Here is a 72,089-nt window from a genome sequence, read left to right as displayed (position 1 = left end):
CTCCCTTCTTGGGGCCTGCAGCACCGCGGCGCTGCCTGGCAACGCTGCATTGCTGGGGCTTCGGCCCGGTAGCTTTCGGGCTTCGGCCCTGTCAGCGCTGCGGTGCTGAATGGCAGCGCGCTCCTGTAGCCCACGCCAACAGCAGCGCTGTGGAGCTGCTCCCTGAATCGAAAAACATTACCAACCCCTTTAGGTTCCTTCCTCTTCCAAATCCATAAAAGACCAATGCAACATCCAACCAAATACTTGATCAATTCATCTATAAAAACCATCACAACAACAACTAATCCTCCTCCATAACCATCACCAACTATGAAACATGACCCCAAAACACTAACCATTCTTTAACCATTCCAATGGACATAACCATAACAATATCCATCCCACATAAACTTCACCACCAAAACCATATGAAATATCCATTACAATAATAAACCATGAATATCCAATAACCATATTCCCTAAACACCATACCAAAGAATAACATCAACCAAAATCTCACCATTAACTTTCAAAACTGTAATAACTCACAATACCATACAACAATAACCATAACAATAACCATAAATCCAAAACACCAACTAAAAGAAGACATCATTGACAATAAAATTATAAAAGGTTGGGATATTACAATTATCGTTGAAGGGAAGCCTATAAATAGCAGGGAAGAGCAGCTGAGAAACAACTTTTGAACAACTCTCTCAGAGTATAAAAGAATCAACTGATCAATTTACTATTATGTTACTCTGCTGAAATCCTTGCAAATATAAAAGCTCAAGCATATTGCATACATTCATAGCTTCCAGGCTATACTTCGAGCTTTCAAGCACATACTATAATACTTGATCTTGCAAGAGATCAGTTATGCTAAAATATTTCAGTTTTAGTGAGTACTGTAAACAAGTTGTTAACTAAGAGTTTCAGTTTGGCATTGTTAAGTTCAAAACTGAAGTGGGTCTGTACAACTGTTTGTATCGATCAAAGTCTTTTAGTGAATATCATATCCATATCATTGTGACTGAAGGGGTGATGTAGGAGTATTTGAAATCTCCGAACATCCATAAAATCATGTGTCTTCTTATTTCAGTTTTTATTTTATCTATCAGTCAGTTTATTTCCGTACATTCTTTGTTAACTGATTGATATTGACTTACAAGATTCACGAATATCAGTTTACCACTAAACTAACTCATCTAAATTCGAAAAGGTTGTGAAAATTGTGAGTGTTTATTCAACCCCTCCTTCTAAACACTCCTCCACCTTTAATCGATCCTATCATAGAGGATATGTGGGGGATCCATTTTAAGAAAGAACGGTGAACTTAAAATTTTATGGGAATATCGTGAGTGAAATGGCCCCAGAGAGAGCCCGTTTATGGAACAAAGCCCCAGAGGGAGCCCGACGATCATATTTCCATAATTTTTCGTCGGTGCCTAGTGCCCATCACCATGCGCAATGGTGAACTAAGACTGATCAGTCTACCAGAGGATAAAAGGCTAGTCACTTTCAGGGATCAAATTTCACCCAAAATGGTAAATGATGCAAAGCTTTACGATTTCATGATTTTAAGATATATGATTTATTTATGCTTAAAATTATTTCAAATAAAAAGTATGATTTTTGTGGGGACCCGGACGCTAATTCATGTCTTAATCATTATTAATGTCAAATATAACAATTAAGAAAAGTGGGACTAATTTTTTTTTCTTTTTAAATTATAAATGCGAAAACGTAACAGTAATCTATCTGATATACATGTCAAAGTCAAAGTACAATCATGTAATAAAAGTTTCTATCTCAACTAGGTTCAACATCTATACATCGAGTGCTGAATCCTATTCTGCTTTTGGGCCTGGATCAAACATAATCTGATCCATATCAATGATATCATGATACAATCTCAATCAATACTGAATCTGATCAAAATCAATCTACTGATGTTTCGATGGCATAACAATACAGTCTCGGTAACCCCGCCAATCTCAACATCACAGATATAATACCACAACTCATAATCGATACTAATACGAATCATAATCTTCGATAATCACAGATAACAATCGCAAATCTGTATAATCTTGATCATATCAACTCTAAAATCATAACAATTATATAATCAGTCCGTTCTTCGATCTGACTTCAATTATATACTGATCAGTATACCCAGAACATAATATATCAGTCAAATCATAATTCCCCCAATATCATAATTTCAAACGATATCAGAATTCAATAAAACTTACGTCCTGTTGTAGCTGTCGTCGCTAGGAACTCGGTGCTATACTCGGATTCAAATTCGGACGGACGGATCTTGGCCAAATCAATTCCTGGTCTTCGAAGAAACTTCTCTTACCCAAAGCTTCTCTTTCTTCGTTTCTTTTTCTGAGAATTCCTTTGTTTGATCCTTATATATATATATATATATATATACACGTTGCTTTAAGGGGCAAGTGGCACCTTTTCATCTTGCATGACTCGCGCATATGCGCGCCCTAGCCCCGCGCATATGCGCGAGACCTACTGTCTCGGCATATGGCAAAATAATCACTTCGCGCACATGCGCGTACTATCATGGCGCTTATGCGCCCAACGTTCTGTTTTGCACCTTGGCTATTGGACTGCTCGCGCATATGCGCGCACACAAGTCGCACATATGCGCGAGACCTTCTGGTCACGCCCAAGTCCTTCCACACAACTCGCGCATATGCGCGAGGTCCTCTGCCCATCTCGCGCATATGCGCGCATCTGTGCCTCGCATACGCGCGAGGTGTACTGTCCTCGCACATAATTCGTGTTTTCTTCCGTCTTTTCTAATCTAATCATTTCCATCTATAATCACCTCAATTATCACCAAATCATTTCAGATTACAGTAATCAAATTCTCGGGCCTTACATTTCTCCCCCCCTAAGATATGATTTCGTCCCCGAAATCACAGGTAATCAATTCCGAAATCACAGGTAATCAAGTCAGATATCAAAGAAGATACCAAAGGAGGTATATACAGAAGCTAACAGAAAACTCACCTCAATAAAACAATTCTGGAATCTCTGTCTCATCTTAGATTCTGTCTTCCAAATAGCTTCTTCGATATTCTAACAACTCTATTGAACTTTCACTAGCAGAATAGTCTTCATTCTGAATTATCTTTCTTAATTACTAACAGTCGTCGTCTGCCGTTGGTAAATTTAGTCGGTCTATTCTGAGCTGCCTTCATTCTCTTCTGAATCAGCTTCACCTTCTTCGTCATATCTCTGATCATGTCAAGTCTAGTATCAGGTACCTCAGAGATATCATTCTAATACAGAAGGTAATCTGTACTTCTTATCGTACAATACTTTAAACGATGTTATTTCAGTACTCGTTGAATAGCTATTGTTGTACGAAAATTCACAACATGACAATAAATCCTGCCAACTAGTGCTAAAATCAAGTACTATCGCCCTAAGCATATCCTCCAGTGCCTGGATAGTCCGCTTTAACTGTCCGTCAGTCTGTGGATGATATGTGGTACTCAGGTATAACCTCATACCTAGAGCCTGCTGCAACTCTGCTCCAAATTGTGAAGCAACCAAAGATCACAGTCTGAAACACTCGACTTCGGCACTCTATACAATCTGACTACTTCTCTGACATAAATTTCTGTCATCTGGTCATGTATGTACGTCATCTTGTACAAATGAAACATAAAGATTCAGTCAATCTGTCCATCACGACCCAATCACATCTCAACCTCGGGAGGATTTCGGTAGTTTCGTCACAAAATCCATGGAATTGCGATCCCCTTTCCATTCAGGAATAAATAAGCTCTATAATAATTCCCCGATTTTCTATCTTTCTGCCTTTACCTGCTGGTATTTCAGACATTTCGATACAAATTCTGTAATATCTGATTTCGTCTGTTTTTCTCAAAAACTGTCTTTTCAAATCACTGTACATTTTTCTGCCATCAGGATGATTATGGAATCGACTACTGTACATTTCTGACAATATCTGTCGCTTCAAATCTGAAATATTCAGTACAATAAGACGGTTACTCGCATATAACACACTGTCACAAACTTGATATTCTGATCGATACTCTGTTCTGATGTCAATATCGAGTTCTGAACATTCTGATCAACTTTCTGAACTGCTTTAATTCTCAAAATCAGCTCTGGTTCGGACTGTACAATATAAATTCTTCACTGTTTACTATCTGTTTCAAACACGGATAGAGAACAACAGCAATATTCACACAGATTCGAAACATCACTCATCGATACTGATCTGCTAAACTCATAAAACAGTACTTTCTGATAATACTATCGGTCTCGGTCAACTTGATCACAGCTTTACTGTACTATAATCAACAGATATATCATCTTCAGATATCTCACAAACCCTGAATACAATCTGTCTCAGTCAAGATGCACATTTCAACATTTTCTGTATACCACATTTCAATTTTCAGAATATTCAATGAAATTTTCAAATGTTCGATCTGATCAGTCATATGCTTCAAATATCTCAGGATATCATAGATAAAACGAGCATAAAATCATCAGAATACTTCTGAACACACGGTTCATCAACCCACAAACATAGCTGAAGCATCCCAAATAGAAATACTCAATCAAATGTAACTCTCGGCTAGAAATCTTCTAACTGATCTTTCAAGTCTTTCAATTTAATCGGTATTATTCTGTACTGTGTTCTAAAAATAAGAATAGTACCTTGCATTCATTCAATGCTAGAATCTATCTTTCTGACTGGAAGCAACTCTGAAATTCCAATTGAGAAACATCAGCAATTTCATATACTACTGGCAAATCAGCCAATGATAAACTCGATTTCAGTAATCAATTGAATGCGTAAGGAATTCCTCCGTTCCTTTCTGTAATAATCGAGTCTTCCACATCATTCATATCCAAGGAATCCTAATTCTAGAATCCTTACCGTAAAATTTTCATTCATCAATCATATCTATCTGAATCTTTCAATCTTCTTGAAAAATCAACGGTAGCTCTGTACTTAGTCAACATATCAGTACTGATAATACAGTCAAAATCGTATACCCAAGTACAATGCAATTTAACTCAATCTCATATCTGTCATACTGTAGCATATAAAGTCTAACAGATATCACTGATACAAAACCTCTCCCAAACAGAAAAGAGATAAATACTACAGCAAATAATAACTTAATAGACAAAGCATATATCAATGCAATTCATTCAAAGATATTCGTATGGAATGCATTAATATCTATCAATACATATGCAAAATAACCATACAGGAAACAATTACCTGTCACCATCTTCTCAGATGCGCTTTGGGCCTGTTCCTTGATCAAGGCAACACTCTGGCCTACTGTCTAGGAGGTTGGCTACCTGTCTGGCTTCCTCTTGGCCCTGGCTGTGACTGAGGAGTCGTTGGTGGTTGGAAGGAGTGAACAACCGGTGATGGTCTATCAGGCGGTGCCACTGATCCAGATTGTTCTGCTCCCTGAGATCTTTGGGAACCTCTCTGTGGACATACTCTAGTAAAGTGTCCTGATTGTCTGCAGATCCGGAAACTACCGAACACACCTCGGCATTGATCTGTGGAATGTCTTCCTCCACAAGTTCTGCAGTACTCTCCTGTATAACTCTTGCTACAACCACTGGAGCTAGATGAACCACTCCCTAGTTCCTTAAACTATTTCTTGCGAGCTTTCAGGAAATCTTCTTTTCCTTTACTACTACTGCCACTATCAATTCGAGACAGTGATTGCAAGAATTGAACTGAAGGTTGTTGTTTCTGTGGGCGAACAACATACGACATTCCTCGCTGTGGAATCAAACTTGCTTCAGCTCCCTTCGCCATGTTCAAGGCGTCAGCAAAATAATGGGGTCGTTCTACATTTACCAATGCAGCTATTTTAGGATTCAATCCACTGATGAAATGATCAACTACAGCTCTATCATTCCCAGCCACATGAGGAGCAAAACGTAGTAAATTAGAGAACTTTGCCACGTATTCTTCAATATTCAACTGGCCCTGTTTCACGTTGGCAAACTCTGTACTCTTATCTTTTCGGTACAATACTGGGAGAAATCTTTTATGAAACTCAGCTTTAAAGATTTTCCACGTAATCACGGTACCAAGCTGTTCTAATGCTTCTTTGGTTGCGATCCACCAACTCTTTGAAACCTCGTATAACTGATGCCCAATCAATCTAACTCTGCGTTCATCTGGGTAATCAAGTGAATCAAACAGAACTTCAATATCATTCAGCCAACTCTCACAATCATCAGACGTCTCAATACCCTTACGAATCGGCGGTTGAAATGACTGAAACCTCTTTAACATTATATTCATCGGAGTTTCTGACACATCCATCTGACTAGTCGAAATACTACCCAGTTCTGAGATTCTTCGAGGAGGTATATCTGATTACCAAAAGAATTAGTAACCAAATACAACAAACCTGTTTCAGTCCTCCTCTATTCATCTTACTGCTGATCAAGAATCGGTTCTGATTCATTTTAAAACAATACATATTCCCAATCAAATCAGATAAACAGCTAAACATGTATTAAAGCAGTAAATCATGCTAGCAATCAAAAGCAAAGAAAGAAAACTCATTCTACCCCGTTCACTAGCTCCTATCCCAGTCTAAAGGATCTATCGCTCTGATACCACCTGCTGTGGGGACCCGGACGCTAATTCATGTCTTATTCATTATTAATGTCAAATATAACAATTAAGAAAAGTGGGACTAAATTTTTTTCTTTTTAAATTATAAATGCGGAAACGTAACAGTAATCTATCTGATATACATGTCAAAGTCAAAGTACAATCATGTACTACAAGTTTCTATCTCAACTAGGTTCAACATCTATACATCGAGTGCTGAATCCTATTCTGCTTCTGGGCCTGGATCTCCACGCTAACTAAAATCTCTCGTCTTTTTCATGATCCTGATCCTGTCTCACCTGTTGTCATGCACACATACAAACAAGACAACAGACGGATAACTCCGGTGAGAATTACATTCCCAGTATAAATAATGTATACAAGCATTTCATATAAACAGATATAACATCATGAAACAAATATTCATAACATGTATCAAAATCAGAAACATGAATCAATACAAACTCTGAATCACACTCTGTGACTCTTAGACTCTAACTTGACTCATCCTAATCTAGGGATCCCGATCTGAATAAGAACGTAACAATCTCTCACATACTCCCTTGGTCGTGGTGATGGTAGGTTCTTATTACGGACTTTGGTCCTAGCTATACCGAATATCGGAAATAGAAGTCGCTCATCTTCTAAGTCACATCGATATGACCAAACGTCCGGTGTCTTGGCGGTTCTGTCCAAGACTAGGCGGATCTGCCCTGGCGTATCTTGCCGAACCTCTGTGACAATGTGCAATGGCCCAGCGACTATTCTATCACTATCAGGCCTCTCTGTCACGAGATCAATCGCCTACGACTAGGCGCATCAGCCTATGACTCAATACATAAATCAATAAACCAAAGATAACAATCACATCAATTGCAAATATCAATACAATAAGATGAAGTATGTGATTTTGGGAAACTCCAGTCAAATCTAACTCGAGTTGTGCAATCCCGCATCAACATCAATTTATACCTTTCGTTTCGTTCTGTTGATCTGACTTTGTCGAAGTCTCAAACTCCCTGCCTATCAAATCAATCTGGCAATAACAATATCGAATACATTGTATCAATGTCTAACTCAATTCAAGGCCTGTTCTGATCAATACTCAAATCAAACATAATCTGATCCATATCAATGATATCATCATACAATCTCAATCAATACTGAATCTTATCAAAATCAATCTAATGATGTTTCGACGGCATAACAATACAGTCTCGTTAATCCCGCCAATCTCAACATCACAGATATAATACCACAACTTTATAATCGATATTAATACGAATCATAATCTTCAATAATCACAGATAACAATTGAAAATCTGTATAATCTTGATCATATCAACTCTAAAATCATAACAATTATATAATCAGTCCGTTCTTCGATCTAACTTCAATTATATACTGATCAGTATACACAGAACTTAATATATCAGTCAAATCATAATTCTCCCAATATCATAATTTCAAACAATATCAGAATTCAATAAAACTTACGTCATGTTGTAGCTATCTTCGCTAGGAACTCGGTGCTATACTCGGATTCAAATTCGGACTGACGGATCTTGGCCAAATCAATTCCTGGTCTTCGAAGAAACTTCTCTTCCCCAGAGCTTCTCTTTCATCGTTTCTTTTTCTGAGAATTCCTTTGTTTGATCCTTATCTATATATATATATATATACGTTGCATGTTAGGGGCAAGTGGCACCTTTTCATCTTGCATGACTCGCGCATATGCGCGAGACCTACTATCCCGGCATATGGAAAAATAATCACTTCGCGCACATGCGCGTACTATCTCGGCTCATATGTGCCCAACGTTCTTTTTTGCACCTTGGCTACTGGACTGCTTGCACATATGCGCGCACACAAGTCGCGCATATGCGCGAGACCTTCTGGTCACGCCCAAGTCCTTCCACACAACTCGCGCATATGCGCGCCCACTCTTCGCGCATATGCGCGAGGTCCTCTGCCTATCTGGCGCATATGCGCGCATCAGTGCCGCGCATATGCGCGAGGTGTACTGTCCTCGCACATAATTCGTGTTTTCTTCCGTCTTTTCAAATCTAATCCTTTCCATCTATAATCACCTCAATTATCACCAAATCATTTCAGATTACAGTAATCAAATTCTCGGGCCTTACAATTTGAGTGCATGTGCATTTATATATATTACTTGTTACTCAAGTTTAGGACGTGCGGAGTCATTAGACTCACTATGTTTGAATACTGCAGGTGATGATGATATTGAGGGAGGTGCTGACGCCTTAGTGGATCGAGTACGCAGCACACTCACAAGGGACTTTATTTTCCACATTAGCTTGTTAGTTAAAAGTTCTAAAGGATTTTTGTTATGGATTTTATTAGAGTTTTATCTTTTATTTCGAAGTTAGTTTTGATCATATTCAAGGTAAAAGTTGAGTTTTTGTAATTGACGAAGTTTAACGATTTTATGCACTTGAAATTTAAATTTTTAAATTATTTTGACTAATGAAAAATGTTATGTTATTTTAATTGTTGGTTTTCGAATTAATGGAGAAAAAAAATTAGTGGAATTTTAAAGTAAAAGGTGAGAGTCGATTCAGTTGGTATCAGAGCCAAAGATCCCAAAGGGTTTGGTACTGCTACTCCGAGAAGCTCAAGAACTCACGCCTCAAGTATGTGAGTTTTTACTGCTTTATAATTTATATGCTAAAGTTCTTTAATTCTTACATGATGCATGATATAGAGGTTAAGTGCTTGTTATTTTAAAATAATAAGTGCATGTTGGTCACGTGGTTAGGACAAATGGTACAGATATGCCTTCTAGACGAGTTCTTCGTACTGGTAGTGAGGGTAGACACGAGGAGGAGATTCCACCGCCACCTCCTAATCAAGACGCTAGTGCTCGTGTACTAGCGGGCATGGCACAGTTACTTGAGCAGCATGTTGGAAATGTTGCGAGGGTTTGACCAGAGGCAGTCTATGAGCGTTTTAGGAGGATGAACCCCGAGGATTTTAATGGCACTACTGGTCTTTTCGTTGGTGAGGGATGGATTCGATCTTTGGAGGTTATTTTTCGTTATATGGATATGGCGAACGTTGACCGAGTTCGTTGTATCATCTATTTGCTGAAGGACAACGTTTCCTTATGGTGGGAGGGAGCGAACCGAGGAGTGAATCTAGCGACTATGACTTGGGAGGACTTCAAGAGGATGTTCTACAACAAATATTTCACATCTGATGTACGTTCTAGGTTTAAGAGAGAGTTTATGAGCCTCCGTCAGGGGGATTTGTAAGTAGCTTAGTTTGTACAGAAATTTGATAGGAGCTGTCATTTTGTGCCCTTGATTGCGAATGATGCGGCGGAGAAATTACAACACTTCCTTGACATATTGTGGCCCACGATCCGACGCGATGTGATGCTCATTGATCCTGCTCATTATACTACTGCCGTTGCCAAAGCTTTTAGGGCTGAGCAGTCACTGAAGGATATTGATTGGGAGATGAATCGAAGGACAACATGTTATGTTCAGTCGATGATGGCATTGTTAAGTATCGAGGTCGACAATGGGTTTCTAGTGGAGTTCACCTACAATAACAGTTATCAATCATCCATAGGAATGGCTCCATACGAGGCACTCTACGGAAGAAAATGTAGATCACCCATTCATTGGGACGAGGTAGGAGAAAGAGCTACATTAGTACCCAAGATAGTTCAGCACACAACGGAAATGTTAGCCAAGATCGAAAGAATGAAAACTTCTCAAAGTCGAAAAAAGAGATAAACGGACCAAGGGAGATGAGATCTCGAGTTTGCAGTAGTTGATCACGTGTTCATAAAAATAGCACCTATGAAGGGTTTTATAGGATTTGGCAAGAAAATTAAACTTAGTCCAAGATTCATTGGACCATTTGAGATACTTGAAAGAGTGGGAGCATTACTATATCGAGTGGTGTTGCCACATAATCTCGTAGGAGTCCACAATTTCTTCCATATATCGATGCTTCGCAAGTAAATATCATACCCCTCACATGTACTGAACTTTGAACCACTACAATTTTTGCCAAACCTGTCATATGAGAAGAAGCCTACTCAAATTTTGGGTAGACAAGAAAGAATGTTGCGGAACAAGGCAATAAAGATGGTCAAAGTCAAATGGCTAAATCACTCCGAGGAAGAAGCAACTTGGGAGACAGAGTCAGAGACGAGGAGTCAATATCCCGAATTATTCGGTGCGTCTTAATTTCGAGGACAAAATTTTATTTAAAGGTAGGGAGGATTTGTTACGTCAAAAACTAAACTACGTAAACCACATACATGCAAATGATTTAAATTTCTTACGTGCTTCGCATGATTGATTTTAAATTCTAACGTGATGCATATGATATGATTAAAGGCTTGACTACATGATTAAATGATTTATTGGCATGACTTCATGAGAATTGTAGATTTTATCCAAATATTCAATAATAGGTTGGGAAAGGAGACCGTGGACAATAGAAATAAAATAAATATTTTCAAGGCTTCTAAATATGATTAAAAATTATTTGATTTTTCTAAAAATGATAGAGTTCAAATTATTTTACAAGACGAGCACGATTTTATCTAGGAAGCCGGTTTTGGGCAAACGAGGGATTTTTTAAATATCAAATGCATTATATTTGAAAACTTTTAATTTTCAATTAAATAGATGTAATGGGGCCCAATTTAACTACTTTGAGTAGGCTCAATTGCTCCTATACTTGAAAGCCCAAAACCCAAGCCCATTATCATACAAATTAAATCTATAAAAATACAAACCTAGGTCTTTTGAGACTCACATCAGCTGCCCCACAGACACACCAACACACACTAAATTTCGACATGTGCATAGGGAGAAATCTAGGGTTCTTCGTCGTCCGTTCGTTCTTCTTCGTGCCTCTCACCGACGATCGTATATTCGAGGGTTTTAAAAATATAAGGCTCATTTTCTAAACCATTTGACGCATCATTCAGACCACAATATGCATGTTTTAATTATGTTCGCATGAAAAATATTTACGTTCGATGATTTAACAAAACAACAATTATTTTCAAATGTGAAGATTTTACGCTTGTTTATTTAGCATTATAATTTCTATGGGACGTGCTGCCAATATAGAACGTTAAAGGGCTATGATAGTGTCGTGTTAGGAGTTAAACGAGGGCTGGACATGAGTTGGAATGGGCTGTGCATGTTGGAGGGATCTCGACTTATCGGGCTGCGCGAGGCTGGTTTTTCTTCGTGGAGGTGTGAGTCCTATGTGAGGCTGGCAAGGCGTGGTCCAGGAGAGGCCTGAGGGTGGTCTAGGGATGGTCCAGAGGGCTTGGGCATGGTGGTGGCTCGAGTGAAGAGTCTTAGCCGAGCAAGGGATCCTAGGCGCATAGGAAAGGGACTCGAGCGGCTGTTGCTTGTGCAGGAGGCTGCAGCATGGACCAGGGAGCTCAAGGCTGGCTTGGTTGAGGCTGAGACTAGTCTAGGGTCGGATAAGCTCAGATGTCATTGATGGCTAAGTAGTAATAAGGGTCCTAGGGAAACTAGGAGACTTAAACGGCTCTTGGTCTTGCGGGTAGGGCTTGTGCAAAGTTTAGGGGCTAGTTAGATGGGTCAGGGCTAGTCAGTAGGTTCCCTAGGTGGGCTAGTCACGTGATGGTTTGAGGTGGCTCGAGCATGGATCGAGAAAAATGCTAGAGGGCTCGAGGGAAGTGTCTTATGATCGATTTAGGGTAAGGGAGAAGAGAAAAAGGGTTGAGCCATGGTCCAAACGGGTCGGTTCATGGTTCACGAAGGTATTTTATGTACAAAAAGTTTATTTTTAAAGCTTGGGATTAAAATATTCAAGTTTGATTAAATTCGGGATTAAAACGCTTCACGAATTAATAAAAAATTAATTAAATCTAAATCCTCGAATTTACGCTAAATAAAATATTTAAAATTAAATCTAAGCTTAAATAATTATTAGGGGAGGTTAGACTCAATAGAAGTAAGAAAAAATCAAAATCGAGATATTTTACTTCTATAGGCAAAACAGTCATTTTACACCTAGGTTCTACAAAAAGGGCTGGCAGCGTCCGAAGGGTCATAACACATGTTAAATGATATATTATTATGATTTTGATGTAAATATGATATTTTATGATATATTGTAAAGCTGTAAAATTTTGACAGTTAAAATTCTTTTTTTGGGAAAATATGTGCCAACATATCATATGTTTTGTGGAAAATAAAGAAAATGAACACGTATATTATGTCCCGAATGATCATAACGCATGTTAAATGATATATTATGATGATTTTGGAACATATTTTATGAAAAAAGGAGAAAAGAAAAATATTTTGAATGATGTGAATTGACTGTGAGAAAGAGGATAAAGGATATGTGGGGATCCGTTTTAAGAAGATACGGCGAACATAAAAATTTTGGGGGAATATCATGAGGGAAAAGGCCCCAAAGGGAACTCATTTACGAAACAAGACCCTAGAGAGAGCCTGACGATCGTATTTCCATATTTTCACGTCGATGCCTAGTACCTGTCCCCATGAGCAATAGTGAGCTAAGACTGATCAGTCGACCAGATGATAAAAGACTAGTCACTTCCTGTGGGGATCCGGACGCTAATAATGCTCTTAATCATCATTAGGACAATTTAATCAATTATAATAAACAGGGTGTAAATTTCTTTTTTTTTTAAAATGCGGAATGTAATGGGATTTAATCTAATATATATATCAGTGTTTAAGTACAAGTCTTTTACTATTTATACAATCATTCAACTAAGGTTTAACAACTAAATGTCAAGTGTCCAAACCCTATCTCTAATCCAAGTCCGTAGTCTCCACTCTAATCACGATCTATCTTCATCTCCTCGACCCTGAACCTGTCCCACCTGTTGTCATGCACACATACAAACACGACAATAGCCGGATAACTCCGGTGAGAATAAAATCCCAGTATAAATCAATGAAACATGCAATCATATAAAAAATGTAAAAGCATGTAACAAATATCAGTAACATGTATCAAATCCGAAACATAATCAATATGAAATCATAAATCATACTCGTAACTCCACGGCTCAGACTAGACTCAATCCTAGTCTAGGGATCCCGGTTTCCAGATGTTGGTATTCCTATATCGACCAACAGTAATAGAAGAAACTCCAATTCTATCCACGTCGATATAACCAAACATCCAGTGTCTGGACCTATCCGTCACAGACTTTGGCACTATCGCCAATTCACTATCCTGTGACATCGTGCAATGTGCCCGTGGCGATCCCACCAGTATCAGGCACTTATGTCACAAGGTCACTCGTCTAATACTCATCTAATACGTGCTTTCTATAAATCAATAGAACAAGCATATCAAATCAAATCAATGCATATAATAACAATAAGTATGTGATTTAGGGAAACTCAAGTATATCCTACTTGAGTCGATCTCCCAATACCACATTGACTTATACCTTTTTATTCTCGATCTGACGAAGTCTAAGTATCGAAGTCAAATCTGTCCATATCAAATTTGAAATGACAATATCGAATATACTGTATCAATGTATAACTCAATTCAAAACCTGTTCCGATCAATACTCAAATCAAACATAATCTGATCCATATCAACGATATCATGATACAATCTCAATCAATACTGAATCTGATCACAATCAATCTACTGATGTTTCGATGGCATAATAATACAGTCTCGATCGCCCCGTCAATCTCAACATCATAGAAATAATACCATAATTCATAATCGATATCAATAGGAATCATAATCTTCAATAAGAATAGGTCATGATATCAAGTCTGTACAATCTCGATCATATTACTTCAAAAAAATCATAACAATTACATACACAGCCCGTTCTTCGATCTGTCTTCAGTTTTATACTAATCAGTATACCCAGAACACAATATATCAGTCAAATCACAATTCCCCCAATATCGTAATTTCAAATGATACCAGAATTCAATAAAACTTGCGTCCTGTTGTGGCTGTCGTCGCTAAGAACTCGTTACTGAAGTCAGATTACAGATCAGACGGACGGATTCCACAAAATTCTAACTTGAAACCCAAGGTGAAGTTTAAAGGAATTTTCAGAGGATTTCCTTCAATTTTTCCATGTGAAATGCTGAGTAGTAGCCCTATATATATCCCAATGCATGACAAGAAAAACGCGGCTCATTGCATGTTCTGCACGTCTTGCCGCGGGTGCGCTAGCCCTTGGACCGCGGGTGCACTGAGCGTGCTGTACTACTTCCACAATTTTAGAAGGCACGACCGCGGGTACAGTGCATTTTTGACCGCGGGTGCGGGGACTCTACTGTACCAACTCCAAAATTTCAGAAGAACCACCGTGGGTGCGCTGACTATTTTACCGCGGGTGCATTGGTCTTTCTACTCCAACACTATACTTTGCAACTATATTCAAATTGCAACGTCACTTCTCCATATCTGTTCTTCCATTCCCTTATTCATAATACATAATAACTCAAAAGTATTAAGCTAAAATCTCGGGCATTACATTTCTCCCCCCCTAAGATACGATTTTGTCCCCGAAATCACAGGCAATCAACTTATATATCCCAGGTTATCATATCAGATACCAAATCTGATAAAAGAAGGAGATATATATTTACAGAAGGTAAAAGAAAACTTACCCCACTGAAACAATTCTAGAGTCTTTATTTCATTCCAGATTCTGTCTTCTAAATAGCTTCCTAGCTGTCCTAACCATTCCTTTGAACTTTCAACAACGGAATAGTCTTTGTTCCGAACTATCTTTATTCAATTGATTCTGATTCCATTCTGGAGTAATACTTCAAGAATATAATATCATAATATAACTCAAAGTAACTCTGATAAAATCAATCTCAAAATACTGGCTATACAGCATCCGTATATACCAGTCAACAGCTCATAGCAAATCAACAGCAACAGATGTTATCAAATCTGTTTAATCCTAGTCAATTTCACTATGTAATCTTCTGTCTCAAATACCAACAGTCATCATCCGACATTGGTATATTTAGTCTGTTTATTCGGAGTTGTCTTCATTTTCTTTTGAATCAGCTTCACTACCTCAGTTGGATCTCTGATCATATCAGGTCCAATCTCAGGAACCTCAGAGATATCATCCCACTAAAGAGGGAACCTGCACTTCTTACCGTGCAATGTTTCAAATGGTGCCATCTCGATATTCGTCTGATAGCTGTTGTTGTACGAAAACTCACAACATGACATAAATCCTGCCAACTAGTGCTAAAATCAAGCATTATAACTCTAAGCATATTCTCCAAAATCCGGATAACCCACTCTGAGTGTCCGTCAATTTGTGAATGATATGTAATAATCATATATAATCTCGTACCCACTCTTGCTGTACTTCCCGCCAAACGTGCAAAGTCAACCAAAATCATGGTCTGATATAATCAACTCTCGACACTCTGTGTAATCTGATCATTTTTCTGACATAAATCCCAGTAATATAATCATATCTTTACATCTTCATGTACGAGCTAGCACTCGCAGACTAGGTCAATCTATCACTCCTAACTCAATCAATACTCAATCCCGGAAGTATTGCAGTAGATTTGTCACGATATCCTTGGAAATGTAATCCCCTTCCCATTCAGGAATCGATAAGCTATATAAAAAATCTCCGGGTTTCATTCTTTCTGTCTTCATCTATCAGTAATTCAGACAATTCAGTACAAATTCTGCCATATTTAATCTTATCTGTTTCTATCAAAACTGTCTTTTCAGACTATCATATATCTTTCTGCTATCAGGATGAATACTAAATCAACTATTGTATATTTCTGACAACATTAACTATTTCAAATCCGAAATATCTCGCACAACCCATCGGTTATTCACATACAACGCAGTATCATTTACCTGATATTCTGATGGATACCATGTTCTGACTATCAATAATCAAGTCCTGCCCATTCTGATCAACTTTCTGAACTGTTTCAACTTTCAAAATTAGTTCTGGTTCGGCTTGAACGGTATCGAGTCTCAACTGTATACAATCTGAATCAAATACTGCTGCAGAAAATAATCATTCTCAAGCAGTACAGAATAACAATCAGATACAGTAGCCTGCTAACTCATGCAACTACAAATTTATGACACTGATATCAGTCTCGGCCAACTGATCGCGGTCTCAACTGTGCTAGAATCAATAGATATATCATCTTCAGATATAACAAACCCTGAACACAATCTGTCTCAGTCAAGATGCACATTTCAACAGTTGCTGCATACAACTTTCCAGTTCCTAGAATATTCAATACAATACTCAGATATTCAACCAAAGCAGTCATAATCTTCGAATATACCAGAATACCATAGATAACTAAATCAGATAATTATCAAATATTCTGAACACAGAGTTTATCAACTCACCACTATAGCTGATACATCCCTAACGAGAACCATTCAATCAGATGTAAATCTCGGTTAATGAATCTGCTATTCGATCTTTCAAATCTTTCAATTCAATCAATATCATTCGGTACGAAGTTCTAAAAGTAATAACAGTACCTGATATCAAGTCAAGACTGAAATCAATCTTCCTGATTAAAGGCAAACCCGGAAGTTCATCTGAGACGACTTTAGCAACTCTTCTGTCACATGTTCATTCTTTGTCCGTTTCAGGTCCGAATCTTACCATTTCCTTGAAATAATCTGCGATAGCTCTGCCACTATAGAATCAAGTGCATTCCGGGTCTGTTCCCCGGTCACTGCGATCAGATGCCTCTGCTCCCTAACTTCTTGAACTGCTTCTTTCGAGCTTTCAACTGTTCTTTCTTTCCACTACTGCTGCTCCCAATTTCGATTCTGGGAGGCAGTTGCTGTGGTCTCGGTGTTGGAAGAACATACGAAGCTTCCTTTTGTCTCATCAGAACTGTTTCTGCTCTTTTGGCTCTGTTCAGAGTATCAGCAAGGTTATTCGGTCGTTTCACATTTACCAATGTACGTATCTCCGGATTCAATTCCTGAATGAACTGATCAAATACAGCTTCATCGTTCCTAGCCACGAGAGGGGCAAAACGTAGCAAGGTAAAGAACTGGGCCAAATACTCATCAATATTCAACTGACCCTGTCTCAGATTTGCAAACTCTGCACCTTTATCCTGTCTGTATGATACGGTGAAGAATCTTTGATAGAATTCTACTTTAAAAATTTTCCACGTAATCACTGGACCACGCTGTTCTAAGGCTTCTTTTGTTACCAGCCACTAACTCCTCGCGACTTCCCGTAACTGGTGCCCAATTAGTTTAACTCTACAATCATCTGTGAAACCAAGAAATTCAAATAGAATTTCTATATCCTCTAACCAATTCTCACAATCGACTGGCGTCTCAGTACCCTTCAGAATCGGCGGTTGACAGAATGGTATCAGAGAAATGGTTCTGTAAAGGGTTGTGCCACCATCAGTGCCGGGAAGCTCAGTCGTCAAGGCTCGTTCTATAAGTTTACATGCATTATATGATTTATATTATGCTACCTGCATGATTATATGAAGTTTATGTTTACATCGCATGTTTAATAGCTTTACGAGAATACATGTTTTATATGTTTAAAAATTGCTAAAATGAATTAGGATATGATGCATGATTAGAAAATATAGATTTAAATGCATGTTGGTTACGTTAGAAATTGGAAAACGTTCAGATAAAATGCCTCCCCAGAATTGCCCCTGTTATTGAGAATCAAGCCGAGAACAATGAGAACCGTCAAGAGAATACACTCCCACCTCCTAATGGGGCTGCTGTTGTTCGCGCACTTTAGGGCATGACCCGTTTCTTTGAGGAGTTTCAGCATGCTCCTAGACCACAACATGATGTTTATGACCAGTTTCCGAGGCTAGTGCGGAAGAAATTTTTTGGTACCACGGATCCCTTTGCTGCTGAGGCTTGGATTTTTGCACTCGAGGCGCACTTTCGTTATCTGCATATGGGGGATGCTGACCGTTTGTGGTGTGTGCAACTTACATGTTCAAGGATGATGCTTCTTTATGGTGGGAAGGAGCTGAGCATGGTATTGAAATCGCTACTCTTACTTGGACTCGATTCAAGGATATTTTCTATGATAATATTTTACTGCTAATTTTATAGGGCGACTGAAGAGGGAGTTTATGAGCCTCCGTGAGGGAGACTCGACTGTTGCTTAGTTTGTGAGGAAATTTGATAGGGGCCCCTTATTGCAAGGGATGCTGTAGAGAAGCTTAGACACTTCATGGATGGTCTACGACCTACCACACGACACAATATGATGATGATGCGTTCCCTGGATTATGCTACTGCTACCACCTATGCATTTCAAACTGAGCAATATTTGAAAGACAGGGATTTTGAGATGCAGCGCAAGAGGCAGCAACATCAAAATAATTCGTAGCCAAATAAGAAGCCGTATATGGGATCCTCCTAGACCTCCAAGGCCTCAAAAGACCCAAGGACGAGTCAAGAAGTAAGGATCACCAAAGCAACAAAATCCTGGAGCACCTAATGTGGGACAAGAGCATCTTGGCAAATGCATGTCGAGGACATACAAGTGTTTTATATGCAAGGAAGATGTGCATAAAGCTACCGATTGCCCAAAGAAGAAAGCACCCAATGTGGGACGAGCTTATGTTATGCATGCAGAGGAAGCTGAAGAGGAGCCAGACACGACTCTTATTACGGGTAACCTAGTTATTTAAAATTTTTATATTGCTTTTATTGAATTAAATGTTAAAGTGTTTATTAGAATTGAATTAGTTACAAGATTAACCTAGAAGAAATTAGGTTGCATGCTCTACCTTAGTTGAAAATTAAGATATGATTTTTGAAACGTTGGAATTGGTATTGATTTTGTGCCTTATGTTATGTAAATGATTAAATAATTCCAAATAAAAGTCTTATGACCAAAAATTAAAGAAAAATCATAATTAAGAGTTTGCAAGGGTTTCGAAAATTCTTGTGGGGTCTAAGTGCAATTGTTGAAAGTTAATGGGCTTAATTTGGATTTCCGAAAAGTGTAAGGGCTTAATTGTAATATCCGAAATTTAAGGGGCTTTAATGCAATTTCCGAATTCTTAAGGACAAAAAATGTAATATCCAAAATTTAAGGGACTTTATTGCAATTTCGTAATTCTTAAGGAACAAAAATGTAATTTTCGAAATTTAAGGGACCAAAATGTGAATTCTCGAAAACATTAAGGGATAAATTGCAATTATTCGAAAAATTGGGGGCTAAAAAGAAATTTGCAAAAAAATGAAGGGCTCAAATGCAATTTTTCAAGAAGTGCTTAAGTTCAACACGTAATCTTCACGTAACTTTGGGAAATTAATGATAGAAATTCCTTAAGCTTCAACACGAAAGGATTTAAAAGACATTTTCGCCGCAAGGGGGATTATCATTCGAGGTGTAGCTACCTATGCACTGCTAGATTCATGAGCTATACATTCTTTCATATCTGAAACCTTCATCAAGCGACTGAATATTATTCTTGAGGATATGGGTTAGGGTTTCCAAGTTTCTATTCCTTAGGGTAATCAAATGCTCACTTCTAAGATTGTGAAGAATCTGGAGCTTCGTTTATTCAGAGATGTGGTTCGGGCAGATCTTATTGTGCTCCATATGCCTAAATTTGATATCATTCTTGGTATGGATTGGTTATCAGCGAATGGAGCTTCGATTTATTTTCGTCTGCGATTAGTGTCTATTCGACCGCCTAGTGGTAAATTTATTGTCTTTGAGGCGTCGAGAAACAAGCAAATGCCGCACATTCATCTTTGTATGATGCAAAGAAAAGCTTGCGCGCATTAGGGATGGACTATGTGAAAATTCATGCTTGTCCTAATGATTGTATCTTATACCGGAAGGAGTACGAAGATTTTCCAAATTGCCCTACTTGTGGGACGTCAAGGTGGAAGTTGGGCAACAAATCGAAGATAAAGGAATGAATTCCTGCAAAGGACTTGTGGTATTTCCCACCTATTCCAAGATTTCAAAGAATGCTTCGGAATAAGGTGATATCCAAGGAGTTAACTTGGCATGCTGATAAAAGAATTCGTGATGGATACTTGCGTCATCTAGCTGATTCGCCCTCTTTGAAATTGGTTGATCGCATGTGGCCAGATTTTGCTTATGAGCCAAGAAATCTTAGATTCGCTATGTCAGCAGATGAGATCAATCCTCATAGTCTGATGAGTTCTGCATATAGTTGTTGGCATGTTTTAATGATCACATACAATCTTTCACCATGGTTGTGTATGAAGATAAAATTTGTGATGCTCACTTTGTTGATATCTGGTCCTAGACAGCCGGGTAATGATATCGATGTTTACTTAGCACCTCTTATTGACGACTTAAAATGCTTATGGGATAAAGATGTTGAAGCCTATGATGCATGTCGAGAAGAAAGTTTCTCTCTTAAAGTTGTTCTACTATGGACAATCAATGATTTTCCTGCATATGGGAACATGTCAGGATGTGTTGTGAAATGATATCATGCATGTCCTATTTGTGAAGAAGAAACATATTCGACCAGGTTGAAGCATTTTAAAAAAATGTCGTATACATGCCATAGATGATTTATACCTTTAAGTCATCCTTATCGAAGACAAAAGAAGGCATTTAATGGGAAGCAAGAATTTAACCTCGCACAAAAATCATTGAGTGGCAATGAAATTTTAGAAAAAGTTCAAAGAATTAATTATCATTGTGGAAAGCTTCAGTCGAAGAACGATGACAGGATAACATGCTGGAAAAAGAAATCAATATTCTTTGTGTAACGCCCTGAAAATTTGAAGGACCGCGCGAATCACATGCATTTGAGTTATTAAACTTTTGTGTATTTCAATTAATTGTTTTAATTGTATTAATTAATTATGTTATGCATATTTGCATGATTAAAATATATTTTTCTACATGGTTGCATTAAAATGAATTTTTAAAAGGTTATTCGAGTTGCAATCGAGGAACGCAGACCGAAGGCTGAAAAATAGAAAATTTTTTTATTAAATAATTGTTATTAATTATTTAAAATATGGGTGATGCTTTTTCTTATTTTTAAAAATATGGGGTTTTGAGATGATTTTATAGGCTGTGACGTAAATTTTATCGGTGTTGGTTTTTCATCAAAAATACGAACTTTTTGACAACCCGGCTAATAAATTCACCAAATTTATTAAACAAAATAAATTTTAATATTTAAATTAAGCACTAATGGACTAATTGGGCCTAATTAACTTTTCTAATGGGCCTAAGTTATTGTTAGTGTGTTAATTAGTATTTAAAATACAAAATCCACCCCAAAACCCCATGCTGTTACACGTCCACTCTTCCAACACAAATCAAACTCTTTCTTTCAACAAATATCATGGCACACACACAGTATCAAGAGGAAAGTTTTAAAATATCAAGGGAAAAGCATAAAGGTTTTCAAGGGTTCCTCAAGCCTTCGTTCTTCGATTCGCCAACGTTTTTGTGCGTACTAAACGCAAAGGCACGTCGTATATCTCTTATTCTCGTCTATCGCATCGTATTAACGTTTTTAATTATGATTTCATGAAAACATGGTGTTCTTGTTGCTATTTTCGGATTTATTCATATGCATGATATAATCTAACGGTTTGATGCTACGATTCATGTTTTTCAAGTACTTAGGGGCTGCCATGATGTTAAGACATAATCAAGTGATGATTTTCCACGTTTTAAAGGAGTTCTAGACACACACCCAACAATACACATCAAGGAACAAGAGGCGGGATCGATAGTTGCTGTCATGGGGTTTTGGGTTTCGGTTTTCTTGTTAACGGGCTGGTTTGGTATTGGCATGGGATGAAGCCTGGCTAGGGGCTTGGTTGTGTCAAGGGTAGAATCATAGCCAAGCTAGGACTCGGGTTAGAGGGCAGGGAGGTGTCCTTGTACACGAGGACTCCTACCCGAGAATCTGGTGCAGAATCGCGCATAGGGTGTGCAGCTTGTGTTTGGGGAGGGGCTCGGTCCAGGGCTCAGAGGCTGGGCTAGGTTAGAACCATAGGGTCCTCAGAGGGTCCATGAGGGGCTGGTTCAAGGGCTGGCTCGTGGGTTAGGTAGCTAAGCAAGAAAACAAGGGTCTTTGTCAAGTGGATCTCTTCGGCTGTGTTGCTGCAGCTTATGTTGTGTCTTTGCTTTCAGGGGCTGGGGTCGATTCCATAGGTTCTAAGTGTTCAGTAGGGTCCATAGGGGGTCTGCGTTGAGGTTGCTCAAGAGGGTTCGCTGCTGGCTCAGCTGGAGGTACAAAACGTGAGGGAAGATCACAAAGTGCGTGCAGCCTGAGCTTGCTTCCGGTGGCTCGTGCGTGGGTTTAGGGGCTTAAGCTTTTCTGGCATGGGTCGGTGCATGGTCTAGGGAAGGTTAGAGTCAGGTGGGATCGATGGTGGCTCAGCTGGAAGGGTCCTAGTTGGGTTAGGAGTCCTAGATAAGATATAATACTCACCTACACACGTGCATACCATCGGGGGTTGAGGGCCAAAAGTGTTCTGAGCGGGCCAGGGCTGGTTATTCTTGTTGAGCTTGGTCAGTAGGGTCCCTAGGTGGGTTGGCTCAGGTGTGGCTCGAGGTGGCTCGGGCGTGGCTCGAGTATTTTGGGAGATGACTCGGTGTGTTCGTAAAGGGGTCAATTTCGAGACTTTAAGAACTAAAATTGAATCCATGAGTCCACGGGTGTGGCTCATGACTTGGAAGAGTAGAATAATTAATAAAAATGCTATGTGTAAAGTATGGGATCAAAATAACGAGTTTTGAATTTATTCGGGATTTAATCGCCTTACGAAACGCTAATTAAGAATTAATTGAAAAGTCTAGTTTTAAACTTTATAAAATTATAAAAAATTATATTTAAGCTCAAATAATTATTAAAAGTCTAGGTTTTGAATTTGGGAATTTTATATTAAGGTTTGGTTTAATTCGGGGTTAAATCGCATTAATGTGTGATATTTAAAGATTAATTTAAAAGTCATCGATTCAAGCAAAATAAAAAAAATGAGAAAATTCATGTAAGCTTAAATAATTATTTGGGACATGTTAGAGTCAATGAATTCAAGAAAAAGTAAAAAACGTTAAATTTTACGTTCAGGGGTAAAACGATCTTTTTACACCAAAAAACTAGTAAGCGTCATTGCAGTCTAGTTTTAAGCTTTATAAAATTATGGAAAATTTTATTTAAGCTCAAATAATTATTAAAAGTCTAGGTTTTGAATTTGGGAAATTTATATTAAGATTTGGTTTCATTCAGGATTAAATCGCATTAATGTGTGATATTTAAAGATTAATTTAAAAGTTATCGATTCAAGCAAAATAAAAAAAAAATGAGAAAATTCTTGTAAGCTTAAATAATTGTTTGACACATGTTAGAGTCAATGAATTCAAGAAAAAGTAAAAAACGTTAAATTTTATGTTCAGGGATAAAATGGTCATTTTACACCTAAAAACTAGTAAGCGTCAGGGCAGTGCTCTAAATGCTCTTTTTATGATATTATGAATATTTGTAAATATTTATGAAATTTTACATGATAAAATTATGAGTTTTAAATGTCTATTGGATTTTTATGATAAAACGATAACGTTTAAAGATATGTTGCATGCTTGTTTTTAAAAAGAAAATGATATTAAATGAATGATTTTTATAAAGTGATGAGTATGTAAAAGTTGAGGGAAATGAAGTAATTGTGACTATTGAAGATACGAGGATTTGAAGTAAGAATATGGATGTCGTGAGGGGAAAAAGCCTAGAGGGAGCCCGTCTATGGGAGAAGGCCGCAGAGGGAGCCCCGATGATCGTATTTCAATTCGAGAGGATAGGCCAGGGCCCAGTTGACCGGTGAGAGTGTTGCTGGTGTCCCTCGCCGCCCAGTACTGTAGTTACATGTAGATGGATCCATCAACTTTTTGAGGTTTGAGGAAAGTCACAATTAACGATCTGAATTCAATAAAGGAAAGGAAAAATGTTTATGATCATGTAGGAAATGATACTTTTCATGAATGAGAAAAAGGAAAATGTTAAGGTTCATTTTATACATGTTCATGTGAATATGTTTATGAGGATATGAAATGGTTTATGAAAATGTTTATGAAAACGTTTTTGGAAAGTTTATGAAAATGTTTATGTTTAAAGTTGATGCATCATTATGAAAAGCGTTTTGTTTAAAGTTCATGCATCATGATAATATTTACGAAAATGTTATGTTTATGCATCTTCATGAAAACGATATTTTAAGTACAAATATTTTTACGGTGCATGTGTTTTGTATATGTATTACTTGTTATCAAGATTATGGTGTTTTGAGTCTTTAGACTCACTAGGTGTGATTGATGCAGGTGATTATGATAATAATGTTTATGGAGGTCTTGATTGTTGACTTTGCTTGACCGAAGGTGCACATAACCCGAGGACAGACGCTAGTTTTTCGCACTAGTTATGATTTATGATTTTAAGTGATATTCAAGATATTTTACGATGATTTATTTATGAGTGGTTTTGAGAGGGTATAGTATGGGATATACTCTTCAAATGTTATTTTTAGGTTTGATAAAATGTTAGACGATTTTATGATTCAAACTATTTTCTTTTGGTTTTCTAATACTAGTTGGTTGATTTTTTATTTTAAATGGAGCAAAATATTTTATGAAACTATTTTTATGTATGGTAAGGGTTCGACCGATTTAGTGAGGTTTGAAAAAACATAAAATTTCTAGCACGTTTTAAGAAAACGAATAGAAGACGTTTCACTTTGAACTTGAGTAATGGAAAGATCTACATTTTCGACATGTTCTTGATGTGATGCACATTGAAAAAAATGTTTGTGAAAGTCTCATTGGTACGTTACTTGACGTTCCAGGAAAAACAAAGGATGGAGTAGCAGCAAGATTAGATATTTTGGAAATGAATTAAAGGACTGAATTGGCACCAAGGATTGGGGAGAAGAAAACGTTTTTGCCAGCAGCATGTTGCACACTAAGTAAGGATGAAAAAAGAAGTATTTTCAATTCTTTGTCGGGAGTAAAGGTACCTGTAGATTACTCATCCAATGTTAGAAACCTTGTGTCAATGAAGGATTTGAAACTTGTTGGCCTGAAGTCACACGACTATCACACTTTAATACAACAATTGCTTCCAGTGGCCATCCGCGGTGTCTTGCCAAAACATGTCAGAGATACTATCACCCGGCTCTGTTTCTTCTTCAATGTGTTACATAGTAAAGTGATAGACCCCTTAAAGTTGGATGACTTGCAAAGAGAGATTGTGTTGATATTGTGTTCACTTGAAAAGTACTTTCCCCTTCATTTTTGATATAAAGATTCATTTAACTATTCATCTTGTGCGGGAGGTCAAATTGTGTGGACCGGTTTGGTATAGGCACATGTATTCATTTGAAAGATTCATGAAGATTTTGAAAGGTTTTGTGCGCAATCGCAATCAGATTGAAGGGTGTATAGCCGAATGTTGCATTGCTGAAGAGGCTGTCGAATTTTGCTCAGATTATCTACCTAATGTCCACACAATTGGGATACCATCAAGGCATCGAGAAGTAAAAATTACTAAGCCTTTATCGAGAGCAGTTGGGCACTCCACTAGTCATGATGAACTGCAACAAGCACATCGTTATGTATTGACAAATGATGTTGAGATTGATCCTTATGTCGAGTAAGATCTCCAACCTATCAATTCTTTCATGCACTTTGCATACATTCTATTGGTTTATCTATTAGAAATTATTTCATTAGTGAACACATGGTGGATTTGAAATCAAGATTTCCTCATAAAGCCAAGTCCAAAAAGTTGTTACAAGATGAGCATAACCGAACGTTTACTAACTGGTTGCGTGATACTGTAAGTTCCAAAATACTAGATATTAACATGCATACAACTCTTGGTATCTTAAGTAAAATCTAAATTTATGGCATTGTGAAATATAGGTTGCACATTTAGTTGACCATTCCACCCATCAAATATCAGAAAGATTGAAGTGGATGGCGTGTGGACCTAGCAACAAAGTGTAAAAGTATTCTAGTTATCTGATTGATGGGTTTACATATGCTACAAAAGAACGTGATGATATACGAGTTACTCAAAACTCTGGAGTAAGCTTAGTCGCAAAGACAATGCGAGTTGCCAGTGCAAAGGATAAAAACCCAATTGTTCCAGACATGGTTTTTTATGGAGTTATTAAAGAAGTATGGGAATTCGATTACCACAAATTTCAAATTCCAATGTTCAAATGTAATTGGGTGGAGAATAATAATGGTATTAAAGTAGATGATCTTGGTTTCACATTGGTAAATTTGAGAAGAATTGGATTCAAATCCGACTATTTTATCTTGGAAAGTCAAGCAAAGTAAGTATTTTACATTGAAGATCTTGAAGATCCTGAATGGAGTATTGTACTTAAAACTCCTACTAGAGAGTCATTTGAACACGTTAATGATGATGAATTGGAAGACACTTTAATTCACTATCAATCTTTTACCAGAGGGTTACCATCAGTGGTTGTTGATGGAGCATATGACAATTAACCATCATGCCTTCGTGAAGATTGTGATGGGACTTGGGTCGACAATTCTTAACCAAAGATATTTTACTTTCGAAGATGTATTTGTAGACAATATTGATATGTATTTTTCTTTTGAATGGGAGTTTGTAGACAATATTGAATTTATACTTTTATTTATCTTTGTATCAATTGAATTTTTATTGAAGATGAATTTCTTATTCTATTTTTTGTTGTATATTTTGTGTATTTATTTCTATATTGATATGTTTTTTTTCACTTTTTTGTTGAACAGGTTAAATCTCGACTCTATGACATCTTTTAGAAAGCTTAAAATTGGGTCTCATGATGATGATACAATTCATTAATCGAGCAAGAGATTAGGACAGCCTGCATTGATTGGTAAGAGCAAAGGAAAAATTGCATTTACTTCTACTGACAAGAGTTTTGATGAAAAGGAAATGTTGGGATCTACAGACACTGAAACAACAAGAACATCTAGAGGTCGTACACATCTAGATAAGCTTTCTAGGGAGAGGGTTCAGGGAATTCGAAAGGAGGTAAGATTCAATCTACTTGGACAACCAGTAGGAGAAGCTGCTGCTGAAATGCAGAGCTATTGGTGTGCTTGCTCGAGAAAAAGTTAAGATAACTTACAAGACATGGAAGCAAGTTCCAAGTGAAGTTAAAGAATTGATATGAGAATCTGTTAATGTAAGTTCTATTGTTTTTTCAAAATTAATATTCATATTGTTTATATATATCTTATGTTATGTCATTCTTTTTAATGTATTTCCAATTTTGATGTTTTACAGTTGACGTTTTATGTTCCCCCAAGCTGGAAAAAGGGATATTTAAGTTCGGCAAATAATAAATGGCGTCAATTTAAATCACATCTCACTCAAACGTTCATTTCGAACAAGTTTGATAAACTAGAGGAGTTGGATCAACCACCTACTGGCTATGGTCTTGCACGAGATGACTGGATTTCTTTTGTCATGACTCGCATGTCTGACAAATTTATTGTAAGTATCTTTTTTTGTTTTTTGAAAATAAGTCCACCATGAAGTATTTGACGAATTAAAAAATTTTGATATCTGTAATTCTTCACTTGAGTAGGAACTAAGCGATCAACAGAAGGAAAGAAGGAAGAAAAACATATACCCTCATCGCCTTGCTCGTAAGGGATATGCATGATTTGATGAAGAAATAATAAGAATATTTCAACATTTGTGCCGTCCAAGAAGTGACTGTTTCTTTCCTTCACATGATTACTTGTAACATGGGTTACTGTTTTTTTTTCTAGCATGTGATATATATAATTGCATTTGCTTTTTTTTTCAACATTTTACATATTTGACAAATATCATTTGATTGTTCTTGTATGTTTTACAAGTGAATTGTGTGACGATGGTGATATCAACAGAGCTATTATTTTGATGGCCAGGAGTTGCAAATAACAGTGGAAATGATTGTGAGCAAACTATACATAAAAATCAATTAGTTTATTTTAATGAAACCTTTTGAAGTAATTAATATTTTCATGTGGATGACAGGATGATTACAAACAACAAAAGCGTGAGGGGAAACATGAAATAAAAGGGACAAAAAAGGATATTCTCACAAAAGCACTCAATTCAGATGAACATGGTGGACGTGTGAAAGCTGTTGGAGGTCACATCACTAAAACATTATATTCCAATGTTGGTAGAAGTTGGAAGACTGAGGATGTTGACAGAGAGCTAATGATTGAGCAAAAGAAAGAGTTGATAGAGGCTAGAAAATTAATTCAAGAGCAAGATACACGCAATCAAAAACTTGAAGCAATTATCTGCAAAAAGGGTGCATGGGACAGTGAGATTGATGATAAAGGAAGTTGCTCGGTAAAATTACATCAATTGAATGAAAGTGAAATGAAAATCGACAATTTTTCCCCAGTTATGAAGATTTGAATGATGTCGAAATGAAAGTTGTGGAAAAATCTGTTGCTTTATAGGTATATCATTTGTTGTGGTTATATAGTACTTAATATTTTTTAACTAAAGAGTTAGTACAATTTATTGACAAAACTATTTGTCTTTTAGGGGAAACCAGTTATTTTGACATTGGATTCTAGCACAGACATTGTTGCATATGGAACAGTTGTTGAGGTCAATGGAGCTAATAACTTGCTTCATGTTGTTCCATTACCTCAAAATTGCATGCGTGTATCCATTGATGAAGCAATGAAAAAATTAGCACTTTTGCCAGTTCCGATTCCCAATGAATGTGAAAATGTTTGTGATGCCGTAGGAACACATGTGGCTTGGCCAAATCATTTGATAATGCTACGACAAGAGGTACACGTATGCTTATATTTCAAAGTAAATGTATGTGAAATTCTCCAATATTGCACCTATCTAACATGTTTACAATACAACTATCAGAAGCGTCAAAGGAACATAATTGTTAGTGTCGAAAGAATCCAGACTTTGTCATCAAATATGCCAAGAGCAGTGCGCATGTTGTATTGTTATTGTAAGAGAGCCCTTGAAAAGGGAAGGAAATTAGCATTTCTTTTAGATCATGAAGTATTTGCAGATGATTATGAAGTTAACTTGCACTTTGAGTACATCAGTCCTTTGTTTCACTTGGAGCCAATTTCAGGAAATTGTGTAGTTGTCTATATTTGATAAGTCTTCGATTAACTTAAAGTTTGTTTGTTCTTTTCTTATATTATTATATAAGATGCATATAATTTGTTAGTTTAGTATGTAGTGTAGTTTTGACTTTCTTTTACTTGAAATGACCAGCATCTAAATAAAAAGATGGTTAAAGAAAACAGGATTGACAAATTCAGATTCGTTAATACACACAGCATCCCAAATTTGCAAAAAAATACACACGACAAAACAGGTAAAACTAAAAGGTTGAACAAGAGGGCGAGTTCTTTAGAGGATAGGCTAAGTGGTAGCAGCAATGGATAAATTGGTTTTGGTTCTAAGTTGTTGTGGGTAAGTAAGATCCTAATATAATTTTCAATTGTTTTTTTAGTGAATTGCATACACTTATTATGTTCTTGTGTTGTTTTCATTGGACTCTCACTGTCATCGAGTCTTATAAGGAGATTGTTTATTTGGTTGCTTCCCTAAGTCATCGCATTCGCGATGAGGATTGGAAATATGTTGTGGAAATGTGAGTTCATATTCCATTGAATGATGATGCATTTCATTTAATGAAAAACACTCATATATCAACTATTTTCAATGTTAATGAAGGGTGTTGACATTGTTTAACTCAAATAAGGGAAGGAAAGGAAGAAAGCGTGTACAATGGGAAGTCATAAAGGTAAGTGTATTTCTCGTTCGAGCTAATTTTTTAATGTGTATATTTGTCATTAACAATTTGACATTTTTTAACATAGGCTCCTAAGCAACTGGATGCGAAACAATGAGGTTATTACATGATGAGATTCATAAGGCAGATTATTGAAGAAGTTACAACTCTTGAGGGGGATTCACTACGATCGATAATAATATTATCTTGTTTATCTAAATTAATTACAAGTTATGTAGCTACTTATCATTTTGAAAATTCATTAAGTCGTGTTTTTTTTTCTAATATACTTTTTTTGTGTGTTCATAGTTCACAAAAACGGAGTATTCTATGGTAGAAATTGATGAGGTGCTCACCGAGCTGGCCGAATGCATACATGATCATATTTATGAATAGGTAGGACATGAGTTCATCTTATTTGAAAAAATACAGCTCATATTGAACGGATTTGGATATTATTGTTATACTTTTTAACATGTTTACGGGCTGTTCCTGAAATAGTCATTTTGCACATCATTTAGCTTCTAAGTTGGGTGAAATTCTTGTTTCTACTTCAAGATTTTTATAACATCTTTTGTGTATTTCAAAAGTGACATTATTTTGGTTTCTTGCATTTTTCCTTTCAGTTTGTGGATCAAGAATAAAAATGATACTTGATTGACATGTGATTTTTTTTGATGCACGTTTGTTGGTTCATTGACATGTGGATCTCTTCATTGCTTTCGAGAAATGTTGAAAGAATGCGATAATTATAGGTGATAGGTGTGATGTATTATCTGGTTGTGTAGGTGATAGGTGTGATGTATGGTCTTGTTGTGTAGGTGATAGGTGTGGCGTATGGTTGTATTTAAATTTATTTCTAATATATATTGTTGTTGTGTGTTTTTAAATTTTCTGGTATGTGCTACTTGTGGGGAGGTTATGCCAAAAAATTTCTAGGCCTTGAGATTCGTTTTAAAGTATTTTAAACCATTTTTTGTTGCAGATTTTAATCCAACCATTAGTTTTGATAATTAATTATCATTAGGAGCTGTTTTGGATCTTCATAACATTTAAGTAGTTGTGGTGATTTTTTTACAAACTTATCTATTGCATATTGTTCTCAATTCGTGGCTTATTGTCTTCTAACAAGACTTTTTGCTTTTTTATACATGACTTGTTCTATATGTTAGTGGTTTTAGTGATAAGTTGTGCATGTGTTGAAAACTAACAATGATTAAAATTATGCGTTTTTTATTTTCACAGGCATTGTAATGATGTTTTGGAAGATGCACCAGCAGAGAAATTCATTCCAACAAGCTACATAAGATATTTTGGAGTTGATATGTGCAAGTCTTGGTTGTAGAGTATTTTTATTTTTGTGAACTTGACTAAGTTTTTGGAATATGGTTACATACTTTTTTTAATTGTTAGTTTAGGTAGATTACAAGTCTATGAAAGACATATTTCTGTTGTAATTCATGCATATAGTTCTTGATCAAATATATAAGTTGATGTTTGAATTGATTTTATATAAGTATTAATTGATATATATTTTAAACACAATGTTTTTAATTAATAAAACAATTTATGGTTTAAATATAATATACAACGGTTTGGTAAAATGATTATATATGTAAGACAACAATTTTAAAATGATGTAAATCAAATCCAAAGACAACAGATTTAAAATGTTGTAAACTGTTGTATATTGCAGCGAAAGACATCGGTTTAGAAACATTGACAAACTATTGTCGAATGCGATAAAAGACAACGGTTAAAAATCGTTTTCGTTGCTATAAGACAACGGTTTTAAGAGCTACGACAATGTTTTATCACAGTTGTCTTTATACATCTACGACAACGGTTTTTCACTGTTATCTTTGAGCGAACCTAGGACCTCTAACAACGTGATTTTGCAGTTCTACGACAACGATTTTTCACCGTCGTCTTTAGACGTCTACGACCACGGTTTTTCACCGTTGTCTTTGAACGCACCCTTTAACCACGGTTTTACAAAACCTATGACAACGGTTTTTCACCGTTGTCATTTTGACGTCTACGGCAACGGTTTTTCACCATTGTCTTTGAGCGCACCCTTTAACCACAGGGCCTTTAAAAAAGGTTTTACAAGACCTACGACAACAATTTTTCTCCGTTGTCTTTGAGCGCACCCTTTAACCACAGGACCTTTAGAAAAGGTTTAACAAGGCCTACGACGACGGTTTTTCACCGTTGTCTTTGACCTTTTTTTGTAGTGAGACATTACTTATATGGGGAGAAGTGCAAGATATTCACCGATCACAAAAGTTTGAAATACTTCTTCGCTCAAAAGGAATTGAATATGCGACAACGACGATTACTTGAATTAGTGAAGGACTATGATTGTGACATTAGTTACCATCCGGGAAAAGCTAATGTAGTGGCAGACGCATTGAGTCCAAAAGTAGCAGTTATTACTCATTTATATCTTCAAAGAACGTTGCAGTACGAGACACTGCGGTTTGAGCTTACAATATATGCTAGGGGCAAGGCCCCTAATATTGCAACCTTATCAGTACAATCGACTTTGAGAGATAGAATCCGTGAGGGACAGTCTACTGATGAGCAATTGCAGAAATGGAAAGCAAGAGATGAAGCCAAGGGCCCGAAGTTATATTCTGAGGTGGATGGTATAGTTCATTATCGAGATCGTTTATGGGTTCCTAGTGACGAATGTTTGAGGGAGCTCATTATGAAGGAAGCTCATGACACACCATATTCCATTCATCCGGGAAGCACGAAGATGTACAAGGATCTGCAGTTATTATATTGGTGGCCGGGCATGAAGCGTGATATTCTGCGTTTTGTGACCGAATGTTTGACATTTCAACTAGTTAAAGCAGAGCATCAAAAACCAGCGGAGAAACTTAAGCCACTTCCTATTCCCGAGTGGAAATGGGAAAATATTACAATGAACTTTGTTGTGGGATTGGCGAGGACTATCGAGGGATTTATGCTATATGAGTGATAGTTGATCGTCTTACGAAATAAGCGCATTTTCTACCTATTAAGACGACCTTCACCATGATTCAATATGCAGAGTTATATATTCGAGAGATAGTCTTCTGCATGGGATTCCTATGTCTATTGTTTCTGACAGAGATCCGAGATTTACGTCATCATTCTGGAAGAGTCTGCATGCAGCGATGGGGAGCATGTTATTATTCAGTACATCATTTCATCCTCAAATTGATGGTCGGTCCGAAAGAGTTATACAAATTTTAGAAAATCTACTGCGAGCTTGTGTGATCAATTTCCAAGGTAGTTGGAAACCGAAGTTACCTCTAGTGGAGTTCACCTACAACAATAGCTATCAATCATCAATTGGGATGGCTCCTTTTTAGGCACTTTATAGAAGGAAATTTAGATCTCCTATTCATTGGGACGAGGTTGGTGAAAGAAAAGAGATTGATCCGGATGTGATTGAAGAGACTGCTGAGCTTGAAGCAAAAATTCGAGAGAAAATGAAGAGTGCACAAAGCCGACAAAAGATTTATGCCGATAGAAGACGAAGTGACTTAGAGTTTGAAGTGGGAGATCATGTATTTGTGAAAATAGCACTTATGAAAGCTGTTATGCGGTTTGGCAAGAAAGGCGAGCTTAGCCCAAGATTTATAGGACCCTTTGAGATTTTGGAGAGGATTGGAACACTAGCCTATAGAGTGGCACTGCCACCGATGCTTTCTGGAGTTCAAAATATGTTTCACATCTCAATGCTGCGAAAGTACATATCGAACCCTTCACATGTACTAGATCATGAACCTCTACAATTGACTCCAAATATGACTTATGAAAAAAGACCCGTCCAAATCTTGGCAAGGCAAGAAAGAATATTCAGAAACAAAGCCATTCCAATGGTCAACGTCAAGTGGCTGAATCACTCGGAATAAGAAGCTACTTGGGAAACCGATAAGGACTTGAGGAGTCGCTACCCAGAGCTATTCGGTAAGTTCTAATTTCGAGGACAAAATTTTATTTAAAGGGGAAGGAATTGTAAGGTCCAAAATTAAGACGATGTAATCCAACTACATGGAAATATAGAGAATATGAAAAATGGTTAATTAATTAATTTTAATTACTAAAGTGATTATGTGACATGTTTATATGATGTTTTAGTAGTTTTTCTATTTACATGCTTGAAAATGTATTTTTAAGGGTTTTTTGAATTGCGATCAAGGAACGGAGACCGAGGGCTGAAAAAAATAGAAATTGTTTTTATAAATAATTGTTTTTAATTATTTAAAATATAATTAATGTTTTTTCTTATTTTTGAAAATAAGAGGTTTTGGGATGATTTTATACGCCGGGACGAATTTTATTAGTGTTGAATTTTCAACAAAAAATACGAACGTTTTACAACTCGGCTAATAAATTCACAAACTTTATAAAGCAAAATATTAAACTAAGCACTAATGAGCTTAATGGGCCTAATTAACTTTGTTGATGTGTCAATGCTTTGATTAGTGTTTAATTAACTATATAATGTACCAAACCCTCCCATAACCACCATACAGGTCACGGCCCCCTTCCCCGACAAATTCTAAAAACTCCAAAACTCTCCCCCACCAACAAATACATGGCACACACAATATTTTGAAGAGTGAAGCTTTCGATTTTATCAAGGAGATTAAGCCAAGGTCTTTCATCGCCGTTCTTCGCAATCGTCAAAACGTTTACTCGTGCGTTAATAACGCAAAGGCATGCCATATTCGTTCTTTAAAACTTCTATCACACCATAGTATCTAATTGATCATGTTTTGAATAAAAACAAAGCACACAAATTATTATTTTCGCAACTATACATATGCATGTGTTTAACTTTTGATCATTGACTTGAAAAACATGTTTTTATGTGTTAGAATGGGCTGTCATGATTAGGATATGATCAAGGACGATTTACACAATTTTTAGAGTCCTAGAATACAACCAGAACGTTGCACAAACGCGAAGAAAGAAAGCTAGAACTGATCATGTGTATGTGTACCTTGAGGGCTCAGTTTTTTGAATTAATGGCTAGACTTGGGCTCGGCTGGGACCTGGGATAGCTAGGGTCCATGAGGGGTTAGGTAAGGAGTCTTAGCCATGCTAGGACTCGACCACCAGGGCTGGGAAGGAGTCCTAGCAAGCTGGGACTCCAACCCGAGGGCAGCGCATGCAGCGTACATGTGTGCAGCAGCCGCGCAGTGGTAGTATGCTTGGCCATGGGGCTGTTTGCTTGGCTAGGGTGACTCACTAGGGGCCTAAGAGGGCGACAAGGGGATGGTTTAGTGTTTGGGTCGATGGCTAGGTCCTAGGCGCTTGATCTAGGAGTCCTTGTCTTGGATGGGGTCTCGGTCATGGCTTGCAGCAGGGGCAGTGGCTTGCGGTTAAGGCTAGGGTTAGGTTCCTTTGGTTCTTTAGGTCCAGTATGGTTCATGGGTGGGCTGGCTCGATGATGGCTCAGGCTGGCTCGAGCTTGGATCAAGAAAAACGTGAAGATGGCTCGAAGGGGCTTGGGCCGAGGAAGATAAATTCGAAACATTGCTCACGGGGGTCGAGTCGTGGTTCACGAGGGCTAAAATAATATAAAAATTTTAAGTTTTTAATTTAGAAATTTTATATTAAAGTTTGAAATTATTCAGGATTAAAACGCCTTAAAACGAATAATTAAGAATAATTAAAATGTCTAGTATTTAAGATAAATAAAATTATGAGAAAATTAATTTAAGCTTAAATAATTATTTGGGACATGTTAGAGTCACTGGAAATATGAAAAGGTCAAATTCGAGGATTTTAGCGTCTAGGGGTGAAACGGTAATTTTACACCTTAAAATTAGTACACGTCATGACAGTGCTCTGAATGATATTTATTCGTCAAAATGTTTATTTTAAATGTTTATGGAATCTATGATTATTTATGGAATTTTATGATGAAACGATAACGTTAAAAGATATGTTGAGAAAAATGATATTAAATGCATGATTTTATAAATTGATGAAAATGTAAAACGTTAGAGGAGGTGAAATAATTGTAACTATTATGATGTTATGAATGGGGATGTCGTGAGGGAAAAGGCCCCATAGAGAGCCCATTTACGGGAGGAGGCCCTAGAGGGAGCCCATATATGGGAGAAGGCCCCAGAGGGAGCCCGTATATGAGAGAAGGCCCAGATGGAGCCCGAGGACCATATTTTCATATGATGATGATAGGCCATGGCTCAGTTGACGGGTGAGAGTGTCGCTGATGTCCCCGTCGCCCAGTACAGTGGTTACATGATAGATGGATCCATCAACCTTATAATGATACAGAAGTCACAATTAACGATCTGAATTCAATAAAAGGAAAACTTTTATGCTTATGATGAAAAAGGAAATGTTTATGATAAAATGATTAATTATATGGATATGTTTATGATAATATGAAAATGTTTATGTTTCACATGATCATGAAAATGTTATTTTAACTAAAAGTATTTTTCACTGTTCCATGTGATCTGTATACGTATTGTAACATACCGTACTTTTGAACTACTTGAAATTTGCGGAAAAATAAAAATTTTCATAAACACAAATAAGCTTTCAAACTGTGATCATAAACGAACTGTCCAACCGAAAATATTTGCAAAAAAGTGAACAAAACTAAAGTTACTAAGGAAAAATGCTTGTTTAAACATTGTAATCAAAACGTGAAATCAGAGTATTTTGAACATTTCATAAGAACTTAAAATATGGCGGTCCTCGGGTTTAGCCTCCCGCTCAGTCCAAGCCAGCTCACTGGTCCCCACCTCTCGTCTTTTCAAACTCATCCTCACCAGCATCGATCAAGTCTAGTGAGTCTAAAGACTCAACATGTATAAATTGAAAGTAACGAGTACTATGAAATAAAATCACATGCAGCTTTAAAATAGAACGTACATACTGGAACTTGAAATTGCATAAATAAGATTGAGCATACGTACGTACATACATACATAGACGTGCCATAAACATAAAACTTTTCTTAAACATGCTTACATAGTACATATTTGAACATACATAAACTTTATCATTTTGTGTAGAGGCATGTTTCAAAGCAAGTGACTCATACATAAATATGCATGATAAGACTAAACCACAGTACTGTGCTGACAGGGAAGATCCACTGCCACATACATGAGATCTCCGTTCATAATTTAACGGGTGGATTGGTTCCTAGTCATACTCTACTGCTTTCCAATCCTGATATAAACCCGTTCATAATTTAATGGGGTGGATTAGTCTCTGGTCATATTTACCGCTTTCCAATCTCATACATAATTTGGTTACAAGACATTTAGTATACCTAAAAAACTTAAAAGTATTTTCTTTGCACGTCGAACATACTTGACGTTAAGGGATTCGTTGGATCTCGCTTGGGGCCAATGCTGCACATACTAACATGAATTTCAACACTTAACTTGCATAATTTAGACGTAGGTATTCGTGCTCACCACCGAATTAAATAAATATCTTATGACATTCTAGATCACTCGTGACTTGACCTCGTTTAATTAACGTACTAAACCATGACATCGAAACTCCAAACCAAACAAGATAATCTTTTACCAAAAATGGAGTACACGGACCCCGTGGCCAGGTCCGGCTACGGTTCCGTATAGGCTCTGTAAAATTTTACCCGAAAATAAGTAAGGACACAGACCCCATTTCAGGGTCCGTCTAAGGTCCGTGTTGGCTCTGGAAAATGACAGTTCGAAAGAAACAAAGGCACTGACACCGTGCCAGGGTCCGTGTACGAGTCCGTGTACCTGCGGGAGGAATAAACTAATGAAAATTTCTGTGCTTGCGACTTAATCTCCCTAACTCGATCATCCCGACTATGAATCGACACCTCGAGACCCATCCTTTGGGTTATTAAGGATAAGCGAATTTCGAGGACGAAATCAATTTAAGGAAGGAAGATTGTAACGCCCCGAAAATTTGAAGGTCCACGCGAACCACATGCATTTGAGTTATTAAATTCTCTTGTATTTTAATTAATTGTTTTAATTGCATAAAATAATTATGTTGTGCATGTTGACATATTAAAAATTATATTTTCTACACTGTTGCATTAAAATGTATTTTTAAAATGTTATTCGAGTTGCGATCTAGGAATAGAGACCGAGGGCTTAAAAATAGAAAAAAAATTTATTAAACAATTGTTTTTAATTATTTAAATTAACGGTGATGATTTTTCTTATTTTTGAAAAAAAAAGAGTTTTGAGGTGATTTTATACGCCGGAACGTAATTTTTATCGGTGTTGGATTTTTAACAAAAATACGAACTTTTTGGCAACCCGGCTAATAAACTCACAAACTTATTTTTACCAAAACCATTTTAATATTTTAATTAAATCCTAATTAAGACTAATGAGCTTAATTTAGGGGCTTAATAGGCCTAATGCCTTGTTAGTATTTAATTAAGCTATATAATATATGTTTAATCAACCAAAACCCTACAACTCCTATTCAAATTCACGCCCACAATTCTGAATTTCCTCACCAAAGAACACGGCACACACACAAGAATTTTGAAAGAAAAATCGGTGGAAGCTTCAAAGCAAATTCAAGCCAAGGTTTTTGCTTTGTTCTTCGTCATCGTCAACGGTTAATCGTGCGTTAATTACGCAAAGGCACGACTATTCTTTCTTTCAAACCATCATCACATCATATATTTTTTTATACATGAAAAAGTTGCAAAACAAGTAACACTTTATTTATTTTCATTTTTGCATGTAACATGAAAGTTTCAAGTAGGATTTGTGATCCAAATTGTTTTGTTTATGTGCATAAAGGGGCTGCCATGTCTAGGAAGTGTTATGGTATTGTTTTACATGAATTTTAGACTCCTAGATAATCACCTAAACACCACACGGGAACCTGGAAACAAGCTGAATGCGAATTGCTGTCATAGGGGACCAAGGGCTTCGGTTTTGTTCTTCACGGCTGGGCAAGGCGTTGGCTGGTTCCAGGGGCTAGCCAAGGTCGTGGGGGAGTCAAGGGTAGAGTCCTAGCCATGCTAGGACTAGAGCTAAGTGGGCTGGGAGGAGTCCTTGTTGACAAGGACTCCTACCCGAAAGTTGCTAGGAGTGTCGCGCAAGTTCAGAGCTTGCGTCCTAAGGGTCCTAGGCGAGTGCTAGAGAGACTTGTTAGAGAGCCAAGTCATGGGCTAGAGTCCTAGGCACAAAAAACGTGAGGGTCATGCACATGCAATTCTCGGCCAGCTTATGGTAGGTGCGTGAGGGCTTCGTTTTTCTTTTGAGGGTGGTTTCCGTGCGTTCCTTGGGTCCAGTAGAGTACCTAGGGTGTTGGTCAAGGTTTGGGTCAACATGGCTTGGGGGCGACTCGATAAAATCAAGAGATGGCTCGGGGGCGAAGATTTAGGGTCGTAAGATTTTTTTATATAATTTAAGAAAATTGAAAAAAAATGGCTCACGCGGGTCGAGTCGTTGTTCTTAAAGGCTAAAACAATATAAAAAGACTAAATTTAGAATTTAGGAATTTATATTAAAGTTTGGGATTCTTCGGAATTAAAACGCCTTCAAAACAGAAAATCACGAATTAATTAAAAAGTCTAGTTTTTATGCTAAATAAAATTATGAGAATTTTAATTTATGCTTAAATAATTATTTGAGACATGTTAGAATTAAGAAAATCAAGAAAACGTCAAAAACGTAAAATGTCACGTCTAGGGGTAAAACAGTCTTTTTACACCTAAAAATTAGTAAACGTCATGGCAGTGTTCTGAATGCTGTTTTATATGTTAATATGATTATTTTCAATGATTATGGATATTTATATGTTAATATGTCAATTTTAAATGTTTATGGATTTTTAATACGTTAATATGTTTAATGTTTTACGATCTAATATGCTAAAACATTTATTTTAAATGTTTATGATCTAAATGTTTATTTTAAACGTTTATGAAATTAAAATGTTTATTTTAAAAATGTTCATAGATGTTTATGATTTTTAATATATTAAGTTATGATTTTTAAATGTCTATGATTTTTATGATTTAAATATGGGCATTTAAAATACATGTTGCATGCTTGGTTTCAAAATAAAAATGATATTATATGCATGTTTTATTAAGTGATGATAACGTGTTGAAGGACGTGAAGGCATTGTGACTACTACATGTTGGAAATACAATGAGGGTTTTGGTCCCACTGGAAGCCCGACGATCGTGTTTCCTTGGATACGGATACGAATACGAATACGAATATATTAATACATTGGCCACGACCCAGTTGACCGGTGAGAGTGTTGCGGGTGTCCCCCGCCGCCCGGTATTGTGGTTTTCTTTAGATGGATCCATCGCCCAATACGATCAAGAATACGAGTCACAATTACGATCTGAATTCAACAAACACGAACATGAACATGAACATGAATATGAATACGAATATAGAGATGAATATGAATATGTTTACGTGATATTCTATGTTTTTAAATGTTTATGTTTGAAGTTATGCATATTAAGAAAATGATATTTTAAGTACAAAATTTTTTTCACTGTTATATGTTAACTGTATTACGTATTACTTGTTATCAAGATAGGATGTGTTGAGTCTTTAAACTCACTAGGTGTGTTAATGCAGGTGATGTTAATAATTTTGATTTTGGAGGACTTGATGGGTGACCTTGCTGGACTGTCGGTGCACATAACCCAAGGACCAACGCTTCTATTTCCGCATTTAAGTTTATGATTTTAAGTTGAAGATTTTTCCGACATTTTATTTATGCTTTTTGAGAGATTTTGAGAGGTTTAGTATGGCTACACTTTTCAACATTTGTTGCTTTTTAGGTTGGTAAAACGTCTAACGATTTCTTGTTTTGACTTTTCCCTTTGGATTTTCAAATATTAGTGGATGGTTTATTTTAAAATGGTGCAAAAGTATATTTATGTTTATGTATATGTTTAGGCCGAAGATTTGAGGGTTTTAAAAAAAAATTTCTAGTACTTTTTAAGAAAACGAATAAGCAGACGTTTCAGTTGAGAAGGCCCCTAGGCGAAATCCCACATCGCTAAACAACGGTAGAGATGCTGGGCATTTAAATGAGCGAGTAGCAACCCTTTGTGACGCGTTTTAAATCCGTGAGGCCTTCGGGCCAAAGCGGACAATATCACAAGTGGACTGGGCCGTGACATTTGGTATCAGAGCCGACCTCTCTTAGTACGGTGTGGTTCGGGGATGAACCAAGCAGAAGCTGGTGGGCATGTAAGGCCCGGGGCCGAAGAGGGCAGGGGGGTGATCGTCGGTGCCATGAGGTTGCACGGACAATGAGCGGCTCCTGGCAGGCTTCTAGGTGGAGGGAACATGAATGAACCGATCCCACACCGGAATGAGAGGGATTCCGAGACTATTCAATGTAATGGACTGTACAGTTGAAGAGGGCTTAAAAAATTTGATTGGTGCTACTCATATCACGAAGGTGCATCTTCTTTTCGGTAGCTCATCACATAAGAACTCCAAAGTTAAGCTTGCTTGACTTGGGGCAATTTTGTGATGGGTGACCCCCTGGAAAGTTTCTCAGGGTGCGTGTGAGTGAGGGCATAAGCACGGTGGAAATACACGTTTTGTTACAGTGAGGACAGTCGTCGAATCTAGGGCGTTACAGCTGGTATCAGAGCAACTCCATGTGAGTTTGGGATGGTGGGGCAAACCTCAGCGAGGACGCTGAGTCCCGAAAGGGGGGGGTGAGAAGGCCCTTAGGTGAAATCCCACATCGCTAAACAACGGGAGAGATGTTGGGCATTTAAATGAGCGAGTAGCAACCCCTTGTGACGCATTTTAAAGCCGTGAGGCCTTCGGACCAAAGCGGACAATATCACAAGTGGGCTGGGCCGTGACACCTCGAGACACATCCTAGGATAGTATAACACTGACTCAAGCCTATACAATTGCCCCAAAACAAACATGCATCACAAGTAACACAATAAACCCGTGAACACGACTTTTGACAACAAAACGATTTTTGCGACTAGTCATTATCCCAAGTGCCTAACGACACGAAACAAATCGTTTATAACCATCCAAAAATCGTTAATAATATACCTATACGGAGCAGCGATCACCCGTGGATCCCCAACCAAGCCTGCAACAATAAAATTTCAAGAACACCTCAATATCATATATTTTCAGAAAAACGCAGTTTTAGGTCTGAAAATTCATATTCATATATTTACTGTCATATCGAAGGTATCAAAAATTCCTACGTTTCGGATGTTGAAAGTTTTTCCATAAAAGCGACCGAAAAATCGCAGTATTTAAAGAACAGTAAATTTCGAGTTTTAGGTCTAAAAACATTTCAAAAATCGATCCAACAATTTTCTGCTCAAACTTTGCACATTATACATGGATTTTTACGCATAATAAACAACACAACGCATAATATGACGAGATAGATGCAGGAAAAATAGAATATACATGCCTTTAAATCTTTAACGTTACCGATCGACGACACCGAAGCGGGAAGGATGCGAGAGACGATCCGGGACGGACGTGGCACGATTTTCTTACAACGAAAGTGGCGAAAACTTGCTGGAAATTGAGAGGGATAGGGGGGGATGCTCTCTCAATTAAGAACCCTAGTTTTTTGTTCTGAAAAATAATAAAATTCTGAATGAATTATGTGTGGGCGTGTGTTATCGGTTTCTAGTGTGTGTAAAAGTGTGTGTGTGGGTGTGATTATAGTATTAACGTGTGTGTGTGTTTAATTAGGAGTAATTAGGGGCTAATGGGTGTAATTAAAAATACTAATACCCATTTGACATGCTAATTAAAATAATTCAAGGCTATCTCTGCAAAATCCCTTAAGTAAAATAAAACACACAATTATTGAACTTTAAAAGGTTTAAAACGATAAGGTCACTCAAATAACTAATTTAGGCTTTTTAAATGCTAGAACTAAATATATTATTTAAAATACCCCGTCATTAACTTAAAATAAAATACCACGTTTTAAAACTGCCAAACTCTTCGCCGGTCTCTTTTCTTCGATCCCGCATTGGATACTCGCCTTAAACATGAAACTCAAGAAAATATTTTTAACGTGTATCACATAAGCATAATTAATTTAAAATAATGAAATCCCATAAATCATGCATCGCTAAAAATCACTTTAAAATTAAATAAATGATTTAACAATTAAATAAATGCATGAGTTTTACGTGTACTGATTTTGGGCTTTACAGTCCTCCCCCACTTATATAAATTTCGTCCTCGAAATTAAGTCTTGCCAAACAACTTCGGGTAGCGATTTCTCATATCCGCTTCTGTCTCCAAAGTGGCTTCCTCCACTGCTTGATTCAGCCACCGGACTTTGACCAACTTGGTCATCTTGTTCCGAAGTCTACGCTCCTATCTATCTAGGATTTGGATAGGTTTTTCCTCATATGAAAGATCTGGAGCCAACTGCAACGGCTCGTAGCTTAAAACATGCGATGGATTTGTTAGGTACTTCCTTAACATCGAGACGTGGAACACATTGTGTACACCGACCAGATTCGGCGGGAAGGCTACACAATAAGCTATTGTCCCAACTCTGTCAAGAATCTCGAACTGTCCAATAAATCTCGGACTGAGCTTGCCTCTCTTCCCAAATCTCATAACACCCTTCATGGGTGCTATCTTTACAAAGATGTGATCACCTACGACAAACTCTAGATCTCTTCTTCTCTTGTCAGCATAACTCTTTTGACGACTCTGTGCGGTCTTCATCCTGTCTCAGATCTTGACCACCACATCTGCAGTCTGCTGAACGATTTTTGGACAGAGTTCTGCTCTCTCACCGACTTCATCCCAATGAATCGGCGATTTGCACTTCCTCCCATACAATGCCTCTTAGGGAGTCATACCAATAGATGCTTGGAAATTGTTGTTGTAGGTAAACTCCACTAGAGGCAGCTTAGATTCCAAAGTCCCATGGAAATTGATCATACAGGCTCGCAATAGATCCTCTAAAATTTGAATCACTCGCTCAGACTGGACATCTATCTTTGGGTGAAAAGCTGTACTGAATAGCAACTTTTTCCCCATGTTTGCATGCAAAATATTCCAAAAGGACGATGTAAACCTCGGGTCCCTGTCGGACACAATAGAAATTGGGATCCCGTGCAAGCGGACTATCTCCCTGATATAGAGCTCCGCATACTACGTCATGGAGAAAGTTGTCTTAAGTGGTAAGAATTGTGTTGACTTGGTGAGTCGATCCACCATAACCCAATAGCATTAAATCCTTTGACTGACCTCGGCAAACCAACAACGAAGTCCATGGTGATATTCTCCAATTTCCACTCGGGGATATGGAGTGGCTTAAGCGTTTTTGCTGGCCTCTGATGCTCTGCTTTCACCTGCTGACAAGTGAGGCATTCAGACACAAATCGGCGGATATCCCCCTTCATGCCTGGCCACCATTAAAGAATCTGCAAATCCTTGTACATCTTGGTACCTCCGGGATGGATGGAGTATGGAGTTGCATGTGCCTCCGTCAGAATATCCTCTCTGATCGAATCAACACTAGGCACCCACATCCTTCCTCTGTACCTCACAATACCAACGGATACTGTGTAGAGTACACTGCCCTTGACTTCATCCTTCAGTTGCCATTTCTGCAACTGCTCATCTGAAGGCTGACCTGCACGGACTTGGTCAAGCAAAGAAGACTGGACTATCAGACAAGACAGCTTAGGAGTTCTGCCCTTATGATAAACCTCTAACCCAAATATCTGTATCTCTTACTGAACAGATCTATTTACTGACAGCTGTGCTACGACTGCAACCTTTCGGCTCAAGGCATCTGCGACAACATTAGCTTTCCCCGGATTTTAGCTAATTTCACAATCGTAGTCTTTTACCAACTCCAACACCGTCTTTGTCTCATATTCAATTCTTTCTGCGTTAAGAAATACTTGAGACTCTTGTGATCAGTGAATATCTGGCATTTCTCGCCGTACAAGTAATGTCTCCATATCTTCAATGCAAAGATAACGGCAGCTAACTCAAGATCATGAGTCGGGTAGTTCTTCTCATGCACCTTCAACTGCCTTGAAGCATAAGCTATAACCCGACCATGCTGCATCAACACTACGCCTAACCCGATCTTAGATGCATTGGTGTATAACACGAAATCTCCTTGCCCCGATGGCATGGCTACATTGGCGCTGAAATAAGAGCTTGCTTCAAAGTATCGAATCTCTTCAGACATTCATCACTCCATACGAATTTAGCATTCTTCTTATTCAATGAAGTGAGTGGCATTGCAATTGAAGAAAATCCCTGAATAAATTTCCTGTAGTAACCTGCTAAGCCTATGAAACTGCGGATTTCTAAAGCATTATTCGGCTCAACCCATTCCTTAATTGCTGCTGCCTTCGCTGATCTACCTCGATCACACTGCTAGATATTATATGGCCCAAAAATGCTACCTTGTCCAACCAAAATTCACACTTACTGAATTTTGCAAACAGCTTGTGACTATGCAAAACCTGCAACACTGTACTCAAATGCTGAACATGCTCCTCATGGCTCTTCGAGTATATAAGAATATTTTCAATGAACAATATGACGAACTGGTCTAGGTAGGGCTTAAATACTCGATTCATGAGGTCCATGAAAATTGCTGGAGCATTCTTCAGTCCGAACGGCATCACTAAAAACTCGTAATGCCCATATCTGGTTCTGAAGGCTGTCTTATGAACATCTGCATCTTTTACCTTCAGTTGGTGATACACTGACCGAAGATCTATCTTATAGAATATTGTAGCTCCCTGCAACTGATCGAATAAGTCCTCGATCCTTGGAAGTAGGTATTTATTATTGATCGTTACCTTGTTCAGTTCTCGGTAATCGTTACACAGCCTCATGCTCCCATCCTTCATCTTTACAAAGAGCACTGGTGCGCCCCATGGTGAGAAGCAAGGGCGGATGAATTCTTTGTCTCGGAGCTCCTCTGCTGCTTGAGCTCTAACATCTCAGCTGGAGCTAACCGGTACGGTGCCTTAGAGATTGGCACGATGCATGGCAAAAGATCAACTGAAAACTCAACCTCTCTCTCTGGTGGAAGGCCTGTGACATCATCTGGAAAGCCGTCAGGAAAATCTCTGACTACTGGCACATCAGTTAATGACGGAGAGGGTACGTCAGGTGCAGAAATAACACTGGCCTAGAAAGCCTGACACCCTTTGTGAATGAGTCTCCGTGCTTGCATGCAAGAGATCATGCAAAGGAAACTCCTCCACCTAGCTGGCTCAAAGAGGAACTGCTCCATACCCAAAGGTCTTACTAACACTAACATTTTCTGGAAATCGATAAGAACTCTGTTCTTTGTCAGCCAATCCATTCCCAAAATGATATCAAATTCTGGCATCGGCAACACAATCAAATCGGCGTACACCAGGTGGCTCTGCAGCTCGAGATCGATGTCTCTGACCACACTAGTAGCTGATAATTCTTCCCCTGATGGGACTGTCACTGAAAAGCTCACGTCGAGTCCAATAGATTTGTCGTCCAGGTGACTAGCGAACGTCTCCGAATTAAAAAAGTGAGTGGCTCTTGAGACTATCAGGGCCTTCGTGGATACTCTCTTTATGAAAATGTTTCTTGATAGACTTTAGCACACACAAATTTATATCCCAAAATTCTAACCTTAACCTCAAGCATAGAAGAAATTTGTATCCCATGTCACCCAAAATTATTACTAGCACCCAAATAAACCCCAAATAAAATCCAACACATGCATGGCAATTAATACATTGCTTAATTAAATAAGTTCACCGGTCAATACTGTCGTGTCTGGGTTTGCCTCCTGAGCATGCATGGCGAACACTCTTCCCTGGGTCGGTTGCTTCCACTGTGGCACTCCTTTAACATGTGATCGCTGGCTCCACATTTAAAGCACTTGCCTGATCCATATAAACATTGTCCCGGATAATGGCGGTGGCATTTCAGGTACACTGGGTACTCAACCGGCCTCTAAGGAGTCTTCTGCTGTAGAACGGGACCCTTGCCTTTCGGCGGTCCCTGAAATGGCTTCTTCCCTTGCTGCCCATGGAAAGGCCTCTTAAACTGGGTTCTCTGCTGCTGCTGCTGAGGTGACTAATAGGGCCTCTTGCCCTGCCTATCACTCTCAATATCACTTTGGTCCTGCTCTGCCACCAAGGCTCTAGATACGATAACGACATAGGCAGTAAGACCAGCAACCCTGACATCACGGAGCAAGATCAGCCGCAAACCATCCATGAAATGCCTCAGCTTCCCCTGGGCATCATTAGCTATCAGGGGCACAAAGTGACACCCCCTTTCGAACTTCCTGACGAAGTCTGTCACGCTATTGTCCCCCTGTCTCAGCGTCACAAACTCCCTAGTCAATCTGGATCGTACTTCTTCAGCGAAGTACTTGGAGTAGAATACCTCCTTAAACCCATTCTATGTCAGTGTCTACAAGTTCACTGACACCGACGCACTATCCCACCACAGTCTGGCGTCCCCTGTTAGAAGGAATGTGGCACATCCGACCCTATCTGCATCTTGCAGCTCCATAAATGCAAAAATCACCTTGATGGACTTAATCCATCCTTCAGCTATCATCGGGTCAGTAGTTCCCAAGAACTCCTTAGGATATATCCTCCTAAACCTTTCGTACACAGCCTCTGGTCTGGGCCTCGCCCCTGTATCCACTGCAGCCTGATTCCTCGCAAATTGTGCTAAGAATTGAGTCATTCCTGCAAGTATCTGTGCCTGCATATCTGGCGGTAGAGGAGGAGGAGCGTCTCTCCCCTCCCCTTGAGATTCTCTGTCCTCATCCCCCATTTCACGGTTAATCAAGCGTCTAGGAGGCATACTGTCCCAACAATTTAGCCAATACGTAAACCCAATATGCATGAACATGATATCAATAACATAAGATGCACGTAATTCGAACTTAAAACATGTACGTGCTAAAATCATGACTTAATGCTTACTACATGAAATAATACAAAATTTAAAACTTACAGACTTGAGGTGTGGCTTCGTGAGCTTCTCACAACTGACCGTAGGCGTAACCCTCTACAAGAACACCGCTCTTATACCAATTGTAACGTACCGTATTTTTAAACTAGTTGAAATTTGTGGAAAAATAAAAAATTTCATAAATACAAATAAGCTTTCAAACCGTGATCATAAACGAACAGTCCAACCGAAAATATTTGCAAAAGAGTAAACATAACTAAAGTTACTAAGGAAAAATGCTTGTTTAAACATTGTAATCAAAACGTGAAATCAGAGTATTTTGAACATTTCATAAGAACTTAAAATATGGCGGTCCTCGGGTTTAACCTCCCGCTCAGTCCAAGCCAGCTCACTGGTCCCCACCTCTCGTCTCTTCAAACTCATCCTCACCTGCATCAATCAAGTCAAGTGAGGCTAAAGACTCAACATGTATAAACTGGAAGTAACGAGTACTACCTAATAAGATCACATGCAGCTTTAAAATAAAACATACATACTGGAAGTTGAACTTGCATAAACGTACATACATACATAGACGTGCTGTAAGGCCCAAGAATTCGATTACCGTGATCTGTAATGATTTGATGATAATTGAGGTGATTATAGAGGGGAAGGATTAGACTGGAAAAGATGGAAGAAAATATGAAATATGTGCGAGGGCAGAACACCTTGCGCATATGCGAGACAAGGAGCAGCGCATATGCGCGAGAGTCGCAGAAGACCTCGCGCATATGCGCGAGAAGTGGTCGCGAATATGCGTGAGCAGTGCATAAAGGGAGTGCCGAGTCCAGAATAGTTGGCGCATATGCGCCGGATGGAGGCGCGCATATGCGCGAGTCGTAATGCACCAAGACAATAGGTCTCGCGCATATGCGCGGGGCTTGGGCGCGCATATGCGCGAGTCATGCAGAATGAAAAAATGCAACTTGCCCTTACATGCAACGTGTATATATATATATATACAAGAGACTTCAAATTCTTCAGAACAGGGAAAGGAAGAACCGAGAAGAATTGGGGAGATTTTTCAAGTCTTAATCGTAGAATTCAATTTGCGAGAAATCCGTCCGTTCGAATTGTAATCTGACTTCGGTATCGTGTTTCTATCGACGTAGGCTACAACAGGACGTAAGTTTTATTGAATTCTGGTATCATTTGAAATTATGATATTGGGGGAATTGTGATTTGACTGATATTATGTGTTCTAGGTATACTGAACAGTATATAATTGAAGTCAGATCGAAGAACGGACCGTTTATATAATTGTTATGATTTACGGAAGTGATATGATTGAGATTGCACAGATTTGATGTTATGACTTATTATTATTGAAGATTATGATTCGTATTGATATCGATTATGAGTTGTGGTATTATATATGTGATGTTGAGATTGAATGGGCTATCAAGACTGTATTGTTATGCCGGCGAAACATCAGTAGATTGATTTTGATCAGATTCAGTATGGATTGAGATTGTATCATGATATCGTTGATATGGATCAGATTATGTTTGATTTGAGTATTGATCAGAACATGTTTTGAATTGAGTTATACATTGATACAGTGTATTCGATATTGTCATTTAGGATTGATATGGACAGGTTTGAATTTGAGTCTTCGACTTCGTCAGACCGAGAAGAGAAAGGTATAAATTGATGTTGATGCGGAATTGCACAACTCGAGTTCGATTTGACTTGAGTTTCCCAAAATCACATACTTCATCTTATTGCATTGATTATTTGCAATTGATGCGATTGTCATTTTTGATATATTGATTTATGCATTGATTCATGGGCTAATACGCCTAGTCGTAGACGATTGATCTCTTGACAGAGGTACCCGATAGTGATGGAATTTTCACTGGGCCATTGCACATTGTCATAGAGGTTTGGCCGATATTCCAGGGGTGATGTGCCTAGTTTGTGGCTGATTCGCCAAGACACCGGACGTTTGGTTATATCGAAGTGGATAGAATTGGAGTTTCTTCTATTACTGATGTTCGATATGAAAAGAGCCAAAGTCCGTGAATAAGAACGTGCCATCACCCAGATCGGGATTGTAGGTGGGTGTATGTTCCTATTCAGATCGGGATCCCTAGACTAGGAAGAGTCGAGTCAGAGTCTAAGAATCACGGAGTGTGATTTGGAGTTTGTATTGATTCATGTGATTCAGAGTTTGTATTGATTCATGTTTCTGATTTTGATACATGTTATGACTATCTGTTTCATGCTTGTATATTTGTTTATATGACATGCATGTATACATGATTTATACTGGGAATGTAATTCTCACCGGAGTTATCCGGCTGTTGTCTTGTTTGTATGTGTGCTTGATAACAGGTGGGACAGGATCAGGATCAGGAAGAGGATGAGAGGTTATAGTTAGCGTGGAGATCCGGGCCCAGAAGCATAATAGGATTTAGCACTTGATGTATAGTTGTTGAACCTAGTTGAGATAGAGACTTGTAGTACATAACTTGTACTTTGATATTGATATGTATGTCTGATAGATTACTGTTACGTTTCCGCATTTATAATTTAAAAAGAAAAAAAATTTTGTCCCACTTTTCTTAATTTTTATATTTGACAATAATAATGATTAAGACATGAATTAGCGTCCGGGTCACAACAGCAGGTGGTATCAGAGCAATAGGTCTAGAACTGTAGGTTCTTGAGACTATGATAGAAGCTAGTGAGCGGGGTAGAATGAGTTTTCTTTCCTTGCATGTGATTGCTAGCATGTGATTTATTATAATGTTGAATTACATTGTATATGCTAATATTGCATATGTGTTTACTGTTTTTGAAGATACATGTTACCTGAATATCTGAGTTGATTTGGTAATGTGTATTAATTGAGAATGAAACATGACCAATTCTTGATCAGAGATAAGTTGATCAGGAAGGGACTGAGACGGATTTGTCTCATGTGATTGCTAACTCTTGTGATAATCAGATATCCCTCCTCGAAGAATTCCAGAACGAGATAGTAGGGTGACTAATAAGATGGATGTGTCAGAAACTTTGATGGAAACACAGTTAATGAGGTTTCAGTCCTTTCAACCGCCGATTCTGAGGGGTATTGAGACGATGAATGATTGTGAGAGTTGGCTTGACGATATCGAGATGCTATTTGATTCACTCGATTATCCAGATGAACGGAGAGTTAAACTGATTTGGCACCACTTACGGGAAGTCGCAAAGAGTTGGTGGATCGCAACCAAAGAAGCCTTAGAAGAGCATGGTACAGTGATTACGTGGAAAGTCTTTAAAGCTGAATTCTATAAAAGGTTTTTCCCGGGTTCGTATCGAGAGGACAAGAGGGCAGATTTTGAAAATTTGAAACAGGGACAGCTAAACATTGAAGAATATATTGCTAAATTCTCTACTTTGCTACGTTTTGCACCTCACGTTGCTGAGAATGATGAAGTTGTAACTGACCGGTTTATCAATGGATTGAATCTTGGAATACTTGCATTGGTAAATGTGGAACGACCCTATACTTTTTCTGACGCCTTGAATAGAGTAAAGAGAGCCGAGGTAAGTTTGATTCGACAACAAGAAAGGCTATATGTGATCCAATATCAGAAACAACAACAATCTCCAGTCCAATTCCTACAATCCCCTGTGAAATTGGAGGTCGAGCAGTTCAAGAAGTTAGGGAGCGGTTCATCTAGCTCCAGTTGTTATAGCCCGAGTTATACCGGGATCTATTGTAGATGGTAGTTGCAACATTTGTAGACAGCAAGGACACTTTGCTAGAGTTTGTCCACAGAGGGGTTCCCGAAGATTCCAGGGAGCAGAATCATCTGGATCAGTGACTCAGATCGATAGATCATCTTCTGTTGTTCGTTCTTTCCAACCACCCTCTACTGAGACACAACCAGGGCCAGAAAGAAGCCAGAGTGGTGGTAATAACCGAGGAATGGATCCAGGATGCACTTGAGGATGTAGTGGCAGGTAATCGATCTTTTATGATTATTCTGCGTATATATATATATATATATATATATATTGAGAAATATTAGTACATCCTGTATATGATTTCTGAATGAATTGCATTGACATATGCTTTATCTGTTGAGTCCGTATTTACTGCAGTAGTTATCTCCTTACCTGTTGGGAAAGAGGTTTGATATTAGTGAATTCCGTGAGACATCGGATACTGCAATAAGATAAGAATGAGATTGAGTTAGCTTGTGTTGTACTGGTGTTATATTATTTTGACCGCATTATTGATATTGATGTGTTGTCCAAGTACAGAGCTATCACAGACTATTTCCAGGAAATGGTAAGATTTGGACCTGAAATGGCCGAAGAATGAACATGGTATTGTAAGGATTCTGGATTTAGAATACCTTTGATATATGTAATGTTCAAGACTCGATGATTATCGAAAGGAACGGAGTGATTCCTTATGTATTCAGTTGATTTACTGAGACGGAGCGTATCAGCTACTGAATTGGTAGTGACAGAAGCGTTGCAAAAGTCGTCCCAGATGAGCTTCCGGGTTTGCCTTTAATCAGGAAGATTGATTTCAGCCTTGACTCGATATCAGGTACTGTTATTATCTCTGAACTTTGTGCCGAATGATACTAATTGAATTGAAAAAATTGAAAGATCAGTTAAAAGATTTAAGGCCTGAGAGTTACATCTGATCGAGTGTTTCTCGTTCGGGATGTATCAGCTATATTGGTGAGTTGATAAACTCTGTGTTCAGAATATTTTGATGATTCTTTGATTTGTTGATCTATGATATTCTGGTATATTCGAAGATTATGACTGATTTTGTTGAATATTTGAGTATTATATTGAATATTCTGGGAACTGGAAAGTGGTATACAGAAACTGTTGAAATGTGCTTCTTGATTGAGGCAGATTGTATACAGGGTTTGTTTTATCTGAAGATGATATATCTGTTGATTCTAGTACAGTAAAGCTGTGATTAGTTGACTGAGATCGATATTAGTGTCAGAAACTTGTAGTTGCATGAGTTAGCAGGCTACTGTATCTGATTATTATTCTGCATTTCTTGAGAATGATTATTTTCTGCAGCAGTATTTGATACGGATTGTATAGAGTTGAGACTCGATACTGTACAAGCCGAATCAGAGCTGATGTTGAGAGTTGAAACAGTTCAGAAAGTTGATCAGAATGGGCAGAACTTAATTAGCGATAGTCACAACAAGGTATCGATCAGAATATCAGGTAGGTGATACTGCATTGTATATGAATAGCCGATGGGTTGTGCCAGATATTTCGGATTTGAAATGACTGATGTTGTCAGAAATGCACAATAGTTGATTCAGCATTTATCTTGATAGCAACAGATGAGATCAGATGTGGCAGAATTTGTATTGAAATGTCTGAATTACTGGCAGATAAAGAATAAAAGAATGAAACCAGTAGATTGGTTATATAACTTATCGATTCCTGAATGGAAATGGGATTATATTTCTAGGGATATCGTGATGAAGTTACCGCATTCCTCTCGGAATTGATCATTGATGGAGTTAGGAGTGACAGACTGACCCAGTGTGCGAGTGTTATCTCGTACATGAAGAGGTATAGATATGATTATATTACTGAGATTCTGTCAGAAAAGTGATCAGATCACACAGAGTGTCGAGAGTTGATTATATTAGACCGTGATTTTGGTTGACTTTGCATGTTTGGCAGAGTATACAGCAAGAGTTGGGTACAAGATTATATCCGAGTACTGCATATCATTCATCAACTTACGGACAGTCAGAGTAGATTATCCGGATTCTGGAGAATATGTTTAGAGTTGTAGTGCTTAATTTTAGCACTAATTGGCAGGATTCATTGCCACTATGTGATTTGTCATACAGAAATAGCTATCAGACGAGTATGAAGATAACACTGTTTGAAGCATTGTACGACAAGAAATGTAGATCCCCTTGTTATTGTAATGATATCTCTGAGATACTTGAAAATGGACCAGATATGATCAGAGATATGACTGAGGAAGTGAAGCTGATTCAGAAAAGAATGACGACAGCTCTGAATAGATAGACTGAATATGCCAACGTCAGACGACGACCAATGGTATTTGATATAGGAGATTGAATATTGAATTGATTTAGCCTAAACAGATTGGATGGCAGAGGATGATGTTGATTTATTATGAGCTGTTGATTGGTATATACAGATGTTGAATAGCCAGTATTTTGAGATTGATTTTATCAGAGTTACTTCGAGTTATATTATGATATTATATTTCTTGAAGTATTATTCCAGATTGAAATAAGAATCAGTAAAAGAAAGATAATTCAGAATGAAGACTATTCTGCTGTTCAATAGAGTTGTTAGAGTATCGAAGAAGCTATTTGGAATACAGAATCCGAGATGAGATAAAGATTCTAGAATTGTTTTATTGAGGTGAGTATTCTTATTCAGCTTTTGATTATACATTTCTTTGTGTTACGAGTTGATTGCCTCTGATTTCGGGGACGAAATCGTATCTTAGGGGGGGAGAAATGTAAGGCCCGAGAATTCGATTACCGTGATCTGAAATGATTTGATGATAATTGAGGTGATTATAGAGGGAAATGATTAGACCGGAAAAGACGGAAGAAAATACGAGTTATGTGCGAGGGCAGAACACCTCGCGCATATGCGCGACAAGGAGCAGTGCATATGCGCGAGAGTGGCAGAAGACCTCACGAATATGCGCGAGAAGTGGTCGCGCATATGCGTGAGCTGTGCTTAAAGGGAGTGCCGAGTCCAGAATAGTTGGCGCATATGCGCCGGATGGAGGCGCGCATATGCGCGAGTTGTAATGCACCGAGACAATAGGTCTCGCGCATATGCGCGGGGCTTGGGCGCGCATATGCGCGAGTCATGCAGAATGAAAAAGTGCCACTTGCCCCTTACATGCAACGTGTATATATATATATACAAGAGTCTTCAAATTCTTCAGAACATGGAAAGGAAGAACCGAGAAGAATTGGGGAGATTTTTCAAGTCTTAATCGTAGAATTCAATTCGCGAGAAATCCGTCAGTTCGAATTGTAATCTGACTTCGGTATCGTGTTTCTATCGACGTAGGCTACGACAGGACGTAAGTTTTATTGAATTCTGGTATCATTTGAAATTATGATATTGGGGGAATTGTGATTTGACTGATATTATGTGTTCTGGGTATACTGATCAGTATATAATTGAAATCAGATCGAAGAACGGACCGTTTATATAATTTTTATGATTTTCGAAAGTGATATGATTGAGATTGCACAGATTTGATGTTATGACTTATTATTATTGAAGATTATGATTCGTATTGATATCGATTATGAGTTGTGGTATTATATCTGTGATGTTGAGATTGAATGGGCTATCAAGACTGTATTGTTATGCCGGCGAAACATCAGTAGATTGATTTTGATCAGATTCAGTATGGATTGAGATTGTATCATGATATCGTTGATATGGATCAGATTATGTTTGATTTGAGTATTGATCAGAACATGTTTTGAATTGAGTTATACATTGATACAGTGTATTCGAAATTGTCATTTCAGATTGATATGGACAAGTTTGAATTCGAGACTTCGACTTCGTCAGACCGAGAAGAGAAAGGTATAAATTGATGTTGATGCGGGATTGCACAACTCGAGTTCGATTCGACTTGAGTTTCCCAAAATCACATACTTCATCTTATTGCATTGATTATTTGCAATAGATGTGATCGTCATTTTTGGTATATTGATTTATGCATTGAGTCATGGGCTGATACGCCTAGTCGTAGACGATTGATCTCTTGACAGAGGTACCCGATAGTGATGGAATTGTCACTGGGCCATTGCACATTGTCATAGATTTTTGGCCGATATTCCAGGGGTGATGTGCCTAGTTTGTGGCTGATTCGCCAAGACACCGGACGTTTGGTTATATCGAATTGGATAGAATTAAAGTTTTTTCTATTAATGATGTTCGATATGGAAAGAGCCAAAGTCCGTGAATAAGAACGTGCCACCACCCCGATCGGGAGTGTAGGTGGGTGCATGTTCTTATTCAGATCGGGATCCCTAGACTAGGAAGAGTCGAGTCAGAGTCTAAGAGTCACGGAGTGTGATTCGGAGTTTGTATTGATTCATGTGATTCAGAGTTTGTATTGATTCATGTTTCTGATTTTGATACATGTTATGACTATCTGTTTCATGCTTGTATATTTGTTTATATGACATGCATGTATACATGATTTATACTGGGAATATAATTCTCACCGGAGTTATCCGGCTGTTGTCTTGTTTGTATGTGTGCTTGACAACAGGTGGGACAGGATCAGGATCGGGAAGAGGATGAGAGATTATAGTTAGCGTGGAGATCCGGGCCCAGAAGCAGAGTAGGATTCAGCACTGGATGTATAGTTGTTGAACCTAGTTGAGATAGAGGCTTGTAGTACATAACTTGTACTTTGATATTGACATGTATGTCAGATAGATTACTGTTACGTTTTCGCATTTATAATTTAAAAAGAAAAAAAAATTTAGTCTCACTTTTCTTAATTGTTATATTTGACATTAATAAAGATTAAGACATGATTTAGCGTCCGGGTCCCCACACGTGCCATCAACATAAAATTTTTCTTAAACATGCTTACATCGTACATACTTGAACATACATAAACTTCATCATTTTATGTAGAGGCATGTTTCAAAGCAAGTGACCTATACATAAATACGCCTGATCAGACTAAACCACAGTAATGGGCTGACCGAGAAGATCCACTGCCACATACCTAAGATCCCCGTTCATAATTTAACGGGTGGATTGGTCCCTTTTCATACTTTACCGCTTACCAATCCTGATCTAAACCCGTTCATAATTTAACGGGGTGGATTGGTCCCTCGTCATACTTTACCGCTTTCCAATCCCATACATAATTTGGTAACAAGACATTTACCATACCTCAAAAACTTAAAAGTATTTTCTTCGCACGTCGAACATACTTACTTGGCATTGAGGGATTCGTTGGATCTCGCTTGGGGCCACTGCTGCACATACTAACATGAATTTCAACACTTAACTTGCATAACATAGACGTAGGTATTCGTGCTCACCACAGAATAAAATAAAAAGTTTATGACATCCTAGATCACTCGTGACTTGACCTCGTTTAATTATCGTACTAAACCATGACATCGAAACTCCAAACCAAACAACATAATCTTTGCCCAAAAATGGAGTACACGGACCCCGTGCCCAGGTCCGGCTACGGGACCGTGTAGTCTCTGTAAAATTTTACCCGAAAAGAAGTAAGAACACGGACCCTGACACAGGGTCCGTATAAGGGTCCGTGTAGGCTTTGAAAAATTACACTTCGAAGGAAACAAAGGCACAGACCCCGTGCCAGGGTCCGTGTACCTGCGGGAGGAATAAACTAATGAAAATTTCTATGCTTGCGACTTAATCTCCCTAACTCGATCATCCCGACCATGAATCGACATCTCGAGACCCATCCTAGGATACTATAACATTGGCTCAATCCTGTACGATTGCCCCAAAATAACAACGCATCACAAGTAACACAATAAACCCGTGAACACAACTTTTGACAACAAAACGATTTTTACGACTACTCATTATCCCAAGTGCCTAACGACACAAAACGAAACGTCAATAACCATCCAAACATCATTAACAAAAGACCTATATGGAGCAGCGGTCACCCGTCGATCCCCAAAGAAGCCTGCAACAATAAAACTTCAAGAACACGTCAATATCATATATTTGCAGAAAAACGCAGTTTGAGCAGTCTCACGAAAACGGTCATAACTCACTCATTTCTTATCCAAATATTCAAATTTATTTTCATATCAAGGGTATCGAAAAGTTATACGTTTTGTATGTTGAAAGTTTTTCCATAGAAGCGACCGAAAAATCGCAGTATTTAAAAGAATAGTAAATTTCAAGTTTTAGATCTAAAAACGTTTCAAAAATCGATCCAACAATTTTCTACTCAAACTTTGCACATCACGCATGGATTTTTATGCATAATAAACAACACAACGTATAATATGACGAGATCGACGCAGGAAAAATAGAATATACATGCCTTTAAATCTTTAACGTTACCGATCGATGACACCGAAGCGGGAAGGATGCGAGAGACGATTCGGGGACATGGCACGATTTTCTTACAACGAATGTGGCGAAAACTTGCTGGAAATTGAGAGGGATTGGGGCGGCTGCTCTCTCTATTAAGAACCCTAGTTTTCTCTTCTCAAAAATAATAAAATTCTGAATGAAATATGTGTGTGTGCGTGTTATCGGTTTCTAGTGTGTGTAAAGTGTGTGTGTGGGTGTGATTATAGTATTAACGTGTGTGTGTTTGTGTGTGTGTGTGTTTAATTAGGAGTAATTAGGGGCTAATGGGTGTAATTAAAAATACTAATACCCATTTGATATGCTAAACTTTAAAAGTTTTAAAACTCTAAAGTCACTCAAATAACTAATTTCGGCTTTTAAAATGCTAGAACTAAATAAATTATTTAAAATGCCCATCCTTAACTTAAAATAAAATACCATTTTATAAAACTTCCAAACTCGTCGCCGATATCTTTTCCTCGATCCCGCATCGGATAATCTTCTGAAACATGAAACTCAAGAAAATATTTTGTACGTGTATCACATAAGCATAATTAATGTAAAATAATGAAATCCCATAAATCATGCAACCCTAAAAATCACTTTAAAATTAAATAAATGATTTAACAATTAAATAAATGCATTAGTTTTACGTATACTGATTTTGGGCTCTACACATATTATGTTGTTATCAATATTATGGTGTGTTGAGTCTTTAGACTCACTAGGTGTGATCGATGCAGGTGAATATGATGTTGAGGGTAGTGGAGGTCTTGATGTTTGATCTGACTGGATTTGAGGTGAACATGACCCGAGAAGCAGTGCTTCTATTTTTCCGCACTTATGAATTACATTTATGATTTATGTTAAAGATTTTATGAGTTTTTATTTGTGCTTTGAGAGGTTTTTGAGAGGTAATAGTATGGTCTATAATTTTCAAATTGGATTATTTCCCTTGATTTTCAAATATTAGTTTGTTGTTTTATTTTAAAATGGTTCAAACATATTTTATATATTTTGTGTAAGGGTTCAGCCGTTCTACTAGTAAGGTTTTTTTTAAAAAAATATTTCTATTACTTTTTAAAAAAACGAGTAGTGGACGTTTCTCTATCATTTTTAAAAAAAAATTAATCATTTTTAATCATATTAAGAAGCTTTGAAAACATTTATTGAAAAATATTTATCGTCTTGGTCGTCCCCGATCTCCTTTCCCCAGCCTATTACCGAATATTCAGATAAAATCTTCAATTCTCATGAAATCATGCCATTAAATCATGCAATCATACCTCTAATATTATAATATGCATCATGCAAGTATTTAAAATCAATTATGCAAAGCGAGTAAGAAATTTAAATCGTTTGCATGCATGTGATTTACATTGGACTAATTTTTTGGGCGTTACAATTACCCAGACACTAACATTGGCCTTACATGTCATCGTATTCGTATTCTTATTCATATTGTCACAACTAACTTCCTTCCTTCAAAAACATATAATCGTATTAACCACTTATAAAAGGTCATGTTCATGATAGCATATGCGACGTAATTTTCATATTTCCATAAAAGGTCATGTTCATGATAGCATATGCATTAAAAACGTGTAATATTGTGATCAGGGCGCTGCAAGAACTGCTAACTCAACTCAGGTGCAAAATGACCATTTTGCACCTGGAAACCCTAATTGACCAATTCACCCTCGTACCTCAAAATTTCGACCTGAAGCCAACCAAGCACTTTAAAACACCTCAAAATATTTATAATCATTCCTTAGACATAAACTCGATCCCATTTCATAACTTACACAAGTCGTTTTAAAACTTGGACCGGGGTCCCGGTTTTAATCTGAATCAACCCGAAACTTAACCAAAGCTTTCCAAGCTCAAACCACGACTTAACCACACACGACCAGTCCTTAAACAACCTAATTTAGACCAATTAAGACACTCGAAAGCCCCTGAACAGCCGCTGGAAAATTCTGCGCCAGACCGACCGAAACCCTAACAACATTTCCAAGCCAATACCTCCACCCTACCCCGAACCATCTCAGACTAGAGCTTAACCAGCCCTTCCTAACTCAACACTGGACCCTCCTGGATAGACCTATCCGTGGCCTTAGCCCTTTCCATACAAACGTGCATGAGTTAACAGAAGCAAGCCCATCACTAACCATATCAACCTAAACTCTTTCGACCTGCCCCTAGGTCATGACCAGCCATGCACGAGTCATCCATGGTTAATCAAAGGCCTGTAACATCCCTTCCACTGCGGCACGCACCCCATCTCTCAATCTCATCCAAAATCGTTGCATAACCAAGAAACCCGATCGGCCTACTACCATGGCTTGTTTCTGATCTGAAGTCTCCAACTAAACATGCTCTAAACCTCTTGTAGATCATCCCCTAACCATAAAATTTGGCAGCCCCTTCAACCATGTCAAAAGCGTGAGAAGCAAAGCAAATAACTCCAGATTTTTCATGTAAAAAGCATATAAAATCAATGCATAATGATAAATCTATTAATTATCATGCAAAATCATATAATATACATATCATGATGTGATCGATGAGAAAAAGAAGGTTTATGGTGTGCCTTTGCGTAAATACGCTCGAAAACTTAGAGATACTCGCATAGAACATGCACCGGATAGACGGAGAAGAAATTTTCTTGAAAACCTTGGGGGATTTTGAGTGGCTGATACATTTTGAAGGAAAATTTGTTGCTGGAAGAATAGTGTAGAACCCGAAAAATCAGATTACGTATAAGCCATGCATAATTGCTATTATTTAAATTAAAAATGATGTATATATATATACATCAAAGGGTTTAATTCATTTTGATATTTGTTAAGTCATGATCATTTATTTTATAACGCAGGAGTTTAGTTTTTATCTTTTCGGATAAATACGCGAGACCGGACTGGAATTGGAGTATTGAGATAAAATTAATAATAAGAAAATATTCCTAAATTTAATTTAAGCCTATGAATAATTTATTTTAATGAAAAAGAATGTTTTAAGATATATTTAAATTAATTGGATATAAGTTATTAAATAAGTTCTTTCATGTCCAATAATTAAATAAAGCCTAAATTAAAATGTGTAACCAATTGGGATAAATAAATCTAGGCCTAATATATTCAAGAAATTAAAACCTAACATTTTAGTAATAAATTGTTAGATCAAGCCATGCCATGCAAGAAATTGTTACCCTAATTAGATTTACTAATCTACTAAAATACTTAATGGGTGTTTAAAACTTTAAGAATTTAGAATGCAAGATTTAAACAATATTATACCTTCATTTTGTTGACAAATTTTGGCCACCCCCCTTAAATCAATTCTTTTATGTTTGGGAACTCTCCATTTAAATCACCCCTCAATGGCCTTTATGGAATGATAATTTTCCCTCACCTTTAACTCACAAATTAGTGATAATACTAGCACCATTATTCACTTAATTTCCCCCAACCCACTAATATAGCATGCCAATCCCTCACATCTCGTTCAACTAGAAGGCAAAAGAATCATTTCCTATTGCCATTCAAACTCCTCACATGAAACTTCCATCTAAATGCATTCTTGACTCATTTATCACCTTGTAACCATCCCCTTCATTATCTAGCATTCCTCCATCCTTAAGCTTCGAAAATTTCAGTAAGAATCAGCAACAAAAATCAAGTAGTTGCAGCAGAAAAATAAGAAAGAAATACAAATCTGTCTCCGCCGCGCCGTGTTCGTCGTATAGCTTTGTTTTATTCAAAACAAATTTTTCCAGGCATGTATATATTGATTCTTTTCTCTTCAATCAAGTCCTATAGATATTTTTACACATTATATATTCATGTTTTAAGCAACAAACGAAATATGACAGCAAGAGTCACAAGAATTCTTGACAGCCCTTCTCGGTTTCTTTTTGTTTGGCTTTATGCTTCACGGTTGAGTTGTGCTTTTGATTTCAGGAGGTTGGCTTGGTTCTTTTAACTCAAGGCTGAATCTAGGCATGTATTAAAGTGTGTTAGAGTCATGTTGGTTCATTGGTTTCAGCCCATGCACTCAAGGTAAGGACTTGACAGCAAATCTCCCAATAGATGCAAGTTGGGGTCTCGATTTTGTTGTTTGGTCGCCTAAGATGAAGGTTCAAATCTTGGTTGGCCCAGGGCCTGTAACCATGGTTGGAACCCTCCCTTGGCTTTTCTAGGACGTGGCCAAGATAACCTTTCAAGGCTTGGTTCACGGATCCATCAAATTCATACAACAACAATGCAAAGTGCCCCACGGTTTTCATTTCTGATTTTTGTGTGAGTTGGCTTTCGGTTTTGGGTGATTGGGTGGATCGTGGCTGGCTCCTAGCCCTTAGACATGGTTCATACAATACCTCAGCATGTCTAGATTGAGTCATGGTTGATCATATGGCCACTGGAATGAAACAAGACAGCAAAACAGTTCAAATAATCGCACAACACAGAATTTTGATGCTCTCGGTTGAAGCTTTGTGCTGTCCTAGGTATTTGCTTAAATTTTGGTTGGCCTAGTGCCATTAGCCATGGTTCAAGCCACACCTTAGGATGTTGGTAAGAGACTCTGGTTGGTGGTTCAAGCCCCAAGGGCCATTGGTTTCATAAATTGATCAAACAAGCATAGCTGCTGCCACTGTGTTATGACAGCAGCATGGCTTTGGTTCAGAGGTCATGTTTGAGTTCTTGGTTTGCTTTTAGCCTATGGCCTTGGACTGGATAGTACCTCAATGAGTTGGGAAAGTCATGTTTTTGGCCGTCGGTGATTTGGTTAAGTTTAGAGGTCGTACGAGAAATTACGGTGCAATGTGCCAAAGTGACTCTCGAAAGAGCGTTTTACGATTTTGGCCTCCATTCACTATTTTCGTGTATTACAATTATTAGGAATATTATTTAATCATGTTAGGTGTATTTTTATCATGGCTAAATGATGATTCAATGTTGGTTCGGGTTGGTACGAAGCCATGGTTGGAAATTAGGTTGTTGGTCTCGTTTGTCTCGTTTTGGTTCGAATATGAAGTTTTTGCCAAGTCGAGATTATTTGCACGTGTCTTATATTAAAATTAGGTCGTATCAAGCCTGGGAACGATCCAAATCATCCGGTATAAATAGGGTTATAATTATATTACGTGCATAAAATATAAAATATTTATTTTGAGATATATGCTATATGTCTTGTGGCCACCTCACGCTTATGGGATCTCTCCATCCGACGACTTACGACAGATTTATGTTTATGTATGGGTACGGACATCCAGTCCAAGGGCTGTGGTGATCTATACCGCCCAGTATATGAAAGGGGATCGGTTACGTTGACCGGAAGCGCAACGGAAGTTTAAAAAATCAAATTTTTCATCAAAATTTTCGGCCACCTTGATTTAATGTGTAGCAAATACAATAAAACACAAAAATGACATTCATAGTGTGTTTAGAATTTTACCTATCAATCACAAGGATTGATGTATGGCTCCAACTAAGGTGTAAACACCTTAGCTCTTCAATGGTAGAAACTATATTCAAGATTCCTTTGAGCACTCCTTGCTCAACTATTAAGCCCACCACCAACTAGGTAGATCCCCTCTTAATTTGCACTAGAAAACTAAGAGGATTTTTCAATAAGAATTATTTTCTTTCCTCAACACTTAAAGAAGAAAAATGAGAGAAAAATTGAGGAGAGCACAAGGTGAAGTTTCGGCCATTGCATCTCAAAAATTGGGAGAGGAAGACTTGTCTTGGTCTTGCAAAAAGCAAAAGACAAAAGGAGCATGCCAAGCCTTGATATTTGAAAATGTTGTCTCCAACTCTTCACCTCCCATGCATGCAATATTATATGGTGTTTTTAACAATTAAAAAACCATGGACTATATTTAATTATCTCAAACATATTTGAGACTAATTAAACATTACTTGAATTTATCCAAGTCCCACTAGTTAAATAATTAATTTAAATTGAGTTCTACAAGCAACAATATAATTTAACTAATTCAACACTTGAATTAATTTAATTATTTGGACTCTACTAGGTCCACTAGTGTTTAATTAATTCAACACTTGAATTAATTTAATTTAGTCCATAATAATGTTTATGAAAATCACAATTTTCAAATACATTATTCACTTGGCCAACTTTTAATTTAGGAACACTTCCATAAATTAAAATTTACATTTCTCTCATAGACGTCATACTTCTATTTTTCTCACGCTTATAAACTCCTTTATAAGCCGTTCAACACATTGAACTATTTCTCTTCTCAACGGGATCTAGAAAGCTAGTACTTGTGTGGCCCTCAATGGTTCATTGATACAACTAGCCGTGGGTTCACATCTCCATGTGATTCGGACTAAACATGTCCTTATATGAGCATACCCCAATTGCTCCATTCTTACTTATCAACTCCTTGATAACAAGAATGTCAGAACTCAAGTCTGATAGTACCCAACCAACCATGTTAAACGCCTAGCAGTATCACTTACATGATTCCCTAGGTATCAAATGATAGTGCCTGCAAGAACCATTCAATTATGGTTAGCGTACAGTACGGTCTTTTCAACTCATATATCCCGACCGATTCAACAACCATTGGTTTATCGAGAGTTGTCAATGAATCGATACTACGTGTCATGTCGTAGTTGCATCGATGGTGTAATCTATGAAACCCCTTTCATAATTACCACCATACTCTGATCAGAGATTTCAACCTACATACACATGATAACACATAGGATATCCGTACCCGAAGGTAAGCGGTGAATCCCCGACTACAATGCATCGACTCCTATATGTTTCGACAGAACACCCAACCTTGCCACCTGATGACCCCATGAGAGTCGGTAAACAAGTCAAAGTGTAATTCTAGCACATAGAGTCTCAATGTTGTCCCGGGTCATAAGGACTAATGGTGTACAACCATAAACTAGGACGTTTCCACTCGATAAGTGAAAACCACTTGGAAAGTCCTTTATGGAGGGTTGTTCAGTGCACTCTACCAGGAGCACCTATCTGCATGCTCGGACATCACAATGTCCCCTACCAATGAAACATGGTACTCACATCGCAGATACTAGTCTCGAACTCTAGCGGCCTATATCCTTCTTAACGGCGGCTGAATCGACTAGGAACTGTTTAGAATATACAGTATTCCAAATATGAGTTTCAGGATACTCATCGTATGAGCATCTCATATTCTTTCTACTATATGTATATTCAAGGGCTTTATCTATGCAACTAGCATGGGTATACAGATAAAGATTTGCCAAAACAATAATTTCAAATATTATTAAAATAAAGATTGCTTATACATAGAGTTTCATTGTGAACACTCGGCCAAAACTTGGCTCGACGGGCACCTACTCTAACAGTATATTGTGGTTTGGTCTGATCAGACGTTCATGTTATGTTACTTGCCACTTGCATTGAAACATTATATCTACTAGAAAAATCTCGATATGGTATTTTATTATAGGGCTCTATCGAGAAAATCTTTTACGTACGATTTTCAGACATGCACGTATTTATAATTATTCATGGCACGATTTTCACGTTACGCTTTACGATACGATATTTTTACGTTGCATGCGATCTTATGATATTTATACTCGTTATTCACGGTATATGCATGTTGAGTCTTTAGATTCACTAGACTTGATTGTTGTAGGTACTGATGAGGTCGAGACTGAGGGCGGGGACCCGTGAGCTAGCTTGGGTCAGCAGTAGTAGGAACCCGAGGACCTCACATTTCATCATTTATTTTTTTATGTTCAAACTCAGTTTTAATATGTTGAATTATTTTTAAGTTGTGGTTTTGAACACAATAGTTACTTCCGCTGTTATTTTAAAATTAAATCTATTTATCAATTTATTTTATGAATTATGCATGTTATTTATTTAAAGAGAAAAATTTTAAATAATTCCGCAAAATTACGAATACGAAATACGGGCCTTTACAGTTGGTATCAGAGCCTATGTTCTTGTAAAGGGTTGTACTACTACTGACCTCGAGAAGCTCATGAAGTCACGTCTTCGGTCTGTAAGTTTTACGTTTATGCATTTTGTTTAAATCATGAAATATTTTAACAGAATGTTTTCATGAAATATTTTATGTTCAGATTATGATTATACAGTGTTTATTTAAATTTAAAGAAATAATAGAATTATGCATGTTGGTTACGTGTGGGTTATGCATGGAACAGTATGCCTCCTAGACGCATTAATGATCGCACGAGAGATGAGGAACATCGTCATGAGGACGGTGAGGATCATAGGCATGAGAGAGATTTACCACCACCCCCTCCACCGGACATGAACGCCCAGATGATTGCTGGGATGGACTCACTTATTCGCACAGTTTCCGGGGAACAATGCTGTGGTAGCCAGGCAGACAGGGCCTGAGGACATTTTTGAACGGTTTCATGAAGATGAGGCCGAAGGAGTTCTCAGGGACAACAGATCCTCTGGTTGGCGAGGGCTGGATTAAGTCCCTTGAGGTTATCTTCGTATTTATGGGGCTTTAAAATGAGGATAGGGTTCGTTGTGCAACCTATCTGTTTGGAGAAGACGCTCGCCTGTGGTGGGAAGGAGCATCTGTAGCCTTGGATTTGACTACTCTGAGCTGGATACGCTTTACAGAGGTATTCTATTCTAAATATTTTACTGATGAGGTGCGTTCCAGGTTGACTAGGGAGTTTATGACCCTGAGGCGGGGAGACATGACTGTTACGGAGTTTATCCATAAGTTTGAGAGGGGTTGCCATTTTGTACCACTGATTGCAAATATTGCTTGAGCCAAGTTGAGGCAATTTATGGATGGTCTATGGTCGATCTTACGCCGTGATGTTAGGGTGGCTGACCCTACTATCTATGATGTCGCTGTCTCCAGAGCTCTAGCTGCAGAACAGGATCAGAATGATATTGAGAGCGATCGCCATGGTAAACGACCATTTCAGGCGCCGCACCGCCCTCCTCATCAGCAGCATCAGAGTAAGAAGCCTTTCCACGGCCCATCCAGGAACAAGGACAGCAGCAACAGGGACGGGTAGTCCCGAGGACCTCGGAGTATCCAGTCTGTGCCAAGTGCACACGCCTCCATACTGAAGTTTGTAGGTATGGTTCCGGGATGTGGTACAAGTGTGGTAGTCCTGACCACTTACTGAAGAATTGTCCTTAGGAGAGCCTGCCTACCCAAGGCAGAGTTTTTGCTCTCCAATGCAGCGGAGACAAACCCGGAGACTGGTACTCTTGACAGGTATCTTAAAGCCATAAGTTTGTATTTGAAAGTTTATGTTTTGAGAATTTGGGTTAAAATTTTGAACTTAAAATTTGTGATAGGACTGCATGTTCTAATTAGTGTTAATTTCGAGAATTTAGATTAGAAGAACTTTGACCTTCGCATGCCTATAAGTTTAGTTCTTTTAAAACTTTTGGGTTAGCATGATGTTCCAATCTTTCAGGGAGAATTTTTATAGCGGGTTCAACTACAAATTCCTTGATAGATTCAGTGGCTACTCATTCGTTCATTACGGAGACCTTTGTGAATTTCCTCAAGGTCAAGACCATTGGGCTAGATATAGCATATTCGGTAGTAATACCTTCTGGAGAAGAGCTGACATCTACTAATGTGATCCGAGACATAGACCTCGAACTTCATGGTAATCTTGTTTATGCAGATCTTATCGTATTGCCGATGCCAGAATTTGATATCATTCTGGGTATGGACTGGCTATTAAGGAACAGAGTTTTGATTGAGATATAGCGGAGATCTGTACTAGTCCGACCTCTTGGGAGAGAGCAGTTCTTATTCGAACAAGACAGTTACTTTCATTTACCGCGTATAATATCTTGTGTCCAGGCTAGGAAGTTCATGCATAGAGGGTGTCGGGCATTTCTAGCAACTTTTGTAGATGTTTCTGAAACTCCCAATCAGTCAGCCTCCGATGTCCCAATTGTCAGAGACTTTCTAAATGTTTTTCCTGATGATGTCTCTGGTATTCCACCTGTGCGAGAGGTGGAGTTCTCTATTGATCTTATGCCAGGTACTGCACCGACCTCAAAAGCACCGTACCGATTAGCACTGACAGTGATGGCAGAACTAAAGAAGCAAATCCAAGAACATCCTAACAAGGAGTTCATTCGCCCGAGTTTCTCACCATGGGGCGCGCCAGTCTTATTTCTTAAGAAGAAGGATGGTTCGATGAGGCTCTACATTGATCACCGAGATTTGAACAGAGTGACAGTGAAAAACAAATACCCCCTTCCGAGGATTGAAGATTTATTTGATCAGTTGCAGGGAGCTTCAGTATTCTCAAAGATTGATTGCGTTCTGGTTATCACCAGTTGAGAGTGAAAGACGCCGATGTTTTCAAGACTGCTTTTAGGACTCGTTATGGCCACTTCGAGTTCCTTGTGATGCCGTTCGGTTTGACGAATGCGCCAGCGATCTTCATGGATCTCATGAATCGTTTTTCAGCCGTATCTTGATCAGTTAATGATAGTATTCATAGGTGACATTCTCGTCTACTCAAAGAATCATGAGGAGTACAGCGGACATTTGACCACATTTTTGCAAACCTTGCAAAAGCACAAGCTATTCGCGAAGTTCAGTAAGTGCGAGTTCTGGTTAGAGAAGGTGGTGTTCTTAGGCCACGTTGTTTCTAGCAGCGGTATCGAGGTAGACCCAGCGAAAGTTGCAGCAATCAGAGATTGGGTTGTGCCGCAGAATGCATCAGAGATCCGTAGTTTCCTTGGGCTAGCAGGATATTATCGGAAGTTTATTCACGGATTCTCCTCTCTCACAGTTCCACTCACGTCGTTGACAAAGAAGAATGCTAAGTACGTGTGGAGCGATGAGTGCCAGAAGAGCTTCGATTATTTGAAGCAAGATCTTATTTCAACACCAATATTGGCCATGCCGTCAGGGCCCGGAGATTTTATTTTGTATACCGATGCTTCGAAGCTCGGTTTAGGCGCAGTGTTGATGCAGCATGGGAAGTTGATAGCATATGGTTATCTTCAGTTGAAGATCCATGAGAAGAATTACCCTACCCATGATCTAGAGTTGACAGCCGTAGTATTTGCCTTAATGATTTGGAGGCATTATTTGTATGGAGAGAAGTGCCAGATCTTTACCGACCATAAGAGCATCAAGTACTTCTTTACGCAGGAAAAGTTGAATATGCATCAGAGGCGTTGGTTGGAGCTAGTGAAGGACTATGACTGTGACATTAGCTACCACCCTGGAAAAGCTAATGTAGTTGCGGATGCGTTGAGAAGGAAAATCGCAGTGATGACTCATATGGCGATTTCGAGACCTCTTCAGTTTGAGATGCAGAGGTTTGATATAGAGACATATTCTCGAGGTAGAGTTCCCTGTCTATCTACTTTGACGTTTTAGTCTTCTATTCTATAACGTATTCGCAGTGGACAGCCAGCAGATGAGCAGTTGGCGAAGTGGAGGCATAGAGATGAGGCCAAGGGAAGCATCTTGTATACAGTTAGCGACGGAATTGTGAGATATCAAGACAGAATGTGGGTTCCTAACGGCGGTTCTATTCGAGAGGATAATTTATCTGAGGCCCACATGTCGTCGTACTCTATTCATCCTGGGAGTACGAAGATGTACAAAGATCTGCAGTTGTTGTATTGGTGGCCCGGGATGAAGAAGGATATCAGACGTTTTGTATCCGAGTGTCTGACTTGTCAGCTAGTGAAAGTGTAACATCAGAGACCAGCAGGTATGCTCAAGCCTCTTTCTATTCCCGAATGGAAGTGGGAGAATGTTACCATGGACCTCGTTGTCGGTTTGCCGAAGTCAGTCATAAGGTCAAATGCTATCTGGGTGATTGTTGATCGTCTTACCAAATCAGCGCACTTTTTGCCTATTAAGATGACTTTCACCATGATTCAGTATGCAGAGTTGTATATCCGAGAGATAGTCAGACTTCATGCTATTCCCATTTCGATAGTGTCAGACTGAGATCCTAGATTCACTTCCTCCTTTTGGAAGAGTTTGCATTCAGCTATGGGTACGAAGTTGTTGTTTAGCACAGCTTTCCACCCTCAGACGGATGGTCAGTTAGAGAGAGTTATCCAGATTTTGGAGGATCTTCTCCGTGCATGTGTCATCGATTTCTCAAGGAGTTGGGAGTCGAAGTTGTCATTGGTGAAATTTACAACAGTTTTCAGTCGTCTATAGGTATGGCTCCATATGAAGCACTGTACGGTCGTAAGTGTAGATCATCTATCCATTGGGATGAAGTAGGGGAAAGAGCAGAATTGGGTCCGGAGATTATTCAGCAGACTGCCGACGTAGTAGTCAAGATCCGTGATAGAATGAGGACTGCTCTGAGTCGACAGAAGAGTTATGCGGATCAGAGGAGGAGAGATCTAGAGTTTGCCGTTGGCGACCATGTTTTCATGAAGATAGCACCTATGAAAGGTGTCATGCGGTTCGGGAAGAAAGGAAAGCTCAGTCCGAGATTCATCGGACCATTCTAGATCATCGACAGAGTTGGGATGTTAGCTTATCGTGTTGCTCTTCCGCCGAATCTGGCCGGAGTACACAACGTGTTCCACGTATCAATGCTGAGGAAGTATATGGCGAATCCTTCACATGTCTTGAACTTCGAACCGTTGCAGCTCACTCCGAACCTGTCTTATGAAGAAAGACCAGTGCAAATCTTAGACAGATAGGAGAAAAAGCTTCGGAACAAACTAGTGAAGCGAGTGAAAATCAAATGGCTTAATCATTCGGAGGAAGAAGCTACGTGGGAGTCTGAGCCAGAAATTTGTAGTCGGTATCCCGAGTTATTCGGTAAGTTTTAATTTCGAGGATGAAATTTCTTTTAAGGGGGAGAGTTTTGTAGAACCCGAAAAATCAGATTACGTATAAGACATGCATAATTGCTATTATTTAAATTAAAAAAGATGTATATATATATGAAGGGTTTAATTAATTTTGATATTTGTTAAGTCATGATCATTTATTTTATAATGCATGAGTTTAGTTTTTATCTTTTCGGATAAATACTCGAGGCCGGACTGGAGTTGGAGTATTGAAATAAAATTAATAATAAGAAAATATTTCTAAATTTAATTTAAGCCTAGGAATATTTTATTTTAATGAGAAAGAATCGTTTTAAGATTTAATTAAATTAATTGGATATAAGTTATTAAATAAGTTCTTTCATGTCCAATAATTAAATAAAGCATAAATTAAAATGTGTAACCATTTGAGATAAATTAATCTAGACCTAATATATTCAAGAAATTAAAACCTAATATTTTAATAATAAATTGTTAGACCAACCCATGCCATGCAAGAAATTGTTACCCTAATTTAATTTACTAATCTACTAAAATACTTAAAGGGTGTTTAAAACTTTAAGAATTTAGAATGCAAGATTTAAACATTATTATATCTTCATTTTGTTGACAAATTTCAG

General features: G+C 38.1%; 2 long non-coding RNA genes across 2 annotated transcripts; both read left to right on the top strand.

Annotated features, from left to right (window-relative positions):
* The first annotated feature begins 28,773 nt into the window (after window positions 1–28,773).
* On the top strand, window positions 28,774–29,973 carry LOC142537902 (uncharacterized). The gene is made up of 3 exons (XR_012818581.1): window positions 28,774–29,189; window positions 29,278–29,532; window positions 29,620–29,973. It is a non-coding gene; the product is annotated as an uncharacterized LOC142537902 (long non-coding RNA).
* A 507-nt stretch (window positions 29,974–30,480) lies between these two features.
* LOC142537901 (uncharacterized) lies at window positions 30,481–31,895 on the top strand. The gene is made up of 3 exons (XR_012818580.1): window positions 30,481–30,520; window positions 30,597–30,904; window positions 31,754–31,895. It is a non-coding gene; the product is annotated as an uncharacterized LOC142537901 (long non-coding RNA).
* Window positions 31,896–72,089: the final 40,194 nt, after the last annotated feature.

This window comes from Primulina tabacum, chromosome 2 (assembly GCF_025594145.1).
Source record: "Primulina tabacum isolate GXHZ01 chromosome 2, ASM2559414v2, whole genome shotgun sequence".
NCBI lineage: Eukaryota > Viridiplantae > Streptophyta > Magnoliopsida > Lamiales > Gesneriaceae > Primulina > Primulina tabacum.
This window is presented reverse-complemented; position numbering and strand designations above follow the sequence as displayed.